General features: G+C 33.3%; 2 protein-coding genes across 3 annotated transcripts; both read left to right on the top strand.

The window, feature by feature from the left end:
* The first annotated feature begins 23086 nt into the window (after positions 1–23086).
* LOC120173540 (cell division control protein 2 homolog A-like) lies at positions 23087–30293 on the top strand. Of its 2 annotated transcripts, none has more exons than XM_039180675.1 (9): positions 23087–23189; positions 23428–23470; positions 23553–23737; positions 24286–24406; positions 26656–26829; positions 27428–27591; positions 29253–29340; positions 29441–29494; positions 29873–30293. In XM_039180675.1, exons 2-9 carry the CDS (start codon positions 23462–23464, stop codon positions 29987–29989), a joined length of 912 nt encoding a protein of 303 aa, XP_039036606.1. In that variant the 5' UTR covers positions 23087–23189; positions 23428–23461; the 3' UTR covers positions 29990–30293. The 2 variants fall into 2 exon arrangements, with proteins under 2 accessions (XP_039036606.1, XP_039036607.1); XM_039180676.1 differs by having other exon boundaries at positions 23089–23189; positions 29923–30293.
* A 992-nt stretch (positions 30294–31285) lies between these two features.
* On the top strand, positions 31286–32829 carry LOC120173541 (gamma-glutamylcyclotransferase 2-1-like). Its single transcript, XM_039180677.1, has 8 exons — positions 31286–31409; positions 31501–31577; positions 31797–31853; positions 31980–32036; positions 32121–32161; positions 32266–32337; positions 32412–32491; positions 32603–32829. Exons 1-8 carry the CDS (start codon positions 31301–31303, stop codon positions 32812–32814), a joined length of 705 nt encoding a protein of 234 aa, XP_039036608.1. The 5' UTR covers positions 31286–31300; the 3' UTR covers positions 32815–32829.
* Positions 32830–72089: the final 39260 nt, after the last annotated feature.

The following is a 72089-nucleotide window of genomic DNA, read 5'->3' as shown; positions in this document are numbered from 1 at the left end:
GAGGGGTACTAGATGTTTGAAGTATTAAAATGAAGGAATGCTAGTATGGATAGTTAAAGAAGAGTTTGATAGTATTGTATGGTGTAAATATAACTAAATTTAACCCCATTTAATGAAATAATCGGGTTAAAAACTGAAAAATCTGGGCAAAGGTATCGGTACTGATAGAACAATACCAATACTATAAGCTAAAATGGGATGAATTATCTGAGTAGTATCGATACTAATTCAATCAGTATCGATACCGAGGAGGTAGTATCGATACCAGGTAACATCGAGTCTAAAATTTGTATCGATACCGAAGGGGGTATCGGTACAATAGTATGTTAGTATCAATACCATAGAAGGGTATCGATACTGAAGAGCCAGAAATGTTAAGATAGGCTGATATTGTTGTAGAAAGGTTAATAATAGGTACTTTTGATTAATGTTTAAGTATAATTGTTAGGAAATACACTAAAAATTGATATTATACATGTATTTAATGAATATGGGATAGATCGAAATCAAGTTTCTGAGTCGAGTAAAGAAAAAACGCAAAGGCCAAGTCCCAGAGTAATCATATTTCCATTTTTGATATCTAAGCAAGGCTAGCCAGGTGAGTGCACTTAATTGTGTAACTATATGTTGTACTAATCATATATGTATGATTGTTTAATATGTATGTGGATTACCAAATAGGCACTATGTGTGCAACTCGTGGAATTCATCATGAGTTGATGAGTAACCATACAAGCACTATGTGTGCAAACCCACGGAATTCATCATGAGTTGCTGAATAACCGTACAGGCACTATGTGTGCAACTCACAGAATTCATCATGAGTTGATGAATAACCGTACAACCACTATGTGTACAAAACCATTGAATTCATCATGAGTTAATGAATAACCGTACAACCACTGTGTGCAAACCAAGAATTCATCATTAGTTGATGAATAACTGTACAGGCACTATGTGTGCAACTCATGAAATTCATCATGAGTTGATGAATAACCGTATATGCACTATGTGTGCAACTCACAGAATTCATCATGAGTTGATGAATAATAGTAGGCACTATGTGTGCAAACCCACGGAATTCATCATGAGTTGATGAACTACTATATAGGCACTACGTGTGCATCTTAATAAATGAACATGAATAGGAAATTGTTAAATTATCATGTTAACACTAAGGGTGCAAATGTATAAGGTATAATAAATTGAAAGAGTTAAGTGATATTATGAATACTTATTAGAGTGAAAACACTTAAAAAAATAAAAGATAATGGCCTAGTTGTGCATTTGACAGAAAGGTGTCAATTATGCCAGTTAGATGAACGGTTAAGTACCTTTGAGTAAAAGATAATGGCTTAGCTGTGCATTTGACAGAAATGTGTCAATTATGCCAGTTAGATGAACGGTTAAGTATCGTTGAGTAAAAGATTAATAGCCTAGTTGTGAAATTTGCAGAAAGGTGTCAATTATGCTAGTTAGATGAATAGTTAAGTATCGTTGAGTAAAAGATTAATAGCCTAGCTGTGCAATTGGAAAAAAGTGTCAATTATGCCAGTTAGATGAACGGTTAAGTACAGTTGAGTAAAAGATTAATAGCCTAGCTATGCAATTGACAAAAAGGTGTTATTTATGCCAGTTAGATTAACGGTTAAGTACCGTTGAGTAAAAGATTAATAGCCTAGCTGTTCAATTGGCATAAAGGTGTCAATTATGCCAGTTAGATGAACGGTTAAGTACCGTTGAGTAAAAGATTAATGGCCTAGCTGTGCCTTTGATAGAAAGGTGTCAATTATGCCAGTTAGATGAAATGTTAAATACCTTCGAGTAAAAGACTAAATGTATAACAATGTTTAAAAGGCATGAAAGGATGCCATAAATGAAGTGTATAATAGTATCTAAAAAGGTCATGAAAGGATGTCATAATTGAAATGCATATATGTGTAGTATAAGCATGAATGGATGCAATCAATGAAAATAAATAATAATGACAAAAGAGATAAATGGAAAAGAAAAATATAAAGGAAGATAGGTATGACAGTCATACGAAAAATAATTAAGAAAATTATGAATGGAATACGGTTTAAATAAGGAGGAGTATGGGATCCTTAAAGAATATACGATTTAGTACGAACTAAATAAATGTGACATATTTATGTATACACAAAGATTACTTTACAATATTATGTCTCACTAAGTAAATACTTAATGTGTGTTGTTTTCACGTGTAGGTAAAAAATGAAGACCAATTAAGTTAGGAGTGTAGTAGTCAAAATAGATACCATCCGTTAAGGTTGACTCTCATCAGTAACAGTAGGACAATCATGTTTATTTTGAACAATTGTTGGCATGTAATCGAATTTAAAGAGAAATACTTTGGAATGTATATAAAGTGGAAATTGTGGTAGTATATTTCGATGATTGTTTTATGATTCTGCTAAAATGTTTTAATTTAAATTTTGAAACAAACTTTTAAGGGTTTTTAAAAGACAAATTGTTTTAAAAGTGATGTGACCTTTGTATCCGTGTACGGAAAGGTATATGAGATATGGGTGTTACATTAATGATGTTCGACTATTCTACTACATTATCATTGCCTTTTTGGTTGCTTGACTAAGAAGTTTGATTGCAATCTACACAAGCATTCATAATTACACATACAATACAAATGTTAGTATACATTCTAACATTTAATAATAATACTCAAAAGTACTATTATTTTCAAATTCTATTAAAATTAATCCTAAATTAAAATTTCAAACTGAATAGTATCGGTACCCCTCCTACAGTATCGATACTTCTCTTCTATGGTACTGATACCCACTTTAGTATCGATACCATTTTTGCATTCTGGAATCCATTCTTCCATTACAATATCGATATTTCTCTTGGTATCGATACCTCCACATCATTATCGATACTACTTTAATCTCTATCAATAATGTTCAATGTGTTCATCCTCTTTCCTCCAATATAACCTTATAGTATCGGTATTGTTCTTCCAGTACCGACACTCTTACCCATATTTCACGTATTTCTATTCGATTTTTATCCAAATTTCTCTTAAATCTCTTACTCTTATCTCCAACCATACAATCAAACTCAATATCACTTATCTAACTAACGTATATCCATAAATCTCCTTATAACATCCAAAATCTCCAAAGAACACTTAAAACTAAAAATCACACCAAAATTCAAACATGTTTTTAATTATTTCTAAGACTCAAAATCTCTTAATTACTTCTTTGACAAGTCAAATATGCTTTTAAACTCCAATTTCTGACCAAATTTCATCAAATAACTTAAAACCCCATTTTATTAAATCACTAATAAATCACTAATCTCTTAGTTTTATTCACTCTTAAGCTTTCCTTAAGCTTCTATATCACTTAAGACTTCAAAATCAAACCAAAAGTGAAAGGAAAAACAAACATGAATAACTCTTACCTTTGCTATGGTGGTACGGGGACGAGAATAATAAGATAACCAAGTTTTCAGTTTTTTTCCTTTTTCTCCTATTCATCCCTTAATAAATATCCTTAAAAGAATGAATAATAAATTTATTTCCTTCTAAAAGACCATAATGCCCCTCCATTCTTTCATTCTTAATAATAAGTCTTAAACATAATTACCGAAATCAATCCTTGTACTTTTTAATTTATTCAAATTAATCCACCAAATTTTAAATCCTTTCACTATAGTCACTGACCTGATATTTGGGGTATTACAAGACCATCGAAATTTTGTTGGTTTTGGGCTAATTAATTCAAAGAGGCTCATATTCAAATTAATCCCAAAATAAAGATAAATCAGTAATGTCCAAGTGATAAATGAAAGGTGAATAATAATAAAAATATTCAATATTAAATTTCCATCACACTGGGTCCAAGATCGAAGGGAAATACCCAACAGAGGGAAAACAACCTTGAACTTGATCCTCACGGGAAAAAGTGTTCTCAAAAAATTGGAGCACATTCATTACAAAGCTCTTCCTCATTATAACACCAATCACTAGAGTAGATCTTAAGGGTCTATTTTTAGTTTTTTTATTTTTTTTCTTTCTATGTAAGGTAATCCTATGGAAATTTTAATACCCAAAATTTTGGTTAGTGACCAAAATGTAAATTTTGGAAATTAAGCAGCCAAAGTATACACTTTAAAAAATTTAGGGACTAAAGTGTAATTTTAAAAATTTATACAATCCCCTAAATGAATAGTTTACCCCAAGAATTACGTTTTTATAAGAATCAGATTTTTCGTACGAATTTTGTATTAAAAGCTATAAAGCGATAAAGTTCGAGAAAAATTTGGTAAATCGGATCGAATAGAAATTTTGGGGAAAATTGAAGGATGATAAATAAGAATTAAAAATATTATTTCCACATTTTAAAATGATGGAAAATAATATAAACCATTGGATTGGAGGATTTAATTCCATGTTAAATCTTAAATGTTGGATTAAAGTGGCAAGATTGCAGTTTTTAGAAAGTTGCATGGACAAAATTGTAAGGTGTGAATTATTTTTTTCATATTTGACTTTTGGAAATGATAAGGTTTAGGTGTCTTGGTTTGATGGTAAATATGAAGTTTCATTAAGGGTAAATTGGTCTTTTCCCAATTAAATGAATTTAATATTCATTTAAGCTTAAATTAAAGGTAAATTAGCATCAAATTAATCTAAAACTTCATGCCATCTTGTCATCTTTCTTATACAAGCCATGAACCTCCTCCAAAGGTGAGATAAAATATCTTTTCAATTTTTGAACAATTTCCTTTGGGTTTTGGGTTATGTCGTGAAATAGAAAATTGTTGTACGCGAAAAACGTTATCTTTTGGTACCATTTTTGCTAGCTAATCTTGCTTGAATTCAAATATCCCAAATTATAGGGTTTATGTTCATATTATTGTTTATGGAATTGATGATGAATCTTCATGCTTTTGAGGTGGTAGATTTATTTTCAAGCATTTTTTATGATTAAAACATGTTTAATCTTCCTAGAAATGTTCCCTTAAGATTCGGCCAAACTATAAAGTTGGGTAACTTTGTGTTTTTGATGAAATTTTATTAGGTTTTTGAATTTAGATATTATATAAGGTTGGATGGAGGTTGATTTCATGTTAATTTAGTCAAAATCGAGCAAATTCATGAAAACCCTAGTTTTGGAACTTTGAAGTATTCGGTCATTGCTTAAATGGATGAGAAAAAGTATGAAAAAAATTATGTAAGGGCTGGAAGTAATGTATGAAGTATTCTACAAGCCTTAGAAAAAATTAGGATCATTTGGTAATTTTTGAAAAGTTGGGTGATCAAATTGGTAATTTTGGAAAAATTGTGGGTTATTGTGTAATTGTTCAATAGTTGATGTAATATGCTGGAAATTGTTGTTTGAGAATTGAAATGAGTGTTAGGATGTGAAATTGGATCATTGTGGAAGTTTGTAAAGTTTAGTGATTTATATGCAATATTTGAATAATTTGGGGTGTTTAAATGCAATTATGCCTTTGTAAATTACTTGGATGGTAATTTTTTCAATGCTTCAATTTTGGGATTGAAAATTTAAGAGGTAAAATGGTGAAGGACCATTTTATATAATTTGGAAAAGTTGGTGCCAATATTAAAAGAATTAATAAGTGTTGAAGTATTTTGGTGGTGAATAAGTTTCAAGTATAATTGTGGATTTTTTTTGGAAATGTATTTATGTTAGTACAATACTAACATATGTATTGATATCAATCTGTGATTTTTGTACAGATCGTGATTAATTTTGTGATCGAAGCAAATCGAGTATAAAAATGATTAAGTTTGGAGCATAGTGAGGCAAATCTTTTGTAATATCAGGAAGACTTGCGATGAGTCTACCTTGTTTATATCATGATGATGTTATGTAATTTATCATAATATTGACATGACCTTGATATGTCAAAGTGTGAAATTATAAAGCATTGATCATTGATAAATATGATATTTTGCCATGAATGTTATTTCAGGTATGAACTGCCCTAATGTTAATTATATGGATATATGATGCCATGGATGAAATAAATTATACTATATGCCCAAGTAAGTCGTTGGAGGACAGGGTATAATTGTCATGTCGTAGACTATAGCACCTGTTGGTTTAAATTAGCACTAGTGTCTAATGCGACTAAGTGCAGGTGGTGGGCACGACCTTATGTGTCATATCTGAATTAGCACTAGGGCATAAGCTTAGCGCAGGTTTAGCACTATGGTGTATATATTTGACTCAAATACCCAGGGTCTTTATAAGTTCACATTTGGGCTATGGTTATTGGTAAAAATGATTATAATGAAATTATTATCATGTGATTATGGTAAAATATTGGTCATACAGGTAAGGTGATATTATTGCATTGGAAAAAACATTTAATTTCATGCATGAGTTGTATTGCACTGTTTATTATTTTAATTGCCTCACTATGTGTATATTAAGCGTGTGATGATCTTCACTTTCGAGTTGGGAAATGTCTTAAGTAACACATGTGACATCTATAACATGTAATGGTATAAGTATATGGGTCGTAGGTATTACATTTATTGGTATTAGAGCTACATGTTTAACCATTTCTGGACTTGGAATGAGTATATATTAAGTTAAGAATGTATGCATGGTAATAGGATGTCAAAATTTTACTAATAGTTGTATATATGTTATGATGCTTATTATTGAGTAAAGTTACTCGCTACTAATGTTAGATGATTTTGACTGTGTTCAGATGTCATATCATCAGGAATCTAGTAGGGTAGATGAGTGTGTTACTCCTACACAAAATGGGAGTAATGAAGTGAACCAAAATCCACCTAATGCTCAGCCTAATTTGGAGTCGTCTAATCTGAATCAGTACGCTATGCTTGTGCAAGATTGAGAACTATTCCTTCAGGCATTGGACAATATAATCAATCGTCGAACCCCTGTGTAGTTTTAAAAGAACTAAGGAAAATGAGAGCACCTGAATTTCAAGGCGATACAGACACTGATCCGATTGCTACCAATTACTAGTTGAATGATGTTAAGAACATGTTGAACAGGATTCTTGTGACGATCAGGGAAATTTAGAAGGGGTTGTGTCTCTACTGATGGAGTAAGCCAGTGTATGGTGGAATACAGTCGCCGCACGAGTCTCTCCTGAGCAACAGTTTCTGAATTTGAAGTAGTTTGGCATAATAGTATATGAGTATGAATGTGAGTTCCACATATTGAGTTGATTTGCATCAGAGTTTCTTTCAACGAAGAAAGCTAGAATTGATAGGTTTATTTCTAGATTGGATCCTCAGTAAAAAAGAATCCTAGTGTCTCACTATTTTACTGCTTTCCAAGAAGTAGTAAACAAGGCTAAAGCTATGGAAAAAGTTTACTTTGAAGATATGGAGGCGAAAAAGTCTCAAATAAGAAAAAGGCTTGGAAACTCCTACTCTACACCATTTTCAATATGCAACAAGGGTCAGCAGCAAAAAGTTATGCCTCCTCAGCATCCACAGGCAGAAAAGGATTTTCTGGAGGGAAGTCCAAGCAGACTCAGACAGCTTCGGTAGGTACTCAGAGTTCTGGATTCTATCCTATTCCAGAATGTAAGATTTACAAAAGGAAACATACGGGTAAGTGTTGGTTCGATGAAGGAAAATGTTTCAACTGTGGGTAAGATAGCCATTATAAAAGGAATTATCCAGAACATTAACCAAACCATTCGATAATAGGACCCCAGAAGGGCAGAGGTGGCAAATGAGGCAAACCTGGTACGTCTGAAGATGTATCCAATCGTGAAGGAAAGACTATTGCTATAATTTATCACATCAAAACTAATGATGATCGAGATGCTCCTGATATTGTAACAGGCACCTTTTATCTCTTTGATAAACTTGTTTTTGTGTTAGTAGATCTCAGTTGTACTTACTCTTATATTGGAGCAAAGCTTGTTAGAGATAGAAGAATTCCCTTATAACCTATTTCTAGTGATATTGTTTTAATCGATCCACTAGGCCATAGTACGAGGATTATTCGGATATGTAAGGATTGTCCGATAAAGATATAGGGTGTATAATTTCCAGTAAATCTGTTGGAATTACCTTTTAAAGAGTCGGGAATAATCTTAGGCATGAATTGGTTATCTCCCTACTATGGTTAGGTAGATTGTCGTATGAAGAGATTGTTTTTAAAGGGTGCAAAAGGTCCAGAGATAATATTTGTTGGAGAAATGGTAAATCTCTTATCCAATGTGATTTCAGCCTTTACTGCTAAGAAATTACTATCAGAAGGATTTCAATAAATTTTAGTGAATGTGGTGGATACAAGAGTAGTTGAAGTCAATTTGGAAAACATTCCAACAGTACCAGAGTATCCAGAGGTGTTTCTTGATGAGTTACTTGGATTACCTCCAGATAGAGATGTGGAGTTTGGTATTGATGTATTTCTGGTACAACAACTATTTCGATGGCCCCTTATCGAATGGCCCTGACACAATTAAGAGAATGAAAGGCTCAATTGCAAGAGCTGCTAGATCAAGGATTCATTAGACTGAGTGTTTCTACTTGTGGTGCACCAGTGTTGTTTGTGAAAAAAGAAAGATGGATCAATGCAATTATGCATAGATTATCGGCAGTTAAACAAAGTGACTATCAAGAACAAATATCCTCTTCCAAGGATTGGTGATTTGTTTGACCATATAAAGGGAGCAACAATTTTCTCTAAGATTATTCCTCGATCGGGATATCACCAGTTAAAGATCAAAGAGGAAGATATTCCAAAGACAGGTTTCAGAACACGGTATGGGCACTTCAAGTTCGTGGTGATGTCGTTTGGTTTGACCAATGCTTCGGCAACATTCATGGATTTGATGAATCGAATATTTAAGTCTTTCTTGGATGAGTTTGTGGTAGTATTTATTGATGACATTCTACTGTTCTCGATGACAAAGAAAGAACATGATACTCATTTTCGTACAATGCTCGCGATACTTAAGGAGAAAAAGTTATATGACAAGCTGTCAAAGTGTGAATTTTGGCTGTCAGAAATTTCTTTTCTTGGTCATGTAGTCTTGACAGAAGGCATCAGAGTTGATCCTAAGAAAGTTTAGGCAATAGTGGAGTGGAAACCCCCAAAGAATGTTACCTAGGTTCAAAGTTTCTTAGGACTTGCTGGTTATTATCGAAGATTCGTGAAGAACATTTCGATGATTGCTTCTCTATTGACCCAAGCTCTTGAGAAAAGATGTTTTATTTATTTGGACAGAGAAGCGCCAAGAGAGTTTTGAAACTCTAAAAAAGATTTTAATAGAAGCACCAGATTTGGTAGAATCAGAATCTGGTAAAGAGTATGTGGTATATAGTGATGCATCTCATAATGTTTTAGGTTGTGTACTTATTCAAGAATGTAAGGTTGTAGCTTATGCTTCTCGAAAACTAAATATGCACGATAAAAATTATCCCACACATGATCGTGAGTTGGAAGCAGTGGTATTTGCTCTAAAGATTTGGCGCCATTATTTGTATGGTATCGATGCTACATATACACGGATCATAAGAGTCTAAAGTACAAGTTAACTAAAAAGAGCTAAACTTGAGATAGAGAAGATGGATAGAACTTTTAAAGGACTATGATGTGGTCACTGACTACTATCTTGGGAAGACTAATGTGTAACTAGTGCACTTAGTTGAAAGACTTTTGCAGCTTTGCGAACTTTAGATGCATGTTTATCTTTAAAGGAAAATGGTGCACTGTTGGTTGAATTAAGGATAAAATCAATGCTTCTAGATTGGATAAAAGAGCTACAAAAGCAAGACGGGAGATGCTTGGAAAAGATTTCACAAATGGAAAAAATGTGAGACTAAAGACTTTGAAGTCAAGTCTGGTGGATTTCTGTATTACTGAGGAAGAATATGCATTCCACATGATGATAAGTTGAAGAAATATATTCTTTCTGAGGCACATTATAGATCACTGACTATGTACCCAGGCGGGAACAAGATGTATTAGGATTTAAAGAGTCGGTATTGGTGGCCATGTATGAAAAGATCCATCACTGAGTTTGTTGCTACATGTCTGACATGTCAACAAGTAAAAGCTGAACATCAAGTGCCTTCGAGATTGTTGCAACTGATTTTAATTCCAGAGTGGAAGTGGGAAAGAGTCGCTATGGATTTTGTTACAGGGCTACTTTTGACACCAAATAAAAAGGATTTCATTTGGGTGATAGTTAATCGGTTAACTAAGTCGACACATTTCATTCCAGTGTGAAAGGACTATTCATTAGATAAGTATGCATAGTTGTATATGAAAGGGATAGTTCGGCTGCATGGAGTGCCAATATCAATAGTATCTGACAGGGATCCAAGGTTCACATCAGGATTTTGGAATTCTTTGCATAAAGCTTTGGGTACTCGATTGAATTTTAGTACGACCTTTCATCCACAGACGGATGGTCAGTCAGAGCGGACTATTCAGATAATAGAGGATATGTTGAGGGCATGTGTGATTGATTTCAATGGATCATGGGAAAAGTATTTGCCTTTAGCGAAATTTGCCAATAATAGTTATCAATCGAGCATCAAGATGGCTCCATAAGAAGCTTTATATGGGAGAAAGTGATTAACACCATTAAATTAGTTCAAGTTAAAATATTTGAATCTTGTTATCCCAAATGTATTGAAAGAGTTTGAGGATAAAGTGAGGATAATTCAATATAATCTCAAGATAGAATCTGATCGGCAGAAGTCTTATGCAGACTTGAAGCAAAAAGTGATTAAATTTCATGAAGACAATAAAGTTTTTTCTTAAAGTATCACCTTGGAAAAAGATATTGCGTTTTGGGCGCAAAGGAAAATTAGGTCCAAGATTCATTGGACCTTATGAGATCTTAAAGAGAGTCGGACCAGTGGCCTACCAGTTAGCATTACCTCCGGAGTTAGACAAAGTTCATAATGTTTTTTAGGTGTAGATGCTTAGAAAATATCGATCGGGTCCTTCACATGTCATTACACCGAAGGAAATTGACATCCGACTAGATTTGACTTATGAAGAATAACTAGTACAAATTTTAGCTCGATAAATCAAAGAATTGTGTAGCAAAACGATTCATCTAGTTAAAGTGCTTTGGAGAAATCATAAAGTCGAGGAAACTACTTAGGAAAGAGATGAGGATATGAGGAAGCAATATCCACAAATCTTCACATCAATTACATCTTAAAAGTCAAGGATGAATTTTATTTAAGGGGGGAGAGTTGTAATACCCCAAAATTTGGTTAGTGACCAAAATGTAAATTCTGAAAGTTAAGTGGCTAAAGTATAAACTTTGGAAACGTTCAAGGAGTAAAGTGTAATTTTCAAACGTTATGCAATCCGACCTCATAAATGAATAGTTTACCCCTAATAATGATGTTTTCGTGGGAATCACATTTTTCGTACGGATTTTATATTAAAAGCTATAAAGCGATAAAGTTCGAGAAAAAATCGATAAATCGGATAGAATAGAAATTTTGAGAAAAATGAAGGATAATAAATTAGACTTAAAAATATTATTTCAAAATTTGAAAATGATTGAAATTAATATAAACCATTGGATTGGAGGATTTAATTCCATGATAAATTTGGATTGTTGGATTAAAGTGGCAAGCTTGCAATTTTTGGAAAGTATAATGGACAAAAAAGTGAAATATTTTGTTAATATTTTACTTTTGGAAGATAATAAGGTTGAGTTGTCTTGGTTTGATGGTAAATTTGAAGTTTCATTAAGGGTAAATTAGTCTTTTCCTAATTAAATGAATTTAATATTCATTTAAGCTTAAATTAAAGGTAAATTACCATGAAATTATTCTAAAATTTCATGTCATCTTGTTCATCTTTCTTCTACAAGCCATGAACCTCCTCCAAAGGTGAGAGAAATTTTCTTTTCAATTTTTGAGCAATTTCCTTTGGATTTTAGGTTATGCCATGAAATAGAAAATTATTCTACGCGAAAAATGATGTCTTTTGGTACCATTTATGCTTGTTAATCTTTCTTGAATTCAAAGATTCCAAATTATAGGGTTTATGTTCATATTAGTGTTTACAGAATTGATGATGAATCTTGATGTTTTTGAGGTTGTATATTCATTTTCAAGCTTGTTTGATGATTAAAACATGTTTAATCTTCCTAGAAGTGTTTCCTTAAGATTCGACCAAAATATAAAGTTAGGGAACTTTGTGTTTAGATGAAATATGATTAGGGATTTGATTTTAGAGATTATATAAGGTTGGATGGAGGTTGATTTCATGTTTTAATCGAATCAAAATCGAGCAAAATCATGAAAACCCTAGTTTTGGAACTTTGAAGTATCTAGCCATGGCTTAAATGGATTAGAAAAATTATGGAAAATTTATGTAAGGGCTGGAAATGGTGTAGGAAGTATTCTACAAAATAATTTAGGACCATTTGGTAATTTTTGAAAAGTTAGGGACCAAATTGGAAATTTTGGAAAAATAGTGGGTTGTTGTGTAATTGTTCAATAGTTGATGTACTATGCTGGAAATTTTTGATTGAGAATTGAAATGAGTGTTAGGATGTGAAATTGGATCATTATGGAAGTTTGTAAAGTTTAGTGATTTATATGCAATATTCGAATAGTTTGGGGTGTTTAAATACAATTATGCCTTTGTAAATATACTTGGGTGGTAATTATTTCAATGCTAGAATTTTGGTATTGAAAAGTTAAGAGGTAAAATGGTGAAGGACCATTTTATATAATTTGGAAAAGTTGGTGTCAATATTAAAAGAATTAATAAGTGTTGAAGTGTTTTGGTGGTGAATAAATTTCAAGTATAATTATGGATTTTTTTGGGAAATGTATTTATGTTAGTACAATACTAAAATATGTATCGATATCAATTTGTGATTTTTGTACGGATCGTGATTGATTTTGTGATCGAAGCAAATCGAGTATAAAAAGGATTATGTTTGGAGCATAGTGAGACAAATCTTTTGAAATATATAAAGTGTCAAGGTGAGTGAAATGCATGCATAACATAGTACATAGATGTGTTATACATCATCATAAAGACTTGCGATGAGTTTACTTTGTTTATATCATCATGATATTATGTCATTTATCATAATATTGACATGACATTGATATGTCAAAGTGTGAAATTATAAAACATTGATCACTGATAAATATGATATTTTGCCATGAATGTTATTTCAGATATGAACTGCCCTAATGTTAATTATATGGATATACAATGCCATGGATAAAATAAATTATACTATATATCCAAGTAAGTCGTTGAAGGATAGGGTATAGTTGTCATGTCATAGAGTATAGTACTTGCAGGTCTCTATTAGCACTAGTGTGTAAGGACACTAAGTGCATGTGGTAGGCACGACCTTATATGTCATATCCGGATTAGCACTAGAGCATAAACTTAGTGTAGGTTTAGAATTACGATGTATATATTTGACTCCAATGCCCATGGCCTTTATAGGTTTACATTTGGGCTATGGTTATTGGTAAAAATGATTATAATGATTTTATTATCATATAATTATGGTAAAATATTGGACATGCAGGTAAGGTAATCTTATTGCATTGGAAAAAACATGTAATTTCATGTATGAGTTGTATTGCACTGTTTACTTTTTTAATTGCCTCACTAAGTATATACTTAGCTTGTGATGATTTTCACGCGTAGATAAAGATCAGGAGTAGGAGTAAAGAGTACTGAGCAACACCAAGCATCAAGGAGTATATTACAATATCAGTAAGACATTCTTTGATGTGATTTTGACTTAGTTAGTGGCATGTACTTATGAATGTCCTAGTTTCTCTATTAAACTATTTTGGAACTGGTTTGTAATGGCTAAACAAAACTATTTTACTCTATTTCACTATTGATAATATTATTATTATTATTATTATTATTATATTATTATTATTATTATTATTATTATTATTATTGTTGTTATTATTATAAATGGATGTATTGTTTATTAATATATGTTTTAAATATTATGGGATAGTTTTATGTGATTTAATGTTTTATAATAATAACTATATTTTGGAAAAATTAATTTTAATCACTTTTGAGTTGAGAAATGTTTTAAGTAACTCATGTAACATCTATAACCTATATTGGTGTAAGTAGACAGGTCGTAGGTGTTATATAAATACTTAGTGTTTTTGTGACCCTGAGAGACCTAGTCTGATCGTGATTGTTATTTCCAAAGTTTTTCCTCCAATTTCAAAAGATACTTGATTTCTACAAGGAGGTTAGCTTCAAGGTTAATAAGGAATATGGAATGGTGATGATTCAAACTTTTGTGCACCCCTTAGTCTTGCCATAACAATCTTATTGATTCAAACTTTTGTGCACCCCCCTTAGTGTGGCCATAACAATCTTATTCTTAGTGACAATATATTTGAAAACAGTTTTATTCCAAGTGTCTGTCGACGTGGTACATTTAATAATTGAATCAGAGAGATTCCATGAGGACCCAATTATCCCTAACCTTGCGGCCAAAGTCTTAATGCGGTGACCAACCAGAGAATTATCAAAAGGGTAAAATATAGTAATGGTCACTGAACTTTTTTGAAGATTTCATTTAGGTCCCCCAACTTTTAAAACTTGTAATACAATCCCCCCAACATTTAGTTTGTTTGCAATATGGTCCCTAACATTACACTACCGTTGGAAGATGTTGACGTGGCAGTGAGATCACTGTTTGCAGCTATAAAAATTATGGTTATTATATAAATGGTCATTGAACTTTTTAGATGCTTACATTTAGATCCTCCAACTTTTAAAACTTGCAAAACAATCCTCAATTTCATTTTAAACCCCAAATTCCAAAATAATTCAATTATATTATAAACCCCAAATTCCAAAATAATATTGAGTTAACCAAGATTTATATTAATTTTTTAATTTTTTTGATGTTTTGATTGAGTTGTATTCAGTAAAAAATGATTATTATTGTTCGATTGAGATCATGTGCAATTGAATAGTGGGGTATGTATGTGTAAATGATGCCAATTTCATGTGAAAATTGATTATTACTATTCTGAAAATTTATAGATTTAAGTTCATGAAAAAATGTTTCACATTTAAGTCCCAACAACCAATATTTAAATAGCATCAATGTTTACAATATTTTCTTCAAACTCAGTGCCCAATACACATGCAACACAATCTGAAAAAATAATAAGAAATTAGAACTTATATCCAATACCATCAAACCTCATTTACACATGCATACCCCCACCATTCAATTGCACATGAACTCAATCGAACTGTAACAATCAATTTTCACTGAATACAACTCAATCAAAACATCAAAAAAATTATATAAATCTTGGTTAACATGAAATCTTGGTTAACTCAATGTTATTTTGAAGTATTTTAGAATTTTTGGTTTAGAATGTAATTGAATTATTTTGGAATTTGGGGTTTAGAATGAAATTGAGGATTATTTTGCAAGTTTTAAAAGTTTGGGAACCTAAATGCAAGCGCCTGAAAAATTTAGTGACCATTTATATAATTTACCCTAATTTTCATAGTTGCAAACGGTGATCTCACTACCACGTCAACATCTTCTAACGGTAGTGTAACGTCGGGGACCATATTGCAAAAAAACTAAATATTGAGAGACTGTATTGCAAGTTTTAAAAGTTGGTGGACCTAAATGAAAGCTTCAAAAAAGTTCAGTTACCATTACTATACTTTACCCTTATCAAAATTGGTAATTCCAAATGCTTTTAGTCAGGCTCCCTATATAGAAAAGCAACGGTTTATGGTCCGAGCGCATACGGTGAAGATGTCTAACAAAAACTTCAAGATAAAATTCATCCCAAAGAGAGTTACATAAAACACGGTCGAGGCCAGCATAAGAAAGATCGCGGTTCCAAGTAAACTCCAGCCCCTGAAACCCCATATCACGAAGACCATGATAAAAAAACAAATTCTGGAAATCCTTGCTTAGTCGAGTGAAACTAGCATGATTACATCTATCAGACGGGGACAAAGCAGCGTTAAAATCACCCATTAGAACCCAAGGCGAGGTGAAAATGGTAGCAATAGAGCTGAGGTACGGCCATAAGCTTTTGCGCTTAGTGGCATTCGGGCTCGCATAAACAAAAGTGGCCAAAGTAGACAAATCAGAATTTGCAATAGATATTTTACAGTAGATGAATTGGAAATGGTTCAGAAGGATCTCAATTCGGACAGAATCAAACCAGCACAACCATATTTCTCCAGAAAAACTAGCAACTTCAGTGCGATGAGAGTATGGAAAGCCAAGAGAAGCAATGAAGGCATCAACACTGCCTCCAATAACTGTCTCAACAAAGGCAAACAGATTCGGTTTAAATTCTCTCAAGTATTGACGGATAGTGGTTTGAAAACGAGGGTGACCACAACCCTAAGTATTCCAACATGAGTTCTTAAAACCCATTAAAAAATAAGATATATGAAAAGGAAAACCTGATTAAACTTCCATGGCATGCAAACTGATCGTGGACAATGTCATGTGGAACATGGGAACATGGCTAACATCAATAGAAGTGGGTTTTATATTTAATGATAAATCTGGGGGGACACTGACTTGTTTATCCAAATGGGGGGCAAAAGTGGGATCATGCAAAGTTGCATTATTGACAACATTGGGATCAGCATTTTCCTAGAGGAAAATGGTTGAATGCTTCGATCGATCAAGAATAGTGATTCGGGAGGAGGCCATGGGTTGGTGAGGGGCACCACTCGGTTGGCCTGGTAACGATCGCGAGGTCTTCATGGTAACATTTGGACAGTCGGGCTTTCTGACAGTCATTTACCCTTGCTGTTCTTGGGGCCGTTCATCACTTTACCAGATGAACTACTTGCCTTGCTATTTGTTGAGTTACATGCTGGAGGGAAGATGGGGACACTGCCTGTGTTTAAAGGCTAGTTCTGAGCATTGGTAATATTGGAGTCTAAGAGGGGATTGAATCTTGAGTCGTTAGCTACTTTAGAAGAATCACTTCCACTTCCCGATATCTTAGTGTTTCGTCTCTGTCTTCGTTCTACCAACATCCAAGGACCATAAGGATAATCGGATGGTTAATTAACGGTCGTGTTTTTCACTAGCACAATTGGCGATGTGGTCATGGAATTTTCTAGTTGCGTGTTGAGATTCTTTGTCGGGTAGATATCCTGTATATGACCGTAACGACCACAAGAGTAGAAAATTAAAGGCAGATATTTATATTATACGATTTTTACTCGACCATTAATGAGTAATTTTGAAATTAAGGGATTTTGGAGATCATTGCTTACCGTCATTTGTGCAAAATGACCCCTCCTAAACTCCGTTTGATATTTAGTTTTGATTACCTTGCCAATGCTTTTGCCGATTTTAGTGATGAGACTTTGTTTATAGAAGGTAACCGATAACCCTTATAAACAGATCCACATATTGATTTTCCGAGGAAAGGCCTGCGAAGTAGAAAAGTCTGGGTACCATGGTTGGACAGTAAGATAATAGCCGAACAACGTCCAAGGGCCACATGAGAGGGCCTTCAGGTAATTGTCCTATGAATAGAACGAGATGAGAAAATAGTCATTTTCCACGTGTGATTCAAAAAGGCTGGGCGGGTTTCCAAAGATCTTGGGTCTTAGTCTTGAGAGTTGTATAGCAAATACGACATCCCAATACATGAACGACAATTATTTGATTGAGACTCTTATTTGCGATTGTTTGAATTCTGTCTTAGAAATCAATGGAGATCAAGTCTTTAATGACACCACAAGCCACGTCTTCCTCCTAAACCTTTATATCATCATCTTCACACCAAGCGTTCATGTCGCTAGATTTAGCAGTGGTATCTCCCAGGAGAGTATCTTTATAGGAAATTGGAGTAGGGGCTTCAACTGTTTGGGGCTTATCAGTCATATTTGTGTCTTCAAGATTTGCCTCAGAACCACCATCGTTCGACGGTTCTTCCTCTTGCCGTCTTGCTTTCTTGAGAAGTGGATCATCGGGAGGGGTTTCCGTTAAAAGAGGTAGGGTTTCCACCACGGTTAAATAAACCTTAATATTTACTTATATAAATTTTTCAATTATTATTTTTTACATTTTAGTCTTTATTATTTTTATTTTAAGTTTAATTTTGATAAAATTATTATTTGATTTTTTCACATATCATATTAGCATCTTGTGGATACATATCAAGTTATTATTTTGGATAAGACACCAACAATTTAATATATATTATGTGCTACCAAAGATTTAATATATGTTAAAATGCAAATATAAAAAAATAAAAATTAAAATGGTTAATCGAACAATTACTTCTAATATTATGCCTTTTAAATTATAGCTTGGTCACTTTACCCTTCAAGTTGATAAAATCATTTTTTAAAATTTGAAATTTAGATGATTCAAGTTTTTTTTAAGGGTGACAAGCGTCGTAATTGTCAAGTAATTAATTTTTTTCTCAGATAATTATGATTTAAACGTAATATAGGGAAGAAAGGTGTCAGTCCACATGGATTCGAAAATTTCTAATTCTGAATTGATTTGATCTTGAACCAAGAAATTTGTAAAACAAAAAGATTAAAAAGATGGGGTTAGAATAATCAAGTAAACTAAATAAAATTAAATTAAAGTAACGAAAGCAAGAAAAGTAAATTGTAGAAAAATTAATTATGATGAGAGATAGCCACTGCTTTCTCTTTTCTTCAATCTGTATCGATGGCTGAAATAGATTTTACGTTGGTTATTTATCAATTACAGTCTACAATGCTTAATCCTTGTAACTTGTTCTTCTCTCTAGTGAACTAATTTTCCAAAGTCAATCCTTGGAATCTAGCACTTGTTTGGATTAACAACGCCCTTCGTTGTTATCGCCAATGCTGGTTTAGGAATTGAAAAACCCGTGCTCGGATTATGGTGTCTAAATGAGAATCAAATCCGATCTTGATTTCCCTTAGCGGACTGCCGCTAAGTTTGTTCTTAGGGAATTAAATTTGCTACAAGCCGACTCTCCTCCCCAACTGTAGATCACAACTTCGATCAAGGTAATATGCACTATTTGGATTGAAGATAGTGAGGCATAATAGAACAAATAAGGCATTTTAAAAACATGAGTAAACCATTACAAGATCAAAATACGATTTATCGTATAAAATACATAAAAGCATAAAAACTGACTTGATAAGCCAAATTTCCATAAAGTAACTTGCTAAACAATATTTTGTATGCCTATCATACTTATAAATCAATATATTCAAAATATCCTTTCACATCCTAATGTACGACAAATGAGAAAGCAAGGTGCACAATAACATGAAACTAACCAATTTCTGAATAGTAATCCCGTAAGACTACCATCCTTGCACACAAAGTATCATAGTATACAAATTACTACTACAAGTACACAAAGTACTACTACAAGTACACAAAACACTCTTGCCATAGTACACAAAGTACTACTCCAAGTACACAAAATACTCTTACCATAATACACAAAATACTACTTCAAGTACACAAAGTACTCTTACGAATATGCAATAAGCATTTTCTAAATCGATAGATATCCATCTCACACCAAGTATGTCAATTACATACATAGTGCTACAGTACACAAAGTACTATTACAATACCACCTTATTATGATATTATTTTTGCACCTATAACTCTCCATGCACATATAATAGGCTTTAAAATCCAAATCGCAAGTTAAACATTTATTCTAACCCATCAATAAACAGTAATTTGTATGAAACACGTCCATTCATTTTAGGGCAGTTCATACCCTAAAATCTTTCATAAAAATCATTTTCATAAACTTTATGAAAATATTTCAAAATACGGTAATACATGCTTTTATAAAAACTTTCAAGGTTGACTCATCGCAAGTCTTCCTCATATAATATAAGTACATAATAAATGCACTCACATTGACACTTTATATATCTAAAGATGTGCCTCACTATGCTCTACACTAGATTTTTTATATTTGATTTACTTTGATCAGAAAACTCAATCACAAATTGATGTCGATACATATGTTAGTATTATACTAACATAATCATATCCCCAAAACAAAATCCATAATATACTTAGAACTTATTTTCTACCAAAATACAAACACTTAATAATTCCTTTTAATATTGGCACCAACTTTTCCAATTTACACAAAATGGTCATTCACTATTTTATCACTTAAATTTTAATGCAAAATTTCCAACACTGAAATTATTACTATCCAAGTACTTTTACAAGGTACAATTACATTTGAGTACTCCAACTATACGTATATTGCGCTTAGATAATCAAGCTTTCCAAACTTCCAAAATGATTATATTTCACATATTAACACTCATTTCAATTCCAAAACAATAAATTCCAGCATTGTACATCAACTATTAGACAATTCCACAACCATTCAAACATTTTCCAAAATTACCGAATTGGTCTCCCAACTTTTCAAAAATTGCATAATGGTCCCCAATTTTTTCTAAGGCTTGTAACATACTTCCTACATCAATTCTAGCCCTTTTAAAATTTTTTTCATAATTTTTCTCACTCAATAATACCTGGTTGAATGCTTTAACCTTTAAATATATGTTTTCATGATTTTTGCTCGATTTTGATTCGATTCAAGCATGAAATCAACTTCCAAAGAACTTTACAACATCTCTATAATCAAAGCCCTAATCAACTCTCATCAAAATACAAAGTTATACAATTTCCTCTTTTGACTGAAAATCATATAACCATTTCTAGGAAGTTTGAACATGTTCTAATCATAAATCAAGCTTGAAAATGAATCTACAAACTATAAATCATCAAGATTTATCATCAATTTCAAAAACCCTAGTAAGAACACAAATCCTAAGATTTGGGGATTTTTGAAAACAAACAAGTTGAGCAAGCATAATTGGTACCAAAAGATAGTGTTTTTCGAATATATAATTTTTCTATTTCACGACATAACTTGAAATCCAAATAAAATAGCTCAAAAATGGAAACCAAATTTTTTTCCTTACCTTAGGATAGCTCACGTCACTTTGGAGAAGAAGATGAATAAGTTGGCATGAATTTGAGATAATTTCATGCTAATTTACCTTTTAATTTAAATTTTAATTAATATTATATTCATTAAATTGAAAAAAAATATCAATTTACCCTTAATGAAACTTAATATTTACTATCTAATCAAAAGACCTCAACCTTATCATCTTCTTAAAGTCAAAGATGAACGAACAATATCTTACTTTACCGATTTGCCCTTATCTTTTTTCAAAAATTACAATCTTGTCACTTTAATCCAACAGTCCATATTAAACATGGAATTAAATCCTAAAATCCAAAGATTTATATTATTTTCCAACATTTAAAAATATGAAAATAATATTTTGAGGTCTAATTTATCATCCTTCAGATTTTCCTCAAATTTTATTCGGTCTGATTTACATAATTTTTCCTCAAACTTCATTGTTTTATAACTTTTAATACAAAACCCGTATTGAAATTCGGATTCCCACGGAAACGTTATTCTTGAATTAAACTATTTATTTATGAGGCCAAAATGTAACTTTTAAAATTATCATTTTGATTCCTAAACTTTTTCTAAATTTATAATTTGGTCATTAAACTTTCAAAATTTATATTTTGGTCCCTAACAAAATCAATTTATGAAATAAAGTTCTTATTGAGAAAATTTACCACTTAGGTTCTTAAAGTTTTCTCAATTTTCTATTTTAACCATCAAACTTTTAAAATTTATATTTTGGTCACTATCAAAAATTTGGGGTATTACAAGTTAATCCTACGTTCCCTAATCTTCTTAAAGCATCAAGTTCAACGTGTTCTATCGATATGTATTTAATCACAATTTCTAGAATATTAAAATTAATCTGGTTACACTCAATAAAACAAATGAGCAATAATGAAAAATGTATGCTCATTTAGGCTTAAATCTCACAAGAAAATGTATTGTGTATTGAATTAAGAAACATATCAACCAACGGATTCATGGAACATCACACAAAAAAATTAAGGAAAATACTAATCATGTTGTTTTTACTATCGTGCGCCATAAATTCAAAAAGCGTGATCATGAACTCATAAGGTAATCAATGAAACAAAGCAAGATTCAAGATTAATAACAAGAGATTTCAACAAATCAACCAAGACAACTTAATTTCAACAAATCTAAGTGTGTTGTAAGGTTACATCTTTTCCTAAAAGGTTTGAACAAATTAGAGAATTTGTTGAAATTCTAGTGTGTAAACTAAAGTAGTAGATATAGACTTCATTAAGGAAGTTTAACCACTCTAAAATTGCTTGTGTCTATTTTTCATTTTCTAGTAAAAAACTTCTATCAAATTTTTAGTTGCCAATCCTCTCCCTCTTGATAGTTTTATTGGTTCGATTAACTCAACAATTTGATTTGTTTTAATTTACACCATGTCATATTCGAAGCTCCAATTTTTTATAAATATTTTTATTCTATCTGTGCTTGAGAAAATATTATGCACATTTTACGAAAAAATTAAAAGATTTTAAACTTGGTGGTCGTTTTGATAGCCTAATAGATATCTTATGTCCCTCGTATATTGTGAATCTGGTTTAAGTTGTTATAATCCAACCAAAAGAAGAAATAACAAAGTTTGAATCTCTTATTCCCACAATTTCAACAAACAAAAAATCTTCTTCTATAGTTGTCGTTAGTTTAAAGAGTAGCTAACCGAGTTAGGTGTCCAATATTATATAATGGTATTTTGATTCTGCCTGTCGGTTATTTCCTGTCCATTTCTATGGTAATTTTTTTAAATTTTTTGTTTCTTATTTGAAATTAGGTTTGAGATTTCAAGAAATTTCAAAACTTATGTAATATGATTGAGTGATCATTTTATTACTTTTTGAAATATCAGTGACTATGTTTTTAACCTTTTCACTTTAGTGGTGAAACCGAAAATGTACTCAAACTTTAGAGACCATTGATGTAGTTTATCCGAGAGAAAATATTGGAGCGAGGCAAAAGAGAAGTCAAACTCAAAATGGGTCACAACTGGTCTCTCGGTTTTAGGGTTCACGCTTGAGAACATCATCATTACTTTAATACTTAAATAGAAATAAGAGAAACAGCTCGTCTCTCTGCTCCTCAGGGAACCTCAACTCACTCACTTGCTCACAAACAAATCCGTCTATCATTTCAGGTAACTATCTTCTCTCACTTTTGGGGTTTACCTTTATTGATTTATTTTGTGTTTTTGTATTGGGCGGGTTATCATTCATTTGCTTGCTTCCCTAATTCATTTCCACGGTTCGGCTCTCTGCATCCACTCTAACTTCAATTCCCCGTCATAAAAGCTTCTCAAAGATTACAATGAATTCATATTTCTTTGATTCTTGTTTGAGATGAGTTAACTGTTTTCTTTTTCCTCTTTGTTCTAGCTTATTTTATTATTCACTTCTGGTGGGGGTGCACATGGACCAGGTAATCGAATTAGATCTGTCATTTCAGTTTATTTCAATTTCCTTATTTTCTTGCTCCCTTATGCACCCCCTGAGATTTACAGTACGAGAAAGTAGAGAAGATTGGTGAAGGAACCTATGGCGTTGTCTACAAGGCTCGTGACCGCGTTACCAATGAAACAATTGCTTTGAAGAAGATTCGCTTAGAGCAGGAAGACGAAGGTGTACCTAGCACTGCAATTAGAGAAATCTCGCTCTTGAAGGAAATGCAACATGGAAATATCGTTAGGTAGGCAATGCACGTCACTGCACGGCTCAGCATATAATCACATTGCTGTTTCACCACTCATTAGTTTACACAACTACACTGATTTCAATTTTTCTTCTGCTACTCTTTAATCACTTCATATACATTTTTTAGACAACAAAACTCTGTTCATTGCTATCTAGTCATGTTTGTGAAGCCTGCCAAAGAATTTTACGTTTTTTTACTATGGATGCTACTTGAATATAACATGAAGTGTGAATAAGTTATAGGAAATCTACATGTTGCGCTGAGTGCATAAGGAAGGGTAAATGGGAACTGCATAATAATAATAAAAAATATAAAAACAGACATGTCATATTTTCTGTAGGTGGGTGATATTGCTCTACTTTCGTCATGGATGTAAGTCAAAGTAGGTTGGTTAGTTAAGCCCATGAATTGGCATTTTTAGATATCATATTTTGATATCATGATATATTCTGGTCATATTTTGAATATGAGTTATTTTCTTTTGTCTATATTGCCTGTAACTGTCTTTCAGCCAGCTTCTCTGATTGCTCTTTTGGTGACAGGCTGCAAGATGTAGTGCACAGTGAGAAGCGTTTATATTTGGTCTTTGAATACCTGGACTTGGATTTAAAGAAGCACATGGATTCATGTCCAGAATTTGGGAAAGATCCACGAATGATTAAAGTGAGTCAGATTATTCTTCTGTTTGAAGGGTTTTATGCTCAAAATTTTCCACTTTGGACTTTAACAGTGCTAGAAAACCCGAGAATAATTCAATAAACTTATTGCCAATGGAAGATTACATATAACATTCGAAACTACCAGCCTACAAGGTACTTTGAGGGACCTTTTTCCTCTCAAAACTAACCAAGAACTGACCAGTCAATAACCTCCCATGTTTTCCCTTATTTTTGGTACAAATAATCCACCAAACTAACCGTTAGTATGCTAGAGATCACAATAAACAACATAAATTAAAACAGATGGTAACTACTAGAGACCATCAATGCATGATAAAAAACATAGTGTACCAAATCTTATATTAATAACTGCAGATCTAACAATACCCGCCCAACAAGTTTCACCATGTCCTCAAGGTGAAAAGAAGGAAACTGAGCAGAAATGACTGCATAGGATTGCCAAGTATTTTTGATGGCATGATCATGACTCGATGGCAGCCCTTTTGGTCCCTCAAATAAATTCCCAAATTCTACTAATGACTGCTGCAAATCAGAATTATCTGAGTCTACCTTTGCATTCAATTTAGCCAGTTCAACAGAATACCCTTCTCCATTTTGTTCCAGTCCTTTGAACAAGGTTTTAAGTGAAGCCACTGATTTGGACAACGAAGGACCACCTTTAATAATCTTTGTTTGCCTTTTTGTTTGGAACTTGTCAAACTCAAGGCTTTGAATTTGACTTGAATATCTCCAAAGTTTCCAGCCAATCTAATCCTAGCCTAGGTCAACATCAGCATTGCCCAAGTTAAACAGAATAATCTTGTATGATTTGCAAACCATCGATCCAGAACTCCACTCCCTTGCAGACTGAGTGCCCAATTCTTTTCTTTGATGCGTTCGCTTTGATCCATAATCTGGCTGAGAGAACCCAAACTACTAAGACACAATTCTGCCTTAATTTTACTATCACAAACATTGATAAAAATCCCTGTTTATACCTCATCATCTGCATCTTTCAAGGGTGCAGACAGCAATTCAAAATCCTCTGTATACTGTGCAATGCTTCCACTTTGTTGCCACCCTAAAAAAAACTTCATATAAGTTCCTTTGCTATGATGGAGTAAAATGTTGAACGATAGCCACCCGAAATACATCCCATTTGACAATTGGTGTTCTAGCTTCTCATCCTTGAAACAAATTCAAGGCTTTACCGTCAAAGCACACGGAAGCAGCCATTAACTTATCCTTGTCACCAATACCTTGAAGTGAAAATATTGTTTTGCTTAATGTTTTAGAAGGTGTTGCCAGATGGGTTAATAGGACAGCCAATTTAGAGGCTGATGCCTTAGCTAAAGAAGGAATTGGCTGATTCTGTGTTTATAGTTTGGATGTTTTATAGCTGTTTCGAGCTTATTTTGTTGGTGGGGTTATAATGGTTGTATCTTATGTAATTTTTTGGTTCAATAAAATCCTAAGGCTCTCTTTTCCTCCTTCCGCTGATTAAGGAGTTCCTATAAGCTCCATTAATCAAGATGGGGGGTTTTTAACGAGGCCTGAAATTGTTATAAAAAAAAGCCACCTGTACGGATTGTCATTAGAAAAAAAAAAAACTGGTGAGGCTCATCTCAAAGCTGGAGTGCCTCCAACCGACCTGCATGGCCCTGGCCAGCAGTGTTTTCAGCCACAGCTTCAGACACCTTAGGAGGATCTGTGAGAACTGTTGATTTGCCTTTCACCTGTCGACGGATTTCAGTATCTATTTCATCTATTTTTTTTTCAACCAAGCTTGTAACCCGACACATGAAATCCTTCACTTGGACATCTTGCATAGTCTTCTCCTACCCTTCAATCCTGCGCTCCAATCTGGTCTAAATCATGAATCTGATTCCAACTTGTTAGAAAATTGGAGAATAATTGAATAAACTGGAGAATAATTGAATAAACTGAAGAATAATTCCATAAACCTACTGCCAATGACAGATTGTGTATAACATTTGAAAATACCAGCTTACAATGCACTTTGAGGGACCTTTTTAATCCTGCCATCTTTAGTCTTGGACCTTCATGTGGTGGACAAAAGCCAAGAAGAAATATTGTGATGCTTGAAACCCATCTTTATTCTATTTTAGGGTCTTGTTCTGAATGCATAAAGAGCTAGCTATCATCAGTCATTGTTTGACCTTGGTTTTCTAATGGATTTGGGTGATGATAATATTACCCATAATAGTAATTTGTTATTTGATCATCTTGCAGACCTTCCTTTATCAAATTCTCCGTGGAATTGCTTATTGTCATTCTCATAGGGTTCTTCACCGAGATCTAAAACCACAAAATTTGCTGATAGATCGCCGTACCAATGCACTGAAGCTTGCTGATTTTGGTCTGGCCCGAGCATTTGGTATTCCTGTTAGAACATTTACGCATGAGGTATCAAGAATCATCATGTTTGAGGTTTTTGGATGTTCACTGTCGTATGGTTAATGGTTGTCTTTTTCTAGGCATTTATTGTTGATAAACTCTTGAAAATAATGTTTCATCCTCTTACTATACATAACAATTACAAGTTGGAACAAAGAAACTTCAGTTTGGTTCAGTGGCGGATCTAGAAATTAAAAAATGGGGGTCCAAAATTTTAATACTCTATTCTAAAAAATTTTGAGTATGTAAATTTTCTTATTTTTTTCTATTCCTATTAACAAATTAAACTAAATTTAACATTTTTCTCAAAATAATGGGTGTGCAATGGCTCCCTAGGGAGCCATGTACATCCGCCCTGGTTTGGTTTGCATGTTTTGTAGGATAAAATTATTTCGTTTCTATTTCTGATGACATAAACTTAGGATTATTGTTACTTGGGGTCTCAAATGCAACTTTAAGCCCCTTTAGAGCATCAGTGAATTGGTTTTATTTGGATATGTTATAATGTTTAGAAGAGAAGTGTGTGGCTATTAACTGCAAGCTCAATATTTTCAGTACATAAGCATACCAGTATTAGCTTGGTTTCTAAAGTTGTCTTTATCTCTAGGTTGTCACCCTGTGGTACAGAGCACCTGAAATACTGCTTGGATCTCGCCATTACTCGACTCCTGTTGATGTGTGGTCCGTTGGCTGCATTTTTGCTGAGATGGTGAACCAACGACCATTATTTCCTGGGGATTCTGAGATTGATGAACTATTCAAGATCTTCAGGTGTTGTACCCTCCTTACCACAGTTGTAGCTTCATTTTATTTTAGTTTCATTTGCTGAATTGGTAAAGTTTTTTTTATTTCTGATTTTAGTCATTTTCTTTTTCACCGTTGGTGCATTCTCTAAAGTCTTTGCTCAGATAATCTTGAAGGAAAATTTATGTCATTCAAAAATGATTTAGGATATTGTTTAATTATGGATCTGAAATGAGAACAGGCTGTTCTTAAATTCATAATTCGTTTGCATAGTGGATTGAACACCTCCCCCATATTTGTGTGTGTGTGTTGGGTTCAGCAAGGTTAAGTTTCTATTTTTCTGTTTTATATTATTCTTGCTCAGTCATTCTGCTCTTAGGGAAGATTTAGTATTTAATTATTCTTGTCATTTTGTCCAATGTCTGCATAAACACTAAATCTGGGATGACTTTGGATATTAAGAGGCAAACTGTCTTTTGCATGTTTTGGCTTGTAAAACAAGAAAAGAGAAACTTTAGCTAGACAAACTCTTAGTTTAATTTTAGTAGTCTTGATTATTTTTGTATCATTTTATATCATTCATGTGAGCCATTTTTTGAGCCTTGCATCCCGGGCTATGTAGGACTTTGCACCCTAAGTGCGCCTAGTGCCCTTGATAACACTGATAACGAGAAATATTCTGTGTACTTGGTCAACTAACTACCACCTATATGTTCTCTCCAGTTCCTTTACACTTCAATTTATGAGATTGGTTGCATTCATCATATGCATGAAAGTTTTGCATAAGCCAGTCTTTGAGCATTGTTGGTGCTCAATCTTGACAATGCGACAACTAGGAATGTTTTTAGCAGCTCGACTTTAATGCATTAGGGTCTTAAAATTTAGCTTCTTTACAATTCATTTGCAGTGCCATAACGATTCATGGGTTTTGTTTGCATAAGTTGTTACTAATAACAGTTGATAGTATTATGACTTATGCATATACTCAAATTATCTTCTTCTTTTTGGAATTTTCTTTTTTGATTTTTAAAATCAAGTCTCTTTTTATCTTTTGAATTTTTTGTTAAAATATTTAGGAAAAATAACACTTGACACATTTTAATTGGTCAATATTGCTACACCAGCATTTTGACTAATATTGTTAGTCAGTGGTGCAAAATGCTTGATGGAATGGAAGTTGGGGGTACCTAATCCTGAATTTTTTTCTTTAGGTTCCAAATCTTGAAAAGTGGTACAGGGCCAAATTTTATAGTACCCTTTTGAATAAGTCTTACAGTTTTACTCTTCTGACATTTCATTCCTTGTTCTTAACCTGCAGAAGACAATGCATTGCCGTAAGTCATAACCATGAATACTTGTTTCGGAAGTTTTATTTGGCACTAGAAAACACGGATCCTGTCAGAAATTCTTATTTTGACAACTGGATTTATTTCTTGTTTTTAATTTCCTTCTTGGTAATGGGCCTATCGGGGCTCTTTATCAGTATTTAGGTGGTCCATATTCCCACAGAATTCTTTATACATGTAAGTTCAAAGCAAAGGGGGCACTTTTAGGTCGTTCAACATAAAAGAATTGCCTTTTGGATGTAGCTTGTAGGAAAATATCCATGCACATTCACTCCCAAAATCTTGTGCATTCATTTTAGACTGATCTGTTATTATTATTATTAATATGCATATTCTGTGAAGAATCTTGGGTACTCCAAATGAGGATACATGGCCTGGAGTGACTTCATTGCCTGATTTTAAGTCTGCTTTTCCGAAGTGGCCGTCTCAGGTAAAATTATGTTTATGGCATCGAGAGGCTGTATGTTTTGTTGTGAACCTATTAATGAGAAAATTTTGTTTGAACTGATTGATGCACCTTTTACTTGCAGGATTTGGCAACTGTTGTTCCAAATCTTGAATCCAGTGGCATTGACCTTCTATCTGTAAGTGTTTATTTGGGGTTTTTTTTTGCTTCACTTTTCCATGTGAACTAGCAAGTATCAAAGTGACATTATAAAACATCTTTCACAGTTCTCATAGTTATGGGCAAAAGCTACATGGCAATTACTTAAGATAATTTGAGAATGTTTAGCTGATTTTTGCTTTCTTAAGCTTTAGTGTAGACATGAATGACTTTGGACTATTATATCAATTCTTTGTGTATGTTGGTGATAATTATCTTAATCGTGGCCGATCTTAGTAAATTTTAGAAAAGTTGTTTTTCTGATTTAAGGGCAGCCATTTTCCTGAAATGGAATAAGTTTTGATGGTCTTTGAATGCCACCATGGTTTTGGAATAAGACAAAATCATAACCATATATGGCTTCTCTGCAATTCGAACTGATTATACATTCTGTCTATTATCATCCAGAAAATGCTGTGCATGGATCCCAGCAAAAGAATTACGGCAAGAAGCGCTCTTCAGCATGAATTCTTGAAGGATGTTGGGTTTGTACCCTAACTATAGGGTTGTGGACCCCTCCCCCAACTATCTTCCTGGGAAGTGTCTATATCAACTAATGTGCTGTGTAGCAATTTGTGGGATTTTTAATCGTGAGAAATTAAATGGTGTGTGGTCTATATATATATCTCCTATTTTTCTGTGTTTTGTTTGTCCGTGAGTTTTTTTTCCTTTCGGTGATGGACCTTTGTTTTGCTATCGGATAAACACTTTTTCCCGTATAACTTTCGCCTACCTACTGATCTACAAGTATACAAGACAATCCTTTGGTTTGGATTTTCTATTGCTTTTGATTTGACCGGCTGAAACGAACTGCCATAAGGCAGGCAGTCATATTTTGGTTTTATTTAATTTCATAGAATGGCTCGTTGGTTAAGCAAAGATAAGTTTGGACTATATTGTAGTATAAGATAAGGTCAAAATAACAATGTAAATCTTATGAGAGTTTGGATTCAACAGCAGCCTTTCATTTAATTTGCATAGAATTCAAAGAAATCCATGGGCTTGGGATAAAAATGTATTTCTTCCAAGTAAACACGATAGACCAGGCCTTTGAATTTGACCTAATTGATCATCGGCCCATATATATGGTTTGAACTTTGAAGTTTGAACTTGAATATCCAAAGTCAACTTCCAATTGTTGAAAGATTAATTCCTAGGTGGCAACAGTTTCGGTCAAAACGTGTCCCTTAACTGTTAATGTGTCTAGATTCAATGAATCCTAAGGTTCACAATAGATTTGGTTGGCATTGCCTCAAAAAATCTCAATCGATCAAGCGTTAATTTGTGCAGTTAAGGGGCCTGTTTCCTCGAACAATGAATCTAATTCCATATTTTTCACGCTTTCCTACAATAAAAGCAAAACAGAGGAGGTGGTGGTGGGTAGTGGGTGGACAAGTCGGTATAACGTAAGTGGGAAATCGGGAGGGAGGGCAGCTACAAATACCGAGCTGCAGGCTTCAGCTCCCTTTACAAATAACAGTATCCATCCATCTGGGAAGAAAGAGTAAAAGAGAGAGGCGGCATTCAGCACCCATCGTCCTTGTCTTTCTTTCTTTTCTATCTTATTGTAAGTCCTCTTTGTGCATTATTATTATTATTTCTCATCATGTTTTCCTTCTTCCCAAACCACAATGTAATGTATTCCCCTGCCTTTTCCCTCTTTTCTTTAAACAACTTACATTTAATCAGTTTAACTGTTATCATGAGCATTCACAGCATATGTTAGATTGAATTAAAATGCATTTTTTCTTTTACTCCTCTTTGCTATTAGGTGTTTTCTATAACCATGGTTCTCTGGGTTTTTGGTTATGGTTCACTGGTATGGAACCCTGGGTTCGAGTATGATGATAAAATCATAGGCTTCATCAAGGATTACAAGCGTGTTTTTGACCTTGGTAAGTAATTTATCAATGTACGACAACATAATTATTTCTGCAAGTATATTTTGTTTTACTGGTTATGAATCCTGTCTATTTTGTATTGCAGCATGCATTGATCACAGAGGTACACCTGAAAATCCTGCAAGGACTTGCACCTTGGAACAAATTGAAGGAGCCGTTTGTGTAAGTAGTAGTTGATAGCAACTCTTCCATGTCAGATGATACACTTGTTCTCCCGTCTGTTTTCACCTAATTTTGTGCTGATTATGATAGGCAATATTGATAGAAAGATCTGGATATTGGGTTTTTTTTTTTGTTTGTTGATCATTATTGCTAATTATTAGTTGTATTGTTAGGAGCTGCATGTTTTCTTTGTTTTCTAACTGTGAAGTATTTCTCCAGTGGGGTGCTGCTTATTGTGTTCGTGGCAGTCCTGAAAAGGAAAGAGCAGCAATGGAGGTATTGTGCATCACACTTCACACTGTATTTCTTCATTGAACATTCTTCATTATCTCAGGCATTGTTTCTATCAAATTCATATTACTCAGAGAGAAATTATCTCTGTTTTTTATCCTCATTTTGTAGTACTTGGAGCGGAGAGAATGTGAATATGATCAAAAGAACCTAGTGGACTTCTACAAGGTATAATGGGAGTTTTTCTTTTTTTTTCTCTCTCCATGTTTTTTTTGTCACTACTTGTCTTAATATATGATTGCTTTCAATCAGGAAGCAGATCCCCTGCAGCCTGCTCTAACAGGAATTATTGTGTAAGTTACCCATGCTTCTAAATTCCCATCATATAATTTTTTTTTAATTGCAGAAAGAAGTTGCTTTGTGCATAATTTTCTTAACAGAAATGTTAAACATGCAGTTTCACATCTACCCCCGACAAAGTTTCAAACAAGTATTACCTGGGGCCTGCGCCATTGGAGGAAATGACAATGTAATATTCTGATCCTTCCATTTTGACCTTTTGATGAAAGTTTTTATGTTCACTAATGGATGTTAGATTTTCAGGCAAATTGCAACTGCTGTTGGACCATGTGGAAACAACAGAGATTATCTTTTCCTGCTGGAGAAGGCCATGTATGATATAGGTGAGTCATTTTTCTCCTTCAAACAGACCACGGATACGTCATATTAAGAACAATATGTGGAATTTGAATGACTAATTGAGAAAAGAAATGGGATTTGTTTGTGTTAAACAGGTCATGAGGATGACATGGTTATAGAGCTGGCAAATGAAGTGAGGAAGGTGCTTGGAACAATGGGGAAAGGAGTTTCTAAGGAGAAGCAGTTAGTAGGATCTCCTCGGAAGAAACCATTTAAGTCCCAGACCCAAACTTACATCCCTTCCACTCAATTGCTTCCGCTTCCAAAGCTGTTGCAATGGACTCCTAGTTTTTCCATCAACAACTGAAACGACGGAAAGTTAACTAGAAGGGCCAACCGTTTTATTTCTAACCCAATACATCTGTCTTAATCTAAGTACCAAAGTAGAGAGTTCTTTTTTATTCCTCTTTTTAATCATATAACTTTTGTGTTCCATTATCCAGAGCAATCTTTAGGGTTTCACTAGCACTTGCCTGCACCAGGGATGATCCTTCAAAAGAAACGCAAGTAGCTAGTTGCCTTTTTGTATCCTTGCTGAATCTGAACAAGTATTAATTTCCAAATTAAAATCACAATCGCATGCAATAATTTTAATAGCCATACAATATATGCACATCTATAAACTGGGTTTAGCCCTTACCCACATATGAATGTGAAGTATTTATCCCATGAAATGATGGCATTCTTTTTGAAATAAAGGAATCGATGTGATTATTTTTTAGTTCCATCAGGTATGTGTTGGGTGTTTCGGAGCGTGTCCCTCCAATATCACAAACGATTCCACCAGTAATTTGGGGTCCATCATCCACTTCCCACCAACTCCTAGTATGCTGCTGCATTTGTTGCACAAACCTTACCAGTCTATCATCGGGTCAGGCCCCAATCCACATGGCACTGCATGCAACAACCGACTTTTATGTTGCTCTTCAAGTGCCATAAGTTGCTTATCTGAAGCCGCAAATGTCAGCTTGGCCTTAAACGTAAAATATGTCTGCATCTGTCTCATAATTTGACCAAAAGGAAAATGTAGTACTATCCATAATTTTCATTTCCAATTTTGCAGGTTAGTGGGAAGTGAGAATATTGAAAACGATTTGAATATTTTATCTTGCACAAAAACTACATGTCAACAAAATTTTCATACCTAAAAAAAAACTATAATATAATCTTTGATGGTTTCAGTTCGTAATTTGTCGGTACATCCAATAAGCAATCAGATCAGATAGCAAACCCTGAAATGTTAATAATTATTCTGACCTTGAGGAAAAAAATCAATTTAGACTTCCACAATAAAAGAAAGTAAATTTGATCTGTAAATAAAAAAGTTTAAGTTTTTTATATAAAAATTTATCATTTAAATAATAAAATTATTTGTTTTTAGAAAATATATAATTTTAAAATATATGTTTTTGAATTAATGATTATAATCAATTTAATATATGAAATTATAAAATTTAAATAATAAATTATTTTTATATAATAGAATTATATAAAATAAATTTACATCCCAAGCGAAACAGGCTCACACTCTAGTTTTAGATAAGAACATCACCACAAGTAATATAATTCACAAAAGCACTAGTCTTAATTAATTAGGATAGTACCACGTAAAACAGATCAAAAGACTCCATTACATTTGAGGTCAGGTGACAAGTTGCACAAATAATTTAATAAAATAACTCTAATCTATGTATGAAGAAGTAACAGAGTACTAATATAGGATGTGAAATTATATCAATATATAGAGCTAATTTTAAAGTTTGACAATACTCTTGGTTCTTGAATCTAAAAATCATAATTAGTCTAAGTGAAATTAAGTTGATGTAAGCTTGAATTCAAAATGGTTGATAAGAAATCTACTGTTAAGTAAGTTTAAAAATGAAATGTTAAAGGATGAGTTAGATATGATTACGAGAAGAAACAAAGTAGTTGTTGAGGAGGGATGGAGGCAATTTTACGTTGATTTCTTTGCATAGAGAAACGAGATAAGGAAGAAGAAGAAAAGTGAGGAAGAAAAAGAAGAAGACACGCGACATAATTTTATTAACCGTAACTTTATTAATGTTCGTTAAGTTAGGGGTTAATATTGGATGGATGAAAACTTTAAGGGGTAAAATGGGCCAAAAACATTAAGATATAAAGTGAAAAAAGAGATATACATGGAGAGATAATGTATATTATGTTTTTTTAATAAATAGAATTAATGGTAAGTGCATGTAATGATAACCAAGGATTGAAGGAGGATTGCTATCACAATTATTTAGCTCAGGGAATTAATTTGGGTCATGTTTTATATGGTGCTCTTTTGGAATTCTTGGTCCCAGCCCATAAATATCCCTTTATTCTTCTATATATAGCTTGGTAAATCCAAGTGATGTGATCCTACTCCTGCACCTATTACTCTTCTTCTATATACAGCTTGATAAGATGAAGGACCAGGTAGCATTTACTTACCTCTCACATCTTTCCATTTACTTTACATATCATTACTTTGCAAATACTTTATGTTATGTTGCATATGCCTGTTCATTCTACTTTACTATGCCAATCATTCATGTTATGTTATATTAATTATGATGATCACATGCCTTATGTTTCATACCATGCATAGTATGTATTTCCTTATCATATATTTAGTTAAATTCGTAACTATTATTCTTTATATATTGATATTTAGAAGCTAGCATACTTTACTTAGCATTTAGCATGTATTTCACATCTTTACTTAGCCTATTTCATGATTATGCATCTTATTCTAGCTCATTTCATTCTTATGATCTTTATTTTAGCTCATGTCATTCATACACAATATATATTAGCTCATCTTATACATTTGAAGTCATTATTAGTTTCTTTACATTGTTTACATAGGCGGTCATAAGCTTTATATGCATTTGGTTAAGTTTCATAACTTATAATTATATTTTCATTCCTTTTGTAGGTAGTTTTTTGCCAGCTCATTGCAAGCTCACTTAACTTGTGGAAGCTCACACCAGCTCAACATGGACTTAAAGCATCTCACTTTAGTTCATGGAACTAAGAAGGTAGTTGACACTAGCTAGATGGTGGCTGAACAATAGTTGGAAGGTAGCTGAGGACTTCAAGTAGATGGAGTGACACTAGGTGCCTAGCTAAGCTACTCACTCACCTAGCTAGCTTACTAAAGTGCTAGCTTGTTTCACTAGCCACCAATGTCATCATCTAGCCACCATATGCTTCATGTGCAAGTCATGTGGCTGAGGATGCATACTAAAAGGCATAAAAGAGCACACTTGATCAAGAAGTCATGTGATTTCATTAAAACAACATGTGACTTCCTTTTTGAATTCAAATGAAGGTGCCAAACATCCAAGAGATACCATCATTCGACAAGCATCCTACACCACATGTTTGGGCGCCTAAATTAAGCAACACCAACCAATACAGCCAAGGCTTCTTGTGCATCATTTATTTTTCCCTCCAAGGCCGAACCAATGCTATCATTCGACCAAATGAAGTCTCCATCAAGTGAAGGGTTAGCCGAACCAACACAAGCACCAAAGGACATATTCATGTACTATTAAATCATGTATTTACATAAAGACACAAGCAAGACCAAACCATCACTTGTTCATTCGGCCATCTCCTTTGATTTCCTATATAAAGCCAATGCCTTGGCTATTGTAAGGTATCAATCCCTTTTCATATTAATATTATTGTGAGGTTTCCTCTTTTCCTAAGTTCTATTGAACTTTTATCGACTTATCAAGTTCCTTTGGTTTTTGTGGCCTCAACCCCTTCTTCCATTGATACTTTTTGGTTGTTTTGGTTTAATATACCAAAGTGGTCAAAGTCCTTTACTATCACCCCTTGTTCAACTAATAAGGTTTGGCGTTAGGCTTTCATATAGCCTAGTTTCTTTCTTAGTTGTTCAAGATACTATCCATTCTTATCCATTTTTTTCATAAGCCCATCACCACACCCCAAACACTTCTGCAACCAATCTATTTTATATTCATAACAAACAATCCACCATTTCACCCTTACATCTACTACCAAGCCTTCTATTTTGAGCCTATCTTCTTTCAGGTGCTTGCTCATTCACTAGATACACAATCAAAGGCAGAAGTGCCTTACATCAACAAGGTTTTAGTATAGCCAAGTAGTATAGCAGTTAGGGACTTAAACGAAAGAGTTAAGACAACTAGGGATGATTTTGTAGAAACCAAATACATTTATTTGCATAATATAATTTATTAACTTGTCATTGGCTACATTGAGCTCTCTTCTCCTCATGTATGAACTACATAACATGCATAATAGAGGAGCATATTCCATTAATTTGTCGATTTCGAAATTGTCTTACTTTATTAGATTATGAAGAAATAAGTTGAGAGAAAATATTTTGGTTAGCAAGTTGTTGAGAGATTGTTGCTAACATAATAGTTTTTCAAGGTTTTTTGGTGTAGCTTTTCATGTGAATCTAATGTAATCCCCAATATATAAAGATTATTTTATGTATTGGGAAGTTAAGGAATATACAATGGTTTATATCTTGTTCATCACTCATTATTTATCATTTTTAAATTCATACCAAAATCCAATGTTCAACATGGTATCATTCATTGTTGGTTATAGGTATTATTGTTTTTAATTGTGCTAGGATCTATGTCATCGTGTTTTGAGGAACGTCGTATAAGTTGAGTGGAGTTGTGGTCCTTTGAAAATTTTTACGAATAAGAAAGTGAGTGTGATTCTTGATGAACTTAACTTTCTACAGTGAAAACAACAAGTTTTGTTGGTTGTACAGAGCCGTCAGTTAGAGAAGATGTTACTTGGCTTGATCAATCACCACCATAGACAGTGGTTCTTAATAATTGCAATACTATGGAAAACAAGGACTGTGAGATTTTTTATGCTTAAGACAATGCACTAGTATCATGGCTGTTGTCAACTGTGAGCCCTCAATTTCTACCTCAACTAGTTTGAACAGAGTTCGCTGGTGATCTAATATCCCAAATATTGAATTAGGGACTTTATTGAGGATGTATTCGAGTAAATAATAAAAGATGCGAAGGATCTATAATAGTGTTTAGACTAAAGTGTATCACTTGATAAAGTAAGAGAGCATTTTAGTCTTTTAAGAAGATAAAGGATTTAAAATATATCATAGTTAGGGTTTTAAATAGGGGAAAAAGAGGAAAGTGAAGCATTTATTTTCTTCTTCTTCTCCTTCACGTGAGTGGTGCTATCCTCTATTGTATAAGGTAAACTTCCATTAGCTAGTTCTTTCTTTAAATTATAGGTTGCTTTGGTAACATTAAGTGATATGTAAGCTTAATGAAGGATTAAAGAAGGTTAAAACTTTGAAATGGAGGAAATATGAGATTTTAGAAAATGGGTTTTGAAGTGATATGCTAAAATATAAGTGTTTATTGAGGTTTATTGGTAGAATTGACTTGTCATAGAGGTAAATGAGAGATTAGAAGTATTACATGGGATTAAAAACATATTATAAAAGTGGTTTGATTCTTGGAATTGAATGTTCTTGAATGATTTTAGATGTTTTAAGAGGATAAATGAAGGAATGTTAGTATGGATAGTTAAGGAAGAGTTTAATACTATTGTGTGGGGGTAAATATAATGAGAATTGACCACTTTGGGATGAAAATCGAGTTGAAAACTAGAAATTTTGGGTAGGGGTATCGGTAATGCTAAGAACAATACCGATACTATAAGCTAAAATATGATAAATACCTGAGTAGTATCGATACCGAAAGGTAGTATCGATACCATGGTAAGGTATCGATACCAGTCTACATCGAATCTAAAATGGGTATCGATACTGGAAGGGGTATCGATACCATAATATATAGTAGTATCGATACCATGGTAAGGGTATCGATACCAAGCAACATCGAATTAAAAATTGGTATCGATACCAGAAGGGGGTATCTTTACCATATTATAGTAGTATCGATACCATGATAGGGGTATCGATACTATAGGGCCAGAAAGGTTAAAAATAGGTTGATATTGTTATAGAAAGTTAATAATATGTCCTTTTGAGTATTGTTTAAGTATAATGGTTAGAAAATATACTAACTTTGGGTATGGTACATGTTTTAATGGATGCTTGAGTCAGATTGAAACCAAGCTTCCGAGTCAAGCAAAACAAAGGGCAAAAAAAGTACCGGAGTAATCCGCCTTACGCTTTGGATGCTTAGCAAGGAAAGTCAGGTGAGTGCATTTAAATATATACGTATATGTTACGATAGACCTATTTGTATGACTTATTAATGTAAATTGGTGATTTCTAAAGGGCAATAAGTTTGAAAATATAAGAAATCATACTAAGTGTATGAATTACAGATAGGGTGTTTCGTACGCTAAAATGTTAAAAAATCATACTAAGTGTATGAATTTCATAGGGCGTTTTGTACGCTAAAATGTTAAGAAATCATACTAAGTGTATGAATTTTAGATAGGGTGTTTCGTACGCTAAAATGTTAAGAAATCACGCTAAGTGTATGATTTTCAGATAGGGCTTTTCGTACTCTAAAATGTTAAGAAATCATACTAAGTGTATGAATTTTAGATAGGGCATTTCGTACGCTAAAATGTTAAGAAATCATACTAAGTGTATGAATTTCAGATAGGGCATTTCGTACGCTAAATGTTAAGAAATCATACTAAGTGTATGAATTTTTGATAGGGCGTTACACTAAATTGATAAGGAATCATATTAAGCGTATGAATTTCCAGATAGGGCACTTTGTGTGCTAACATGATAATAAATTCATAGTAAGTGTATGAATTTTGTATTGGACATTTGGGTGCTGAAGGACAAGAAATTTATACTATGTGTATGAATTTCCGTATGGGAAACATAAGGGTATACACAGAAGAACTACATAATAAGCAAATGGATCTTTTATTAGTAATGATATACAACCCACATAGATTTTAGAAATGGTTGATAAATGATTATTAGCACTAAGGATGTAGATTATGGAATACTTACTGAATTGAAAGATTCTGTGAAAGATGAAATTGTTGGAAGTTCATAATAAAGGGTGAATTGTCATAATTGTATTGGATGAGTAATTCATGTAATTATAGAAAGAAAATTGAGGTATTATTGAACTGACAATATGAGTATAAACCATAGAATGTATAATGATGGAAAGGGTTAATTGATATGATGAATGATTAATATAGTAGAGACTGCTCTAAAATAAAATATCAAGAGGCCTAACTGTGCATTTGACAGAAAGGTGTCAATTATGCTAGTCAGATGAACAGTTAAGTAAAGTTGAGTAAAAGAATAATGGCCTAGCTGTGCATTTGCCAGAAAGTTGTCAATTATGCCAGTTAGACGAACGTTAAACAATGATGAATAAGAGAATAAAAGAATTTTAATGTATTGTGATATGAAGGGATGATATATTTATATACTGTACAATAATGCATAATTGTATGAAAGGATGCCATAAATGAATGGAGTAATAGTGTATAGAAGACATGTAAGGACGATATAATTGAAATGCATAAATGTGCATTATAATCATGAATGGATGCTATCAATGAAAATAAGAATAATGACTAAAGAGATAAATGGAAAAGAAAATATAAAGGAAGATAGGTATGCTAAGCATAAGAAAAAGAATTAAGAAAATAGTGAATGAAATATAGTTTGAATGAGGAGGAGTATGGGATACTTAAAGAATATACGAATTAGTACGAAATAAATAAACTTGACATATTATGTATGTTTAAAGGTTACGTTACGATATTATGTTTCAATAAGTAATTACTTAACGTGTGTTTATTTCATGCGTAGGTAAAGGCAAGGATTAGTGCATAAGGAGTGTAGCAGTAGCAACAACTTTCATCATTAAACATTCACTCATCAGTGATATTATGACAGTCTTATTCAATTTAAGAACTTAGTTGGCATGTAATTAAACTATGGAAAACATTTTATAATGAAATTAAGGAATAATTTTAGAATGTTACTTTTAGAAATATCATATTTTTTGGTTAATCAAATTGAAACAAATTTTTAAGGGTTTTTAAATGATAAACATTATTCTAAAAGTTATGTGACATCCATATTTCGTGTACAAAAGTGTATACGGAAGATGGATGTTACATTTATAGGTATCAGAGCTACAGGTTTAGCCGATTCTCGACCAAAACCGAGTTTAATTGAACTGAGGAAAAAGATTACATGTTATTAAGATTGTCAAAGTTATTGATATGATGTCAATTAGAGTGTGATAGACACCACTCCTTACTAACTCGAGTGTTTTTATTGTATACGTTCTAATGATGTAGGAAATTAAGGATAAAAGTAGGAAAGTGATAATATTGAAAATAAGGTCGAGATCAAATCGACTTAAGAGAATTCAACCTGACTTCAGTATCATGTCTTAGAAGGGTAGGAAAATGCTAGGGGCATTTTCCTACATTATGTGGAAGGAATGTCCCAGCGTTTAATGACGTTTCTGAAATTGAGAAATACTTAAGTGAAGCATTAAAGTGTGTAAGGTATGGTTAATTTAAGTAAGAGAAAATGTGTAAGCGGTAAATATATTATTGCTAAAAGCTTATAGAAAGAGGAGTTATTAGTGAATCAAATGATTATGAGTTTGTTTGAAAATAAATGTTAAGTAATTTTGAAATGGACTTGATACAATAATACTTTTAGAAGGTAAGTTTTAGTGAAAATGGATTATTTACTCAATCCATGCTAATTTATGCTACGAAATTGACAAGATTTTTACTTAAATGATGTGGACAATTGGACTTCATATTTGAGAGGGAAATTGTTTCAACTGCTCGAGAACATTCTCAATGGATTCGGAAAAGTTATATGGATTACCTTTAAAAGGAAATAAGATTTTTAAAAATAAAAGTATCTTATTCAATTTGATCTCGAGGGATATGATAGTGGTAAACCCTATGGGTCATGGTGCAAGTGTGAGTTGGACAAGTAGTAAATATTTGATAAAATTCTAGGGGTTATGTTCCCTATGAGTCTGATGGAATTATCCTTTGATAATTTAAGATCATATTGGGTATATGTTGTTTGTCTCTAGAGACGATTAGGTCAGAGAGATACATACATACACACATATATATATATACGGTTTTTCTAGCTAATGTGGTAGATATTCAATTGATTAAAGAAGAATTGTCTGATAATTTCACAAAATTTGGAAATTTATAGACGTCTTTTCAGATAGAATTATGGGGTTATCTCCAGATCAAGAGGTGGAAATTTATAGATGGTTAGTAAATTATTGAACATGTCTCTAAAAGAGTTAATTTATCAAGGTTTTAATAGACTGAGTGTATCATTGTGGGAGAATACTTGTGTTATTAGCGGAAAGAAATATGAATCTATGTGGTGATGCATAGATTATTGATAGTTAAATAAGGTAGCAAGAAAGAATAGGTATTCTCTCTTGATGATTGAAGATCTATTTAATCAATGAAAAGTCACAACAATATTCTTTAAGATAGAATTTAGGTTAGAATTGCCACCAATTAAAGATTGCAGAGAATGTTAATAAAGGATTTAAAAATATGAGGATTTAAAAATATGAGGATGTATTCGAGTAAATAATAAAAGATGAGAATGATTTGTAATAGTGTTTAGACTAAAGTGTATCACTTGATAAAGTAAGAGGGCATTTTGGTCTTTTAAGAAGATAAAAGATTTAAAAATATATCATATTTAGGGATTTTAAATAGGTGAAAAAGAGGAAAGTGAATCATTTCTTTTCTTCTTCTTCTCCTTCACGTGAGTGGTGTTATCCTCCATGGTATAAGGTAAACTTCCATTAGTTAGTTCTTTCTTTAAATTATGGGCTGCTTTGGTAACATTACGTGATATGTAAGCTTAATGAAGGATTAAAGAAGGTTAAAACTTTGAAATGAAGGAAATATGAGAAATTTTAGAAAATGGGTTTTGAAGTGATATGTTAAAATATAAGCGTTTTTTGAGGTTTGTTGGTAGAATTGACTTGTCATAGAGGTAAATGAGAGATTAGAAGTATTATATGGGATTAAGAACATATTAGAAAAAGTGGTTTGATTCTTGAAATTGAATACATATTAGAAAAAGTGGTTTGATTCTTGAAATTGAATGTTCTTGAATGATTTTAGATGTTTTAAGAGGATAAATGAAGAAATGTTAGTATGGATAGTTAAGAAAAAGTTTAATACTATTGTATGGGGTAAATATAACGAGAATTGACCACTTTGGGATGATAATCAAGTTGAAAACTGGAAATTCTGGGCAGGGGTATCGGTACTGCTAAGAACAGTACTGATACTATAAGCTAAAATATGATGAAATGTAATACCCCAAGTATTAGGTCAGAGATTAAATTGAAAAGAATGAAAATTTGATGATTTAATTGAATAATTGTTAAAAGATGAGAAAATGATTTAGAATAGTGTTTTGAACTAAATTGTAGCAATAAAGGAGTTAAGAGGCTATTTTGGTATTTTAAGAGGAAAATGAAATTAATTAAATGATAATTTTTGTATGTTGCTTTTAAAAATATTCTATTTTGTGGTTAATCGAATTCAACCAAATTTTTACGGGTTTTCGAATGACAAACATTATTTTAAAGTAATGTGACATCCATATTTCATGTACGGAAGGGTATAAAGAAGATGGTGTTACATGAAATACCTGCGTAGTATCGATACTGTTTGAATCAATATCGATACCAAAAATGTAGTATCAATACCATGGTAAGGGTATCGAGACCAGTCTACATCGAATCTAAAATGGGTATTGATATCGGAAGGGGTATCAATACTATAATATATAGTAGTATCAATACCATGGTATGTGTATCAATACCAAGCAACATTGAATCAAAAATTGGGATTGATACCAGAAGGGGTATCGGTACCATATCGGTACCATAGTATAGTAGTATCGATACCATGATAGGGGTATCAATACTATAGAGGCAGAAAGGTTAAAAGTAGGTTGATATTGCTATAGAAAGTTAATGAAATGTCCTTTTGAGTATTGCTCAAGTATAATGGTTAGAAAATATACTAACTTTGGGTATGGTACATGTTTTAATGGATGCTTGAGTGAGATCGAAACCAAGCTTCCGAGTCAAGAAAAATAAAGGGCAAAGGCAAAGTACTGGAGTTATCCGCCTTACGCTTTGGATGCTTAGCAAGGAAAGTCAAGTTAGTACATTTAAATATGTACGTATATATTACGATAGACTTATTTGTATGACATATTAATGTAAATTGGTGATTTCCAAAGGGCACTAAGTGTGCAAAATATAAGAAATCATACTAAGTGTACGAATTTCAGATAGGGCATTTCATACGCTAAAATGTTAAGAAATCATACTAAGTGTATGAATTTCAGATAGGGTGTTTTCTACGCTAAAATGTTAAGAAATCATATTAAGTGTATGAATTTCAGATAGGGTGTTTCGTATGCTAAAATATTAAGAAATCATACTAAGGGTATGAATTTCAGATAAGGGCATTTCGTACGCTAAAATGTTAAGAAATCATACTAAGAGTATGAATTTCAGATAGGGCGTTTCGTACGCTAAAATGATAAGGAAATCATACTAAGTGTATGAATTTCTAGATAGGGCACTTCGGGTGCTAACATGATAAGAAATTCATACTAAGTGTATGCATTTCTATATTGGACATTTTGGGTTCCTAAGGACAAGAAATTCATACTATGTGTATGAATTTCTGTATGGGAAACATAAGGGTATATACATAAGAACTATATAATAAGGAAATGGATCTTTTATTTGTAATGGGCATACAAACCACATAGATTTTAGAAATGGTTGATAAATGATGATATTATCACTAAGGATGTAGATTATGGAATAATTAATGAATTGAAAGATTCCGTGAAAGATGAAATTGTCAGAAGTTCATAATAAAAGGGTGAATTATCGTAATTGTATTGGATGAATAATTCATGTAAATTATAGAAAGAAAATTGAGGTATTATTGCACTAACAGTATGAGTAAACCATAGAATGTATAATGATGGAAGAGTTAATTGATATGAATGATTAATATAGTGACTGCTCTAAAATAAAATATCAAGAGGCCTAACTGTGCATTTGACAGAAAGGTGTCAATTATGCCAGTTAGATGAACAGTTAAGTACTGTTGAGTAAAAGAATAATGGTCTAGCTGTGCATTTGGCAGAAAGTTCTCAATTATGCCAGTTAGACGAACGTTAAACACTGATGAATAAGAGAATAAAGGAATTTTAATGTATTGTGATATGAAGGGATGATATATTTATATATTGTACAACATTGCATAATTATATGAAAGGATGCCATAAATGAAAGGTATTATAGTGTATAAAAGACATGTAAGGATGATATAATTGAAATGCATATAGGTGCATTATAATCATGAATGGGATGCTATCAATGAAAATAAAGAATAATGACTAAAGAGATAAATGGAAAAGAAAAATATAAAAGAAGATAGGTATGCTAGGCATACGAAAAAGAATTAAGAAAATGGTGAATGGAATATGGTTTGAATGAGGAGGAGTATGGGATACTAAAAGAATATACGATTTAGTACGAAATAATAAATGTGACATATTTATGTATATTTAAAGGTTATATTACGATATTATGTTTCAATAAGTAATTACTTAACGTGTGTTTATTTCATGCGTAGGTAAAGGCAAGGATTAGTGCGTAAGGAGTGTAGCAGTTGTAACAACTTTCGTCATTAAACGTTCACTCATCAGTAATATTATGACAATCTTATTCAATTTAAGAACTTAGTTGGCATGTAAATAAACTATGGTAAAAAGTTTATAATGAAATTAAGGAATAATTTTAGAATATTACTTTTAGAAATATCATATTTTGTGGTTAATCAAATTGGAACAAATTTTTATGGGCTTTCAAATGATAAACATTATTCTAAAAGTGATGTGACATCCATATCTCATGTATAGAAGGGACGCTCTGGAGCTCAAGGGGTTGGATATTGTTAGGCAAGGGATCCAAGATAGGAGGCCCGCCTATGTGTTCTCACATATTTGTATTTCTGGAAACGAATGAAAACGCCTGCCAAGGAATAGAAAGGGAGGAAAGGTTGGTTCGAGGACCCGTTGGTCAAAGGAAGGGGGAAATGTATACGGAAGATGGGTGTTACAGGTGACGTTTGGACGAATTTCAAAAAATTATTCATCAGCAAGTCGAACACCAAGGTAATGAACTTGCATTATCGATTGAAGGTAGTTAAAAAGGGGTAATTAAGCATGCACTTGTATTTCTCCTAAGTGAAAGAAATTTATGATGCTTTGGTTACTTGTGGGCATCCTGTCATTTATTAGGAGAAGATTACTTCCATCTTGGGTCCTTACTAAGTATCGATCATTTGTTGCTATTATCGCGATAAGTTGTGAACCAGTTACACTTCATAGTGATACAAGCGTGCCCATACTTGATCCTGAGACAATTCCAAAAGGACCTATCACTTGTTCAAAGGCCAAAAAATTTAGGGAAGTCCTTTCACTTAAGTGTCTTGATGCTTTTAATTCCTTTTACAAGCTAAAATGTAGCATATTATAGCCTAACATTCCTATACTTAGTTTATACTATGCATGTTATTAATTACCTTCATCCCTAGCTTAATCTATGTTATTTCTATGAGTTTTCATTATTCCTTAGCTTATAATATGTTTATTGATCATGTGTAAATGTGTGTTGGGGCATACAAATTTGTGCAAGTATACACAATCGATACAAGTAATATAGTAGTAAGTGAGTTATAGTCTCCTCAAGGATTAATGGGAACTTCTGATGTTTCCAACAACTAGAACTAGGTGTCACTAACTAGTCCTATGATTATTGTCTATACAATAATAAAGTGTAAAAGCAAATGGAAATGTATTGTTAAGGCAATAAAAATTGTAAAGTGTAGTGATCAGAAAAGTTTGGTCGTGGCAATACAAATATGTAAGGGTAAACAAAGAAAAGTTGTCAAATCAATAAAAATTAACGATTACCAAATATTCAGAAAAACCTCACACAATCAGACTTATAACGGAGTAATTGGGTTGGACTTGCTATGATGATAAATTATTCTACGTTTATGAAGATTCAGAATGCTATGCTTGTACTGCTCGAAAGGATTTACTAGAGTGTTTTAGGACTTTTTCTATAACAATACTACTCGATGTGAAATACAACCATTAGTTTGTCAAACTGTTGTTGCAACAATACCACTCAGCATATACTATTTCCTTTGGCTTATCTCACTCAATTACATACCTTTTTAGCCGAATAAAACCCTCTCCTTATCTCTGAGGAGGATTAAAACCTCACCATCTTAGATTAGTTCCCTTGTTCACACCTAACTCTCTCGATATTAGGCATATACTCCTAGAAAAATGGCAATCTCTCGAAGGATCTTACAAAGAATAGGATTATTCTACTGTGGCACCAGACAATTTCTCAAAAAGCTCTTACAACGTCAAGGTAAAATATTGAAACAGTGAACAAAACAACAATTAGCAAAAAGAAAAATTGCATCAATCATTAACAATTGAGAAAATTATCTTTCAAACGTTATCCAACACCAAGTAAAACAATTATGGTGTGGTAAATATCATCCAAGAATCATTCATTAAATACAGACCTTTAACCGATATGGAAATAAAAACAAAGGAAGAAAAAACTCCCAAAAACAGAGCTCTGCCGTGACATTCTGACCGCCACCACAACTGTTATGGCGACCAGCCTCTCTCGAGGCCTAGACGCTGCTCCAATGAAGTTAGGCTATGGAGGGCACCAAGAACAGTCGAGTGGGGAATGGTGTGAAAGTGACTGCTGCAGCCGCCTACTCCAAGCCTCGAGTACTTTCTTCTCTGTTCTTCTTGATTTCGATCATCCTTTTAATATAGAATTAAAATAGGGTATTTATAGTGGGAATTTCTAGGTTTAGTGCCCATGAAAATTCCTTAAATACCCTTACTACCATACATATTATATGAATGATATAGCGGCTAGCGGTGGTCCCCATTAACTTAATAAAGGCATGATTGTAAGCGAGATTAAAGTTGGGCAAGTGACGTCAGTAGTGTCGCCAAACTATATCAGACTTGCATGATATCTTTCTCCTAGGAAAGAAAATATGTTCCTCACTGTCATCTTTTTCTGCTCCATTGGCCCTAGCAAATTGATTTGTCTTGGAAAATATACTTTTTCTTCATCATTTCCTGTACCAACACAACCAGCAAACAACCTTCCTCTTCAGTAGCATCAGTTAAACCAAATAAATTTTACCTCTGCAAAACTTATCCACCACAAGAAAATATGTCCTACCTGCAACTATATGCAACTAAAATACTATGAAAAAATGGCTTTTAGACAAAGAATGACCTAAGTAAAAAGACCCATAACACTGTCTTTCACGGAGTTATCACACCCACAAACTTAAGCTATTGCTTGTCCTCAAGCAATGGATAATAAGCTATAGAAAAATTAAGTGTCATGGCAAAGTAAGAATTAGGACAATCGTGTGGCCTAAAATTTCAACCCTCAGCAAAAAGTTTGGCCTCAACATGCAAGACTATATGAGAAGTTAAGCACCTTTCCCTAGGTTAATACTCTTTGTCAGTGTGTGCGTGATTGTATCTATTATATGCTTTAACGTATTAAGAAAACTCCTAAGTAAGTTCTTTCATTTTACCAAGGCATCAAATAATTCACTAAGAATAGTTTCACTCCTATTTATTCAACATGTAACTTCATACTTTGTATTGTTTTTTTTTTGGTTTTTTTTTTCAGTACTGCTTCAAGGGGAGTCAGCTCATCACACCTACTATCCCACACTCTAGGTGAAAGGGAGCATACCTTCCACCCCCTGAGCTAGTCAAGTGGAGTTATCCCGTGACTAATTTCATTCACTCATACGCTAAGGCAACCATTTATTTAAGGAGTTTTCCAGGTCATGCCAACACATAGAGAAGTGTCCCTCTACTGTTATTCCGAGATATTTATTTGTAATTCAACACAATTTAAAATATTAAGGAGTTCAACTTAATCTTTTCGGTCATTTAATGCCACGACGTGCAAAAAGTTATTTCCTAAAAAATTTCTAAGCACCTTAAGCAGAGAAAACATACAATCGTGTTAACAAGATCACAAAGAATCAAATCCTAGAGTCGGCTCTATCCTTCAGCAGTCATAAGAAAAAATTATGGCCTAGGCAATAAGAATTTGCTTTCATCATTGGGCATCCTCAATTATTCCAACAACTATCCTAATATACTCGTTCCATGATAAATATTTTCAACAAATCATTATCAAATGTAACTAACTAAGTTTTGAGACACAATACCCCCAAACATGAGGGGTTCATTGTCCTCAATGAATGAAATTTAATGCAAGGGAAATTATTCTAAAATGCGGATGTAAATACAAGTGAAATTCGATACCTCATTATGGTGGAGAGGTTCGACTGGACATGCGGGTGTTGCATCGCTTAAGAGGAGGGGATTGGCTAATCTAGTGTCTTCTGAGGGAAGTGATAAAGGAGATGGCATAGAAATCCAGCCTGCTGAGCGCTAGAGGTGACGTCGGGTCCTGGGAGAAATGTTTGGAAAGGGTATCTTCTCGGTTTGGGTGGACGACTGAAAATTTGTAGCCGCAACGGATGATGTGGACGCACCTGGATTTGACTTAGAACAAGCCATCTTTCTTGTAATCATAGATTTTATAGAGATAGCAAATATTTTGGATAGCATCGATGAAGTGTTTTTGTTTAAAGGGGAGAAAACAAATGATGAAGATGAAGATTAATTGAAAGAGATCGGTGAGAGAGAGTATAGTGGACAGGTTTTTGAGAAAATGGGTGATTGTTTTGGGGTTAAATAGGTAAAAATTAGAAGGAAAAGAAGATATGGTATTAATGGGAAAGATTTGTGATTTGATAAAAAGGAATAAAATAATGGGAAAAATATATTTTACTCTCAAAAGTGCTGCCAAAATCATATTTTTATTTTAGGGTTTTACTCATTTCTATGTATAAACTTGAACCCTAAACTACCACCTATCACAAAATACACTAATAATAATATTAGAGAATAAAAAAAAAAATAAACAACTCATGCAGAATAAAATAAAATCGGATTATTTATGTACAACGTGCAAATTATGTTGCCTAGGCAACAAAATTTGTTCATGAAATAGGAGTAAACTCTTGGGCATCATGGAGTAGCGGCACCGCTTTATCTCACATGATTGATGCTCCGTTGTACACCTTTAGCCTTTGACCATTCACTTTGAAAGTAGTTCCATCATTCAACTTCGATATTTCAATCGCACCATGGCTGTGCACTTGATGTACTCTTAATGGTCCTGACCATCTGGACTTCAGCTTACTAGGGAACCACTTGAGTCTTGAATTATAGAGCAATACTTGTTATCCTGGAAAACATTGCCTTGGCAAAAAAATTTCTGAAATACCATCTTTTTGTCTTCTCTTTGTAAAGGCAAGCATTTTCATATGCCTCTAATTCGTCCATATCATTTTATTCCAACAATCTCCTTTCTCCAGGTAGCTATGCATCCATGTTCAGTTTCTTGATGGCCTACCGTAGACTAACTTAAATAGAGACATTCCAAGCGGTGTTTTAAATGTCGTGTGATATGCCCACAGTGCCACATACAACTTTGATGACCAATTTTTTTATTTGGGGTTGACCGCCTTTTCATGGATCTTCTTGATCTCATGATTTGAAACCTCACATTTCCCATTGGTCTATAGATGATATGCTGTGGCAATTTTATGACGCACCCCATATCTTTACAGCGCCTTGGTAATTAATTTTTTGTCGAAGTGAGTACCTTTATCACTGATAATTGTTCTTGGTTCTCCAAAACCCGTGAATATGTTTTTTGGAAAGAACTTTAGCACGGTCTTGGAATCATTGCGAGGTGTTACCACAACTTCTACCCATTTGGAAACATAGTCTATTTCCAAAAGGATGTAAAGATTACCAAAAAATGCCAGGAAATGTCCCATAAAATCAATACCCATACATCAAAGAGTTCGACCACCAAAATATTTTGCCATGGCATCTCATTTCTCTTTGATATGTTCCCAGTGCGTTGGCAATGATCACATGACTTATAAAAATCATGCACATCCTTGAATATGGTGGGCCAGCTAGGGGTGTGTAAAAATACCCGACCCGATTGAACCGACCCGTCGACCGGGATCTAAAACAACCGGGTAATTTTCTTTAAAAAAATCCCCGACCCGACACTTTCTGGGTCGGGCCAGGGTCACAAAAATTATTTTTCCGGGTACCCGAGTACCCATATATATATATATATATATATATATATATATATATATATTTAATTTATAAAATACTTATACACCAGTGACCCGTCCTCTTCCTCCCACCCCACCCACCCAGTTTTTGATTGAAATCCCTAAAGGGAAAAAGGATGCAAGTTGCACGCTCCAGACCTCCACGGCCACACTGCACGCTGCACGCTTCAGTCCTGATAAATTTGATAATAAATATGATATTTTTGTTACTTATTTGATGTTATGGTTTCCTCTCAGGATAACTATGGGAAACCAGACTCTGTCAATGTTGCTAAAGTGAAGGCTCTATACAATGAGCTTAATATCAAGGTTTGATATTATTCAGGATTTCTTCCCGTGACATTAAAAGAAAGCAAGAAATCTTGTGTGATTAATTTATTTCCTACTGTTATCTTTATTGACAGATATATTCCAGGAGTATGAAAACTCAAGCTATAAGAAGCTTGTAACCTCAATCGATGCTCATCCTAACAAAGCAGTGCAAGCAGTGTTAAAATCTGATTATCCGGGTACCCGTAAAATTTGGGTACCCAGAACATTCGGGTCAGGACATGGGCCGAGAAATCACTGACTCGGATGTTCCAGGTACCCGGTAATTTAGTACCTAAAAATATGGGTATCTGTATTTGCACACCCCTAGGCCAGTAGAAGTCAGATTGGAGGACATTTGCAGCAGTCCTCATCCCACCAAAATACCCTCAACTCAAGGATGTATGGAAATGAAATAAGATCTTTTTATGTTCTTTTTCAAGGATGCATTTTCGGATTATTTGGGCTCCACATTGTTTGAATAGGTACGGTTTATCCCACTAATAATGGCGTACATCATGCCTGAACTTTTTCCTGCCCTGACTAGATAAATCTAGAGGCATAATACCACTAACAAGAAAGTTAACTATATCAGCATACCACAGCACTGTCGTGACAAATAATATTTTTTCATTGGGAAAATCCTCCTAAATTTCTTTCATGTCATGATAAATGTTTTTTTCTCTAGCCTGGATAAGTGATCACCTACTTGATTTTCAGTACCATTCCTATTCTTCACCTCTAAATCAAATTCTTACAGCAAAAGTATTCATCTAATAAGCCTAGGCTTGGCATTCTTTTTATTAACTAGGTATTTAATGGCAGAGTAATCTGTATGTACTACGACCTTAGTTCCTATAAGGTATGCCCTAAACTTATTAAAGGCAAATACCACAACAAGCAATTCTTTTTCAATGGTTGTATAATTAAGTTGTGCATCATTAAGGGTACGACTAGTATAGTAAATGACATGGAAGATTTTACCTTTTCTTTGCCCTACCACTGCCCTTACTGCATAGTCACTAGCATCGCACATAAGCTCGAAAGGGGCATCCAAGTCAGGTGGAACAATAATTGGTATCGAGACTAGTTTTTTCTTCAGATTAGTGAATGCACTGAGGCATTCAACATCGAACACAAACGACTGGTTTTGTTAAAGCAATAGACACAAAGGCTTTGATATCTTTGAAAAATCCTTGATGAAATGTTTATAGAATCCAGCATGCCCTATGAAACGTCTGATACCCTTCACAGTGGTAGGTGGAGGCAAATTCTCAATTACTTCCACCTTGGTTTTGTCAACCTCGATACCTTGGCAAAAAATTTTGTGTCCTAGCACAATTCCTTCTGTCACCATAAAGTGACATTTCTCTCAGTTTAGCACAAAGTTGAACTCCTCACATTGCTTCATCACTTTAGATAAATTGCCAAGGCATCATTCAAAATTATCGCCTGACAAGGAAAAGTCATCCATAAATATTTCAAAAAGGTCCACCACCATGTCAGAGAAAATGACCACCATGTATCCCTAAAAAGTTGTCAGACCATTACATAGTCCAAACAACATTCTCAAAAAAGCATATATGCCATATGGGCAGGTGAAGGTGGTTTTCTCTTGATCTTTAGGTGCTCTGGCGATCTGATTATACCTAGAGTATACGTCAAGGAAACAGTAAAATGCCTTGCCTACTAACCGATCAAGCATTTGATCACTGAAAGGAAAGGGGAAGTGGTATTTCTTTGTCTCCTTGTTGAGTTTTCTATAATCCATACATATTCGCCAACCTATGACGATTCTTGTAGTCAAAAGCTCATCATTTTCACTCTTTACCACGATCACGCCATATTTCTTTAGCTCGCATTAAACCAGACTGGCCCAAGAGCTATCAGATATGGGATAGATCACCCCATCATCGAGCCATTTGATCATTTCCTTCATCACCACTTTGTTCATGATAGGATTAAGTCTTCTTTGGGGTTCCACAAAATTGCTATGACATTTATATAGCTGGATCTTGTGCATGCATATGGTAGGGATGATTCCCTTCAAGTCTACCATAGTCCACTCAAGAGCTTTTTTATAATGTGACAAAATATTCAACAAACTACTCTCTTGCTCGGAGGCTAGATTAGTAGAAATTATAACTGGTAAAGTATTATCACTCCCTATATAAATGTATTTCAAATGTGATGCAAAAGGTTTAAGTTCTAAGGGAGGTGCATGCTGTAACGAAGGTTTTGGAGGAATAAATTCATTGAAATCAAGGGGTTCAAATCTCATACCTGGTCTAGTTTGAAATAAGCTAGACTGTTCCGCCTATAGTGAATAATCATCAAACTCTTCATTTGTTCTATCTTCAGTAAATCCTACCTTTGATTCAATCAAAAAAATTTACATGAGCATATATTTTTGCCTACATCATTCTAAAAAAATTCGCCTAGGCCAAACTTATTGTTTCTCTCGGGCTGTAAAACATCGCCAGGACAAAAAAAATTACACTCTTAAATCTAGGCAATGTTATCTTTGTACAGAGTATCATATTTGTTTAGATGTGAAATTTTTCCTTGACAAAACAATTTATTCCGTCTTCTTAATAGGGATTCATGTCTCCAATGTAATGGCATTCTTCATAATCATCAATATACTTAAGTGTGTTGAAGACATTTGTAACATCCGCAATACCGGGATAGTGACTAAATTGAAAAGTTTCAGAATTTGGTGATCAATTTAGGAAAAATTGAAAAGTTTAAGGATTTAAAGTGTAATATTTTGATAGTGGATTAAATAGTAATTATGGAAGAATTGAAAGAGTATTATGGTCTTTTTATGTAAAAGATATTTATCTCTTATTTAAAGAGAGAAGCTTATGGTGAGGAAGTATCTGGAAAGCTTCATTCTTCTTCTTTCTTCTTCCCGTTGGTTTAATTCATAAGGATTCTGCGCGTAAAGTAATTCCAGAACATTTGACAAGTAAGATCGATCAAGGGAAAGAGAAGAGATTGGAATTGACTAGTGAGACCAAGGTGAGTGCATATTAGTATTATATGATGTTAAATGGAAATAAGACTTGCGACAAGTCTATTTCCATAGTAAAATGCATGAATGCATAAATAGAAGTATATATGTGTATGATTTATATGTGTTGGCATGTTATTGTATATATTATATGGTTGATATGAATATGTGATTATGAATAGGTTAAAAGGAACCAAATGATGATATAAGAATCTATTATAAGATATATGATATGAAAATATGATAGTGAGCTATGTGAAAGAACTATGAGATATATGAGTTATATAGAAAATATATGCGAACAAGATATGACATCTATGTTTATATGAAACAATGCAAGGTGATATGAGCTATGTGAGATATGAATATAAAATCATATGAGAAGTGAAAAGAATTACATGAAAATAGACTAAATGATTACATGTATATGTGAAAGAAGCTATATGATACGATCTATGTGATTACATGAAACATATGATATTAGATATATGTTTACACATACATGTGGTATGTGACAGAAGAGAAAGAACATGTGATTATGAGATCAATGATTACACGTACATGTGATACGTGACTGAAAAGAAAAGATATGTGTTTATAATAGAAAGAATATGAATAAGTAATGTGAACTGTTATAAATGATAATGCCCATGTTATGTGATATGAGAGCTAGGGGTATAGTTGGCATGCCAAGGGTCGAGGGTTTACCTATGTTCTTCGGGACATATGGATTGTTTACCTATGTTCTTCGGGATATATGGACTGTTTACCTATGTTCTTCGGGACATATGGACTGTTTACCTATGTTCTTCGGGACATATGGACTGTTTACCTATGTTCTTCGGGACATATGGACTGATTACCTAGGTTCTTCGAAATCTATGGACTGGTCCTTCGGGACATTGATCGAGCTGTGGTGACAGCATATGTGTGCACAACCTCAATGTACTCACATACCTTAAGTTCTCACTAGTGTACATGGGCTAATAAAGTGATTAAACAAGCATACTGAATGTGATATGTATACGATGGGTTTATAAATGGTTATCAAAGGTAAGTGGTTTGAAATGTGTTACATGAACCATATGATGTTATGTGTGTTTCTTAATGATAATGATGGTATAAGTTTATGTATGCTTTATGTTATATGAAATATTATATGTTTTATATGCCTCACTAAGTCATCGACTTAGCGTGTGATTGTTTCATACGTAGGTTTGGAAAGCGAAAAGAAAAGTAAAGAGGAACAAGACATGTCAGTTACTTCTTACCGAAGATCATATCAGAAAAGATCTCTTGAATTAGATGTATTCTGTACATTGAAAATAGTTGGCATGTAATTAATGTTTTTGAATTGTATATGATCTGATCAGTTTTGTCAAAAACATTTAAGCTCTGAATAGTTCTGGAAATATTTTAAATAAGTTACATGTACAAAAGTTTTAAATTACTCACTATTTTATATGAGTAAAGGTTTTTGAAAAGTCAATGTGACACTTCAGACTCGTATCCTGGTCGGATACGGGTTGAGGGTGTTACATTTAATGGTATCAGAGCTAAGGTTTAGCCGATTCTCGGCATAAACCGAAATCCAAAGTGTCATAAAATGTGTACATGCCAACATAGAGTGAAAAATTTCTGATCTGATAGGGTAAGGAGTGTGTTATCTTGTTAATAGAGTTAAATTGTTATGTTATATAAGATAAGTGAATACTGAGAATGAGTTATGAGATATATATATGTTTATATAATATGATAGATGATATGTGAACATATACAAATGACATATGTTATATGATATGAATTGGATGATCATATGCACACGTGACATGTGATAGAAGTAAGGATATGAGCACATGAATATATGAGAGCTTCCAAAGTGAAGCACAAGGCGATAAACCTGAAGGTAATAGCATTCACCTGCCCTGGCCAGGCAGGGAGAAGAGTGAAAACCTCAGGGAATGCCTGTATAAGATTAAATAATGACTCATGATGTTGAATGATATTCCGATGTGTTTTTAATTGTATACTTTGTTAACTCATAGAATGAATGTATCGAAATAGTTAAAAGAGTTATGAGCACCCGATCTCAAGGGTGAATTTGAGGAAGGCTCTGTTGTTACAGACCTTTGGATATATGATATGAAGATAATGCTAGAAGATATTCATTTCTCCATAGTGGAGAAATTAAATTTAGAAGTATGTGATGAAAATGTAATGGAATTATAATATATTGAAAGGTTATGATAACCAAATATGAAGAGGATTTGGATACAGTTGTATAGTTTGATCATAGTAAGGTGTTATGGTGAAGAAGATAAAGATTTGTATGTTTGAAGGAAATACAAGTACAATAGATGATAAGAATGAGGTTTTGTACAAGTAAAGTTGATTATCAAAGTTATGAAAAGATATAGTTTAGTTATGTTATAAGAAGATTTTGATAATGAAAGGATTAAAAATGATAAATGATTATAAGGAAGTGCAGATTATAAGTTTGATTAGAAGTAAGAAAAGTATGTAAGGTTATATGAAGAGATTATGTGTATCGTAATACTGACATGGATGAAAGAATGAGTAAAAGTTTGGGTTGTGGTGAATTAATTAGAAAATGAGGAAAGAAATCAATTGATTGATTTTTGATTTTGAGTGATAAGAATTGATGTTACTGTCTACAGGATAAGTAACATTATATGAATGAAATCAGAGTTATGAATTTGAAACAATGGGATAGTATTGTGTATAAGAAAGAGTGTGGAGATGATAAGGATTTGTACTTTAGAATGAAAGAGTTAGCGTTGACTAACACGATTTTGTGATGAAATTGTATTGGATATAGTTGAATATTTTGATTACATAAATGTGATATAGTGAATGAAGTGAGGATTCGTATGGAAGTGTAAATGATAAGTTCGATATAGAAACACGAAAAGTGTGCAAGATGATGTGAAAATATTGTTTGACTCCTTAAAGTATATGTTTAATCACAACTGAAGAAGATTTAAAGTTGTGTTTTGGTCAAATGATGACGAAATACAAGTTTGGTATGGTTATAAGGTATTTAGAGAGTTATGAAGAAATAGATGGATTTATGATATAGAGTGATGAGATGGATGTTACTGTCAACGTGATGAGTGACATTATATGGAATTTTAGAAAGGTCAAAGGAAAAATGCATAATCGAATGAGAGAAAAGACAACAATGGATTGGTATTACTGGTTATTGTTTATATGATAAGCAACATAAGATGAATGTATAAACGAAAAAGATAGTTGGAAAACTAAAGGATTGAAAAGTAAGTTTCTGATGATGACAAGAAAGAATAAGTCAGGGAAGCAACATAAGAACATTAGAAGATATGTTCTTATTAAGATGTACAGTGAAAATTTGAGGACGAATTTTCTTATAAGGAGGGGAGAGTTGTAACATCCGCAATACCGGGTTAGTGACTAAATTAAAAAGTTTTAGAATTTGGTGATCAATTTAGGAAAAATTGAAAAGTTTAGGGATTTAAAGTGTAATATTTTGATAGTGGATTAAATGGTAATTATGGAAGAATTGAAAGGGTATTATGGTCTTTTTATGTAAAAAATATTTATCTCTTATTTAAAGAGAGAAGCTTATGGGTGAGGAAGTATCTGGAAAGCTTCATTCTTCTTCTTTCTTCTTCCCGTTGGTTTACTTCATAAGGATTCTGCGCGTAAAGCAATTCCAGAACATTTGACAAGTAAGATCGATCAAGGGAAAGATAAGAGATTGGAATTGACTAGTGAGACCAAGGTGAGTGCATATTAGTATTATATGATGTTAAATGGAAATAAGACTTGCGACAAGTCTATTTCAATAGTAAAATGCATGAATGCATAAATAGAAGTATATATGTGTATGATTTATATGTGTTGACATGTTATTGTATATATGTATTATATGGTTGATATGAATATGTGATTATGAATATGTAGAAAGGAACCAAATGATGATATAAGAATCTATTATAAGATATATGATATGAAAATATGATAGTGAGCTATGTGAAAGAACTATGAGATATATGAGTTATATAGAAAATATATACGAACAAGATATGACATTTATGTTTATATGAAACAATGAAATGTGATATGAGCTATGTGAGATATGAATATAAAATCATATGAGAAGTGAAAAGAATTACATGAAAATATACTAAGTGATTACATGTATATGTGAAAGAAGCTATATGATACGATCTATGTGATTACATGCAACATATGATATTAGATATATGTTTACACATACATGTGGTATGTGACAGAAGAGAAATAACATGTGGTTATGAGATCAATGATTACACGTACATGTGATACGTGACTGAAAAGAAAAGATATGTGTTTATAATAGAAAGAATATGAATAAGTAATGTGAACTGTTATAAATGATAATGCCCATGTTATGTGATATGAGAGCTAGGGGTATAGTTGGCATGCCAAGGGTCGAGGGTTTACCTATGTTCTTCGGGACATATGGACTGTTTAACTATGTTCTTCGGGACATATGGACTGTTTACCTATGTTCTTCGGGACATATGGACTGATTACCTAGGTTCTTCGAAATCTATGGACTGGTCCTTCGGGACATTGATCGAGCTGTGGTGACAGCATATGTGTGCACAACCTCAATGTACTCACATACCTTAAGTTCTCACTAGTGTACATGGGCTAATAAAGTGATTAAACAAGCATACTGAATGTGATATGTATACGATGGGTTTATAAATGGTTATCAAAGGTAAGTGGTTTGAAATGTGTTACATGAACCATATGATATTATGTGTGTTTCTTAATGATAATGATGGTATATGTTTATGTATGCTTTATGTTATATGAAATATTATATGTTTTATATGCCTCACTAAGTCATCGACTTAGCGTGTGATTGTTTCACACGTAGGTTTGGAAAGCGAAAAGAAAAGTAAAGAGGAACAAGATAGGTCAGTTACTTCTTACCGAAGATCATATCAGAAAAGATCTCTTGAATTAGATGTATTCTGTACATTGAAAATAGTTGGCATGTAATTAATGTTTGTGAATTGTATATGCTCTGATCGGTTTTGTCAAAAACATTTAAGCTCTGAATAGTTCTGGAAATATTTTGAATAAGTTACATGTACAAAAGTTTTAAATTACTCACTATTTTATATTAGTAAAGGTTTTTGAAAAGTCAATGTGAAACTTCGGACTCGTATCCTGGTCGGATACGGGTTGGGGGTGTTACATTTAATGGTATCAGAGCTAAGGTTTAGCCGATTCTCGGCATAAACCGAAGTCCAAAGTGTCATAAAATGTGTACATGCCAACATAGAGTGAAAAATTTCTGATCTGATAGGGTAAGGAGTGTGCTGTCTTGTTAATAGAGTTAAATTGTTATGTTATATAAGATAAGTGAATACTGAGAATGAGTTATGAGATATATATATGTTTATATAATATGATAGATGATATGTGAACATATACAAATGACATATGTTATATGATATGAATTGGATGATCATATGCACACGTGACATGTGATAGAAGTAAGGATATGAGCACATGAATATATGAGAGCTTCCAAAGTGAAGCACAAGGCGATAAACCTGAAGGTAATAGCATTCACCTACCCTGGCCAGGCAGGGAGAATAGCGAAAACCTCAGGGAATGCATGTATAAGATTAGAGAATGACTCATTATGTTGAATGATATTCCGATGTGTTTTTAATTGTATACTTCGTTAACTCATAGAATGAATGCATCGAAATAGTTAAAAGAGTTATGAGCACCCGATCTCAAGGGTGAATTTGAGGAAGGCTCTGTTGTTACAGACCTTTGGATATATGATATGAAGATAATGCTAGAAGATGTTCATTTCTCCATAGTGGAGAAATTAAATTTAGAAGTATGTGATGAAAATGTAATGGAATTATAATATATTGACAGGTTATGATAACCAAATATGAAGAGGATTTGGATACAGTTGTATAGTTTGATCATAGTAAGGTGTTGTGGTGAGGAAGATAAAGATTTGTATGTTTGAAGGAAATACAAGTACAATAGATGATAAGAATGAGGTTCTGTACAAGTAAAGTTGATTATCAAAGTTATGAAAAGATATAGTTTAGTTATGTTATAAGAAGATTTTGATAATGAAAGGATTAAAAATGATAAATGAGTATAAGGAAGTGCAGATTATAAGTTTGATTAGAAGTAAGAAAAGTATGTAAGGTTATATGAAGAGATTATGTGTATCGTAATACAGACAAGGATGAAAGAATGAGTAAAAGTTTGGATTGTGGTGAATTAATTAGAAAATGAGGAAAGAAATCAATTGATTGATTTTTGATTTTGAGTGATAAAATTGATGTTACTGTCTACAGGATAAGTAACATTATATGAATGAAATCAGAGTTATTAATTTGAAACAATGGGATAGTATTGTGTATAAGAAAGAGTGTGGAGATGATAAGGATTTGTACTTTAGAATGAAAGAGTTAGCGTTGACTAACAAGATTTTGTGATAAATTGTATTGGATATAGTTGTATATTTTGATTACGTAAATGTGATATAGTGAATGAAGTGAGGATTCGTATGGAAGTGTAAATGATAAGTTCGATATAGAAACACGAAAAGTGTGCAAGGTGATGTGAAAAAATTGTTTGACTCCTTAAAGTATATGTTTAATCACAACTGAAGAAGATTTAAAGTTGTGCTTTGGTCAAATGATGACGAAATACAAGTTTGGTATGGTTATAAGGTATTTAGAGAGTTATGAAGAAATAGATGGATTTATGATATAGAGTGATGAGATGGATGTTACTGTTAACGTGATGAGTGACATTATATGGAATTTTAGAAAGGTCAAAGGAAAAATGCATAATCGAATGAGAGAAAAGACAACAATGGATTGGTATTACTGGTTATTGTTTATATGATAAGCAACAGAAGATGAATGTATAAACGAAAAAGATAGTTGGAAAACTAAAGGATTGAAAAGTAAGTTTTTGATGATGACAAGAAAGAATAAGTCAGGGAAGCAACATAAGAACATTAAAAGATATATTCTTATTAAGATGTGCAGTGAAAATTTGAGGACGAATTTTCTTATAAGGAGGGGAAAGTTGTAACATCCGCAATATCGGGTTAGTGACTAAATTGAAAAGTTTCAGAATTTGGTGATCAATTTAGGAAAAATTGAAAAGTTTAGGGATTTAAAGAGTAATATTTTGATAGTGGATTAAATGGTAATTATGGAAGAATTGAAAGGGTATTATGGTCTTTTTATGTAAAAGATATTTATCTCTTATTTAAAAAGAGAAGCTTATGGGTGAGGAAGTATCTGGAAAGCTTCATTCTTATTCTTTCTTCTTCCAGTTGGTTTACTTCATAAGGATTCTGCGCGTAAAGCAATTCCGGAACATTTGACAAGTAAGATCGATCAAGGGAAAGACAAGACATTGGAATTGACTAGTGAGACCAAGGTGAGTGCATATTAGTATTATATGATGTTAAATGGAAATAAGACTTGCGACAAGTCTATTTCCATAGTAAAATGCATGAATGCATAAATAGAAGTATATATGTGTATGATTTATATATGTTGACATGTTATTGTATATATGTATTATATGGTTGATATGAATATGTGATTATGAATAGGTAGAAAGGAACCAAATGATGATATAAGAATCTATTATAAGATATATGATATGAAAATATGATAGTGAGCTATGTGAAAGAACTATGAGATATATGAGTTATATAGAAAATATATGCGAACAAGATATGACATCTATGTTTATATGAAACAATGCAAGGTGATATGAGCTATGTGAGATATAAATATAAAATCATATGAGAAGTGAAAAGAATTATATGAAAATAGACTAAGTGATTACATGTATATGTGAAAGAAGCTATATGATACGATATATGTGATTACATGCAACATATGATATTAGATATATGTTTATACATACATGTGGTATGTGACAGAAGAGAAGGAACATGTGATTATGAGATCAATGATTACACGTACATGTGATACGTGACTGAAAAGAAAAGATATGTGTTTATAATAGAAAGAATATGAATAAGTAATGTGAACTGTTATAAATGATAATTCCCATGTTATGTGATATGAGAGCTAGGGGTATAGTTGGCATGACAAGGGTCGAGGGTTTACCTATGTTCTTCGGGACATATGGACTGTTTACCTATGTTCTTCGGGACATATGGACTGTTTACCTATGTTCTTCGGGACATATGGACTGTTTACCTATGTTCTTCGGGACATATGAACTGATTACCTAGGTTCTTCAGAATCTATGGACTGGTCCTTCGGGACATTGATCGAGCTGTGGTGACAGCATATGTGTGCACAACCTCAATGTACTCACATACCTTAAGTTCTCACTAGTGTACATGGGCTAATAAAGTGATTAAACAAGCATACTGAATGTGATATGTATACGATGGGTTTATAAATGGTTATCAAAGGTAAGTGGTTTGAAATGTGTTACATGAACCATATGATGTTATGTGTGTTTCTTAATGATAATGATGGTATATGTTTATGTTTGCTTTATGTTATATGAAATATTATATGTTTTATATGCCTCGCTAAGTCATCGACTTAGCATGTGATTGTTTCACACATAGGTTTGGAAAGCGAAAAGAAAAGTAAAGAGGAATAAGACAGGTCAGTTACTTCTTACCGAAGATCATATCAGAAAAGATCTCTTGAATTAGATGTATTCTGTACATTGAAAATAGTTGGCATGTAATTAATGTTTTTGAATTGTATATGCTCTGATCGGTTTTGTCAAAAACATTTAAGCTCTGAATAGTTCTGGAAATATTTTGAATAAGTTACATGTACAAAAGTTTTACATTACTCACTATTTTATACGAGTAAACGTTTTTGAAAAGTCAATGTGACACTTCGGACTCGTATCCTGGTCGGATACGGGTTGGGGTGTTACAACATTGATAATGACGCTTTGATCAGCCACCCTTATCATAAACTCTCCATTCTCGCAGTCTATTATGATGCACCCTGTGGATAAGAAGGGACGCCTAAGAATAATAGGTGTGTTTTCATCGATTTCACAGTCTAAAATAAGGAAATATGCTAGAAAGACGAAGTTGTCCACTTTAACTATCACAACTTTAATTTTTCCTTGGGACAAACATGTGATTGGTTCGCCAGTTGCAATATTACGGTGGTTGGTCGAGCATTACCCATTCAAAGTTTCAAAAATATAGACTTGGGCATCAGATTTACGCATGTCCCCAAGTCACAAATGGCTCTCCCAATACTTATCATCGATGGAACATGGTATAACAAAACTTCCAGGATCTTTTTGCTTCGACGGAAGTTTACTCAATATCGAACAATACTATGTTGTCATGGTAATAGTTTCCATTCTTTCCACCTTTCTCTTCTTCGTGACAATATCCTTCAAGAACTTTGATTAAGAAGGCATCTGATCAATAGTTTCAAATAGTGGGACATTGATATACAACTTATCAAGGACATCAACAAACTTTTTGAACTGGATCTCGTCATTATGCTTCTTCAACCGCTGAGGGAAAGGCGGCAGAGGTCTGATTTAATCTACTGTATATGGTGGTAAATCTTTTGCCTTGGCAATAAATTTTCCACCATCTTTTGGTTGGCTTGTGGACCTCTCGTCCTTTTTTTCTCCTCAAGCAAGTCTTTTTGTTCAACCTGTAGCTACCTATGTCATTACCTAGCATGAACACATACCATGTGATAAGCATATGGGTGAGGGAACACCATAAGAAAGGCGTGGAATAGCATATCAAGCAAGGAGATATGTGCATTCATTAAAATGCATGTGCCTTTCTTTGAATTCAAACTAGGTGCCATTTCACAAGGGTGTTGTAACCATTCAGTCAAGCCTTCTCAAACACACATTTTAGGCTCCAAGGATTAAGAACAACAAGCCTATTTGACCAAGCAAAGCGCACAATTATTCAAGAATTCCAAGGGGGTTGAACCATGCTAATCATTAGGTCAAAAGAAGTCATCAGGCTTATGAAAGGCTACCCGAAGCAACACCTCCCCTATTCATCACCAAGGGTTGTAATTAATCATTAAATGAACATGTATCTTTATAGAAAGAACCTTTTCCGAATTCATACATCACCATTCAGCCTAGTCTATTCATTTTGTATAAATAGCCAATGCCTTGGCTTTGTAAGGTATCCATCTGTCATCACCCATTTTATCTGGGTAGTGGTGGCATTTTTAATCGACTTTATGATTTTATAAATATAAATATAGTATATAGTTTTTTTTAAATAGCTTTAGTTTTTTGATCAAATATCGTTTTAATATAATTTTCATAGAATGAATGTATTTTTAATTTTAGTATATAGTTTTTCTAAATATAATAATGATATATTGTTTTTGTGTTAAGTGTATAGTTATTTCATTAACTACATATTAAAAATAAGGTTTTCTTATTATATAATATTGATGTGCATATTAGTTAATATATTTTGATGTGCATATAGTATCCATATTAATTACAATATATTTTGCATGGTAGAATATAATATACTAATATAATAAAGTGGGGCCCATTATATGAGGACAATGCATTAAATAGTGGGCCCATTGCATTTATGGTTGTACAAGTTTACGATGGGCTAAATAAACCAATGAATATGAATTAAACAAATTGATATATAATGAAAAGTGTATAATTGTATATTTAGTTTTTAAAATGCAAATTTAATTATGGATTGAACAGGGTCTAAAAGTATATGACATTTATATAAAACGTGAATTGATTTTCATATCAAGTATTTTTCTATGAAATGTTTTAAATAAATGTTTTACGATTTTATATAGCTCATAATGCCTCACTAAGTCATATACTTAGTGTATGATTGTTTTCACACGTAGGGTTCATGAGCTTCGAGGAGTAAGTTAAATAAGCAAGGGCAGGACAACGTACAAGTGAGAATTATTAGATCAGAGAATAATTTGAATTATATATGTTTTGATTTGAAATGTTGTTGGCATGTACTAATAATGTTTTAAATTGTAGATGCTCTGATATGTTTTGTAAATGTGTTTTCAATTTTTACAATAAAAGTCAAATTTTAGTTAAATTCTCAAAGACTCAAAGAGTTTAAAAGTTAATGCGGCACCTCATATTCGTATCTGGGTCGGGGTGTTACATTTAAGGTCCTGAGTTCAAAAAGTATAATGATACTAGTTGTCCATTTTCTCATCTTACCATGTATTATATGAAAATGGTCAGTTTTCTAAATGATGAAAAGTTGCTTATCCATTGTTTCTAAGATAGTCTCACTGGTTCTGTAGCTAGTGGTACGCACAGCTGAGTTATATCAACATTAGATCATGGAAGGATTTATCTAGGGTGTTTCTTGAGCAATACAAATATGTTATCGATATGATTCTTGATCTAGTGACTCTAATGAACATAAAAAAAAAGCCTAACGAGACCTTTCGCCAGTACGCCCAGAGGTGGCGTGATATTACTGTCCAACTCCAACCATCTTTGATGGACAAGAAAACTACAGTTATATTACTCCACACTCTAAAATACCCGTTTTTTGGATCGTATGTTGGGAAGTGCTTCCAAACGTTTTGCTAACATGTTGATTCCTAGGGAACTAACAAAGACTGCCATCAAAAGTGGAAAAATAGACGGGGGTGAGAAAAGAACATTGAAAAATAAAGAGAATGAAGTGAACACTACGAGTACTTACAATAAGGGTTATGCTAATAATGTGATGATTAATCAGCCGAGGCTGCTATAATAGAGTTTGATTATAATAAGAATGAGAATTGTGGACAGAGAAGAGAATATGAAAGAGTGACATTCACATCAGCACATCACCATAATCTGAGATCCACGTCGTGCTTCTAAAGGCAGACTTGTTATACCCTTATCATTTCAAACCACTTCAGCCACCTTATCCTCAGTGGTATGATGCAAACACTCATTGTTAGTACCACGCTGATGTTATGGGGCATTCGATCGAAAAAAAATTTCCTTCAAGAAGTTGTACATAATTTGATCGATACGAAGATGATAGAATTCAATTATACCCCAGATGTGGCAAAAATCCATTGCCTAATCATAGGGTTCGATGAGCGAATAACATCCATGAAGAGAATGGAAAGAAATTGAAAAGATGCGTGTCTAAAAATGAAATCCTTGTTGAGTTGGGTTTTCAAGCAGTTGACAGAGGTTTGACTCATCAGTTAGGGTCTAATGTGTAATCACATTGAAAATAAAATTTTCTGTGAGTTTCACTAAGATGCAGGAAATGAGATTCAACTTTGTCTCGAGTTTAGAAGTTTGATCCAATCAATGATGGATAAAAAAGAGAATGAGTTCTTTGAGAAGGTTGAGCAGATGAAAGAAGTGGATGTATGTACATCCGAGAATGGAGTAAGGAAACCTGTTGTGATTATTGTGAGGGCAAAGATAGTGTGTCTAACCCCAGTAACTCCTAAAGTAATAATCAATGCTCCAACACCATTTCCTTTCAAGGATACTCATAAAGTCCCTTGGAGTTATACCATCAATATCTCTGTGTCGAGAGAAGTTGAAGAACCAATAGTCTTGGAAGAAGAGAATGTTAAATCAGATGAGAAATGAAAAGCCCATATGAAAGTAATAAGTAAAGTAAGACTTTTCACGAGAAGTGAAAGATGTTATTCTCCCCTTGAAAAGTTAAAGGAGCCTGAAAAGGTGAAAAGTAGGCCCAAATAATCACCACCTCAAAAGATTTTTTAGGAGGAACCTCCGCCAATGATTAATGAACCAGTGACTGAAGCCTAAGCTCAAGGGTTCTTGAAATTTCTAAAACAATGTGAGTAAAATATTGTCGAGCAGTTGCACAAACAACAAGCAAAAATCTCCATATTATAATTGATAATGAATTCAGAGGTGCACCGAAATGCTTTATTAAAAATGCTCAATCAAACTTTTGTGCCAGATGATATATTTGTGAATAAGCTTGATCACATAGTGGGGCACATTGCTGCATATAATTACATCACTTTTACTGGTGATGGGGTCCTAGAAGGAGGAATGGGATCTGTGAAGGCTTTAAATATTACTACTCACAGTAATAGGAACGTTTTACCTGGAATATTGATTGACAACAGATCGACACTTAGTGTTATACCTCTGGCAAATTTACAGAGAATGCTGATAGATGATTCTCACATAAAAGCTTATCAAAATTTCATTCGGGCCTTTGATGGAACTTAGAGAGATGTTATAGGGAAGATTAATTTACAATGTGAAGTTTTTCATGATGGATATAAATCCAAAATATAAATGTTTTTGGGGAGTGATAGGGAAGCAGTGGCGGATTGATGAACGTTGCTCTTGTTGAAGAATCAAACCTAGAAAGCTCTAGACTCGATGAAGAACAAAGGTGATGAATATGGGAAGGTGGCGGCAGTCGCTAGGATTGTTTAGGGTTTCTTTTATGTGCTGGAATCAAGACAACACGATTAGAATAAAATAAACAAAAGATAAATAAATGAAAGATGAAATAAGATAATAAAGAAATCAAAAGATCTCCCTTATGAAGGTGAACGGTAAAGATGATTGATGGTGCGGATGGATTTATGGAAAAATAGATGGATAAGTGTCCTATCGAGCCCTCCTAGTCGCAATGAAAAGGCAAACACGATAAATGGCTCTAACTAACCTCCTAGTCGCAATGAAAAGGCAAATTGAGTGTGAAGATTAATCTCCCTCACAAGAACTTGAAAGAACTCCAGGAGAAGAAGCTTCGAAGGCACAAGGCAATCAACACTTGCAAAAACGAACTCTCGTTGTATTATTAATCAAAGAAATCTTAATTACAAAGTTGAATGAAGCCTCCTTTATATAGGGGCTGAATTCTAAAGGTCCTAAATAACTAAAGAATAAAATAATAATAAACTAAACATGTTTTAACTCTAATTCCTAATAAAATAATAATAACTAAAAATATTTTTTTAACCCAACCTTAATTCCTAATAAAATAATAAATCTGATCCTAAAAGATAATAAATCATCCTATATTAAATTATATTACAAATAATCAATATAAATATTGAAAATTCGTAATATTTACAAAATAACGTATTAATCCCGTATAGGATTTCCTGCATGCACCATCTTCAGTAAAATGGTCATAGCTTGAGTTCCCGATATCGGATTTATGCGATTCAAGAACTGTTGAAAAGATAAGAGACAGACAGTTGTATTTCCAGAAGACATGTTGACCAAATAAGATCAGGATACCATTCAAAAAGTAGTCTCAAGTCTGCTATTGTTCTGGTCTTCTTTTCCAATGCTTGGACGAGTGGATCATTTGGAAGAGTTATTACTTCTTCCTTTGATGTGAGCCTTGTGATGCATGTATCACCCTCCCTTTCTTCAAAAAGATTCGACCTCGAATCTGAAACATTAAAGGGAGCAACATTAGAATCGTTTAATGATTCATTCACATTATTCTTACCGAATAGATATGCTTTGAATCTTCGAGACTTTGTTCTTCTAATAGGTTCGAGTAGAAACATTAGTCCAAACAAGGATGTATTATGGACTCTGGTGCATGTATCATTCCCCCACTCCTCAAAAGGATTCTTCCTCGAATCTGAAAATCCAAAAGAAAGAGAATTAGATGTGTTGAACGGAAAACTTGTGAAACATTTACGAGGATCAATGTGATATGTCTTTATGCGTTTTAGTCAAGGTTTCTTCTTTATAGGAACTGATTTCTTGTAGTCTTGAAATCCTCTTTTGCATACAAGTCTTGTAATATGATGTTTTGGTTGAAATTCAACATGGCGTCGACCTCTGTTGGCTTTCTGTATGATTGCTTCAGATAATTTCTCCATGGTTTTATTCTTGTGTGGTGAGAATGAGTGTTTAAAAACCATGTCAACTGGTTTGTTAAAGTAATCCCTTAAGTCTCCTAAGTGTGGTTCATGAATTAAGAATTCTCGGGAGGAGATTTGTGGACTGTGAAACCTGTTTAGTTGGCAAGGAAAATCATATACAAGATAAAGCTCATTAGAAGCACTTTTAAAAGTATGGGTAGAATTATCAGAAATATCCGAGTTATTGTGATATACATCTTTGATATGTTCAATTCTCAGAATAGTAGTATGCATTTGATAGGTAAGAGTATACCTTCGTGGTAGTGCATCGTCTATTGTGTTTTGCTTACCTCGCTCTTTGGACTCCCGTAAATCGTGACTCTTAATAGATATGGCATAGTGATTAGGGCTTTCAGTGGTAACCCGTCAGGAGGGTCACCTAGCACTATTCGACAACTCTTGGTGATGGAAGATGGTGTGGTCCAGTCTCGTGTTACTTTTATTTTCTCATCATTTACATGGATTCTCTGTGCATGAACTATAAAGCATGTGGAGTTGTTCAAGTCATGTTTCGTCATTAAGATGGCGTCACGACTAAGGCTTTCTGGATGTATCCTTTTTGTAACAAATCTAACTCTTTGGTTTCTTCGAGATTGTATGTTTGATGAGGTATGATGCAACCTTGAATTAGATTGGTTTGGTGTTGTTTTCCTCTTTTCGGTGGTAATTCGTTAGGTGGATCACCTAACACTTCTCGAAAATCCTGTAACAAAGATGAAAACACACTAGGCAAATCCTTGTTAATGTTAGAAATCGAAACAATTGATTCCCTAAAGTGAACAAGGATGGAAGGTTGTTTGTAACGAAGGTTCTCTCTCAATTCTTTTGTGCTCACACATAGATTTTGAGTCACTCTTTTCTTCTCACATTTAGGTTCACTCACCTTCCATGGGTCATTATTCTTTGGCTTTTATAACTAGTGACCTCTTTTGCTTTTGTCTTTTTCTCAACTTTTTCTTTTTTTGCTTTCCCTACCTCCTCACAAATTATTATTTGATCTTTAGGGACTGGAAGTGTGTTATTCTTTGCTGGTCGTTCTTTCTCCTTGTCAGGTTTGTCATCTCTTGGCTTTATCAGAGAAGATGGAGTAGAAGATGAGGAAGGATTTGAAGGATTACCTTGGTAAGAGGATGAAGTACCTTGGTAATGTTCACTGATTCGAGATCTCCTTTGGATTTGTGCTTCGATTGTCATTGCTTTCTTTAGTGTATCTTCAAGGTTTTCGTACCCTTGTAGATAAAGAAGATCAAGTGATGTTTGAGTTTAAGCCGACGACGAATCTTGACACGGTGACTTCTTCTTTTTCGTTTATGTTAGCCCTATTGAGTAAGGACTGCATCTCCTTGTAGTAATCTTCAACTGAACTACTACCTTGTCGAAGTCGGTGTAGTCGTTGTTTAACTTCTCGTGTATAATGTGTCGGTAGGAATTGGTTCCTCATGGTTTGTTTGAGGTCGGTCCAAGAAGTGATTGTTGGAATTTGGAAGTTTTGGATCTTTTTCCTTGTTTGCATCCACCAAGTTTGAGCATATCCTTCAAATTGTATAGTGATGAGGTGAACTTGTTTACCTTGGGGGCAGTCATGGTATGCTAACATGAGATCAACTTTTCCTTCCCATTCATGTACCTGTCTGGATCGTTGTCTCCTTTGAAAGACGGGATCGTGAACTTTGGTTTTGCAAAGAGTTTGGGTGCTTGTAAACGTGGTTGTTCTCTCCTGGGTACCAAAAGTTCAACATTGTTTGGTCTTGGATTTTGGTTTGGTAGATCCAGTTGTGGTTCTTGTCGTTTTCTCACGGTTTCATCAAATCTTTCAACTTGAGTCGTGAGTCGGGAAAGTGTGGCTAAGATAGCCGTAAGTGTCTTATTGTTATTGTCGCCCATCCTGAAATCATAACACTCAAAAGAAAATTTTAAAGTAAAATAAAAATAAAAGAAAGAAAATTCAACAAAGCAAGAAACCTCACAAGTCACACCAAAAAAAGTAACACAACGAGAGGCAAGTAAGCCGATCTTGTACTCTTTAAAACTCACTTTACCAAGTAGTCTTCCACAGTTCGTATCAGAGTTTGATTACTAGCAAAGGCGATAAGAAAAACCTAAAAGTTCTAAGAGGCCAAACAAGGGTTAGACTCCAAGAGAACGAGAATGCAAAGAAGGAAGAAGTATGCAAACTCTTTAGTCCTACTAACACAATGAAGATAATGTTTAGATAATGCAAAAGAACAATAACAAGGAAAAACAAAAGAACCTAAAGCACTAAGAGTCAAAGAAAAAAAGAACCAACCCAGAAACCTGGAAAACGCTGGATCAATTTCAGCAACGTTTTTGAGGGGGTTACCGGTGTCAAAAATTCTGGAACAATTCTTGAATGTCTTTTGATGCGTCAAGAAACCACCTGTAAAATTTCAGAACCAAATACTTTCAGTAGTATCCAGTAGACTCTGTTGAACGGTGAGTCCTCAAATAATCTGTTTTTCTTGATCGCTTTGTTTGAAGTTGTTCTTGATCTCCAAAAATTCTGATGTTTTGTTTGAATGATGTTCCAAATATGGAGTTTCAATATGAAAATTTTCACCACAAAATTCCTCCTGTAGAATTTTCAAGAAATTCGACAATATTCTAGACCGAATCTACCGATAAAACTTGAATGATGTATTTGAAGGCTCTAATGAACTCTGATTGAAGTGAATTTTGGACTGGAAATTAAAATTAAGATGGATATGATATCTGCATAAAATAATCCCCAAATACATTCGTTTGCAATTTTTTTGAAATTTTGGCTTTTTGTTTTTTTTTGTTTTTTTTTTTTGAAAAAAATAGCGAACTAACAAGAAGGATTTGAATCTAAATTAAAATTAAATAAAAAGAACATGAAACGATGAATCTTCTCTGAAC

Source organism: Hibiscus syriacus, unplaced genomic scaffold, assembly GCF_006381635.1.
Source record: "Hibiscus syriacus cultivar Baekdansim isolate YM2019G1 unplaced genomic scaffold, ASM638163v2 tig00111954_pilon, whole genome shotgun sequence".
Classification (NCBI taxonomy): Eukaryota; Viridiplantae; Streptophyta; class Magnoliopsida; order Malvales; family Malvaceae; genus Hibiscus; species Hibiscus syriacus.
This window is presented reverse-complemented; position numbering and strand designations above follow the sequence as displayed.

Bases quoted from the DNA above. Each gene is read 5' to 3' on its own strand.
- LOC120173540 (XM_039180675.1), top strand. The intron at 27,592-29,252 runs GTGTTGTACCCT...TATTCTGTGAAG, and splicing joins GAACTATTCAAGATCTTCAG to AATCTTGGGTACTCCAAATG. The intron at 29,341-29,440 runs GTAAAATTATGT...TTTTACTTGCAG, and splicing joins TTCCGAAGTGGCCGTCTCAG to GATTTGGCAACTGTTGTTCC.
- LOC120173541 (XM_039180677.1), top strand. From the start codon at position 31,301: ATGGTTCTCTGGGTTTTTGGTTATGGTTCACTGGTATGGAACCCTGGG. The intron at 32,037-32,120 runs GTATAATGGGAG...GCTTTCAATCAG, and splicing joins ACCTAGTGGACTTCTACAAG to GAAGCAGATCCCCTGCAGCC. The intron at 32,338-32,411 runs GTAATATTCTGA...TTAGATTTTCAG, and splicing joins CCATTGGAGGAAATGACAAT to GCAAATTGCAACTGCTGTTG.